This window comes from Silene latifolia, chromosome 9 (genome assembly GCF_048544455.1).
Source record: "Silene latifolia isolate original U9 population chromosome 9, ASM4854445v1, whole genome shotgun sequence".
Taxonomy (NCBI): Eukaryota; Viridiplantae; Streptophyta; class Magnoliopsida; order Caryophyllales; family Caryophyllaceae; genus Silene; species Silene latifolia.
The window spans coordinates 115,926,259-115,998,347 of NC_133534.1; the positions used below are offsets into that span (position 1 = coordinate 115,926,259).

At 38.3% G+C, this 72,089-nt stretch overlaps 1 protein-coding gene and 2 non-coding genes across 3 annotated transcripts; all 3 read left to right on the plus strand.

Moving 5' to 3' along the window:
• Nucleotides 1–11,573: 11,573 nt before the first annotated feature.
• LOC141603008 (small nucleolar RNA R71) lies at nucleotides 11,574–11,680 on the plus strand. Its single transcript, XR_012524908.1, has one exon. It is a non-coding gene; the product is annotated as a small nucleolar RNA R71 (small nucleolar RNA).
• Nucleotides 11,681–30,153: 18,473 nt separating this feature from the next.
• On the plus strand, nucleotides 30,154–30,260 carry LOC141603744 (small nucleolar RNA R71). The gene has a single exon (XR_012525601.1). It is a non-coding gene; the product is annotated as a small nucleolar RNA R71 (small nucleolar RNA).
• Nucleotides 30,261–50,498: 20,238 nt separating this feature from the next.
• LOC141600024 (uncharacterized protein At2g39795, mitochondrial) lies at nucleotides 50,499–54,022 on the plus strand. The gene is made up of 3 exons (XM_074420180.1): nucleotides 50,499–50,847; nucleotides 50,984–51,327; nucleotides 53,449–54,022. The coding sequence occupies exons 1-3, from the start codon at nucleotides 50,671–50,673 to the stop codon at nucleotides 53,681–53,683; spliced, it is 756 nt and encodes a 251-aa protein (XP_074276281.1). The 5' UTR covers nucleotides 50,499–50,670; the 3' UTR covers nucleotides 53,684–54,022.
• Nucleotides 54,023–72,089: the final 18,067 nt, after the last annotated feature.

Sequence of the window (72,089 nt, forward strand, 5' to 3'; positions counted from 1 at the left end):
ACCAAAATCCATAACACAAGCTCGCAACATATCCTCTAGAGTCTTGATGGTCCTCTTCGTCTGGCCATCTTTCGCAGGATGAAATGTTGTACTCATCTTTAAGGTAGTTCCCATAGACTCCTGCAACTCTTTCCAAAACCGTGAGATGAATCTCGAATCTCTATCAGACACTATGTCTTTAGGCACCCCATGCAGTCGAACCACGTTTCTCCGATAAGCCATAGCTAACTGTGTCTTAGTCCAAGTATCTTTCATTGGCACAAAAAGAGCTAACTTGGTCAGACGATCCATTATAACCCATATCATGTTATTACCCTGTTGACTATTCGGTAAACCCACGATAAAATCCATAGAAATGGACTCCCACTTCCACTCAGGTACCTCAAGAGACTGAATCTTACCTTGTGGTCGTCGCTGCTCCCCTTTCACTCTCTGACACGTTAAACAATGAGCCACGGACTCAGCTGTTTCCTTCTTCATCCCCGACCACCAGAAAGTCTTCTTCAAATCTTTATATAACTTGTCGCCGCCTGGATGTACCGAGTATGGTGTGCAATGAGCCTCAGTCATGATTATCTTTTTCAACTCCTCATCACTAGGAACACACCACCTCTCATCAAATCTCACACTACCATCTGTATGAATAGAGAATATAGACAGTGTCCCTTTCTCTACTCAAGCTCTCCACTCCTCAATCTTGGGATCCAACACCTGTTTATTACGAATATCATCATAAAGGTCTGGCTCCACTGTCAAATCCCCCATAGCATCCCCTTTCTGGATCATATATATCCCGAACTTGCCCACCTCATCTCTCAATCTCATCAAAGACACAGCTGTGCAAAGAGAATGCACACTCTTCCTGCTCAAAGCATCTGCAACCACATTAGCTTTACCTTCATGGTATATAATATCCATGTCATAGTCCCCAATCAACTTCATCCACCTCCTCTGTCTCCTGTTCAACTCCTTTTGAGTGAAGATGTACTTGAGACTCTTGTGATCTGAAAACACCTTAAAGGTCGCCCCGTAGAGATAATGCCTCCAAATCTTAAGAGCAAACACAACTGCGCCCAACTCTAGATCATGTATAGGGTAGTTCTCCTCATAAGGCTGCAATCTCCTAGAAGCATAGGCAATCACTTTCCCATTCTGCATCAACACATAACCCAAACCATTATTTGAAGCATCTGTATACACCTCAAAGTTCTCACTCCCTTCAGGCAATGCTAAGATTGGAGCTGTGGTCAAGCGCTCCTTTAATGTCTAGAACGGCGTCTCATAACTTTCATCCCAACGAAACCTGTTCTCTTTCCTCATCAAGGCTGTTAGAGGTCTAGCTATCTTTGAGAAATCCTTAACGAACCGTCGATAATACCCTGCTAAACCCAAGAAACTCCTGATCTCTGCCACATTCTTTGGTGCTTCCCACTTGGTAACCGCTTCAATCTTTGCAGGATCCACAGCTACCCCTTTCTTTGAAATCACATGCCCCAGAAAAGCAACCTCCTCTAACCAGAACTCACACTTGGACAACTTTGCATACAACTGATGTTCTCGCAAGGTCTGCAACACAATCCTCAAATGCTCCTCATGCTTCTCTTTAGTCTTAGAAAAGACCAAGATATCATCAATAAAAACCACCACAAACCGATCCAAGAACTGATTGAAGACCCGGTTCATCAAATCCATAAACACTGCAGGTGCGTTAGACAACCTAAACGGCATCACCACATACTCATAATGACCATACCTCGACGTGAAAGCTGTCTTTGGTATGTCCTCCTCTCTAATCTTCACCTGATGGTAACCCGACCTCAAATCAATCTTAGAAAAGACTGCTGCACCGCTCAACTGATCAAACAAATCATCTATCCTTGGCAAAGGATACTTGTTCTTTACTGTCACTTTGTTCAGCTCCCTATAGTCGATGCACAACCTCAAGCTCCCATCCTTCTTCTTCACAAACAAAACTGGTGCTCCCCACGGTGATACACTAGGTCTAATGTATCCTTTCTCAATCAGATCATCCAACTGCTTCCTTAGTTCCTCCAACTCCTTAGGACCCATACGGTACGGTGCCTTAGAGATTGGCCCCGTCCCCGGTTTTAACTCAACACTGAAATCTATTTCCCTCTTCGGTGGCAACCCCAGAATCTCCTCTGGAAAGACATCTGGAAACTCTCCCACCACTGGTATCTGCTCAAATGTCGAACTCTTCATACGGTGATCTCTCACATGACACAGGATCAACGGACTCATATAAGACTTCAAGGTCACTGCTGCAATCAACTTAACTTTGGGTTTGACAACAAACCCACGATAAGACACACTAATCCCCTTAGGACCTCTCAAAGAAACCTTCTTTTGATGACAATATATATTAGCTTTGTACTTTCCCAACCAATCCATCCCAACTATCATCTCAAAACCATCTAAAGGAAACTCTAACAAGTCTAATGGTAGATCTACTTGTCCAACTAACATAGAAACACCTCTATGCAACTGCCCACAAGATACAGACTCCCCCGAAGGTATAAAAACTTCCTCTCTTACAGACTCATACTCACTCAAACCCAACCGTTTAACATGACACGATGATACAAACGACTGTGACGCTTCCGAATCAAACAAAACAAAGATCAAAACTCCATTAACAAGAAATGTACCGTTGATAACATGAGCATCATCCTCAGCTGCTTTCTTCTCCATCATAAATAGCTTGTCACTAGTCTTCTGCCCACCTCCCTGGACAGTACTAGCTGAGGTAGCCTGCTTAGCAGCCGACCCCTGGTTATTATTGTTGTTCATCGCCGGTCTTTGATATGAATTACCGCCATTGCGGTTAGCCCCAGCGTTGTTACTCTGACCTCCCATGTTGTTCCACGACCCAGCCGGCCTGTTACTAGCATAGCTCTGCGCATGACCCTGTGAGAAACTCCCTTGTGATGGTCTCTGGAAACCCCCACTCACCACACTGGTGCACTCATGGCTCTTGTGGCCCACACCGCCACAGTTATAACAGATCATACCCCAACTACTACCACCACTTCCACGACCATGCCTGTAAGAAACCCAGCACTAAACCCCGAGCCCGATGAATATGCTCTTACCTGGTTATGACCACCCATCTTGTAGCTGGATTGACCACCACCCTCGCTCTCTGGTCGGGAAACTTTATGTTTTCGGTAACTTGTCGTTAGGAGCACCTGGACCAAACCACAATTTATAGCTTCACAAACAACTCTACAATTAGTAAAGAGGAAAGTAAAGGTCGGATCCCAAGGGACGGGAATTGAGATGAGATTTCTATTGCAACTAGTGGTGTCTTAGGGGTGTCACAATTGGGTTTGAATAGAAGATCACTAAACTAAATAGCAATGAAAGTAAACAAGCAAGATGAATTAAAAGGGATGTAAACAATTGATAAAAAGCACTAGGGTATCATGGGATCATAGGGGATTCATGAGAATTGATCATACAAACATGTTCTCAAATTATAAGCAAGCAATTATTGTTGTGATGGATTAATTTGGTTTATATCTTACAATCCTAGGAAAGTTTGGGTCCCGGAGCCAAATTGATTAGATTTTACAACACCTACAACTCGACTTAGTCTTCCCTACTCAACAACATGCATGGTCTAATGAGACTCGAGTTGGTTTATGTCTTACAAGTCTCATTGAAAAGATAGGTGATGGGTAAAAAATGCAAGGATTCATAGGCTCGCATTTTATCAAACATAACATGTGCATGAGTTGAGATCATAACAAGCAAGCAAATAAACCATGAAAGCATATTAATTTAAGCATGAATCATTCCCCATGTTGGTTTCCCCTAATTACCCATTAACCCTAGCTAAGGAAACTACTCACTCATTATCATGTTGAACATGCTAGCAAGGTTTTCAATCATACCAACAAAGTGAGACACGATGAATAAATGAAAGTAATTAGCAATAATTAAAAAGGGATTAAGAGAATTATACCTACTAATGATTCCAATAATAAAGCAAAGAATAAAAGAAGTACTTGATGCTTGATTGGAAGGTTGTCAATCTCCCAATAATAACCCAAATAATCTTCAATTACCCAAAATAAAGGATGAACAAGAGAGAGATTAAGGAAATAAAACTTGTATTAAAACTTGATTAATTGTTGATTACAATATTAAAGAGAGATTTGATTGATATTAACTACACTAAAGATTGCTAAGAAGAACATGCTCTTCTAATTAGACTAATGGGGCATTTATAGTGGGGATTAGGTGTGTGAATTAGGGTTAACTAAGGGCTTAAATGACGATTAAGTCCCTACTTAAGGAAACGCCGGTATTTTTGGAAGGATGGGCATCTTTCTTGAAGCTTGAAGAAACGAAATTGTCTGCCTGGGAATCCGGGCGTCTTTGGCACGGGACGGGCGGTTTCTGTGGTCTCTGCCCGGGCATCTTGGGGAGAAGACGGGCGTCTTCTGGAGTTGCTGCCCGGGCGTCTTGGGGAGAAGACGCACAGATTGTGGTGATGGAGACGGGCGTCTTCTGGGGAAGACGCACGGATTGCTGGGCAGTCTGCTTTCTTCTTCTTTTCTTCCTTTTTCTTCATAAAATCCTTGGGGATTTCCTCGGGGATGCAAGGATCTTTTCTCATCATTGCCCATCTACTATAGTATGTACAAAGGCCTTCTAATCTTGTCTCTCCTTGATGCTTGGTCATTTGAATTCAAACAATTTAGTCTCGTTTTGCCATGAAAATGCAAGGTTTGCACTCCTTTCCTACCAAGGGATCAAAACCTCAAAGAATATACAAAACAAAGTACTAAAGACAATAAATGACCCAGATATGCACTAAAAAGCATGGGAACAAGGCTAATTCGGGGACAAAAAGTGCTCTAATTATGGTCACACCAAATATCCCCAAACCGAACCTTTGCTCGTCCCGAGTAAAGAGGTGACAAAGACTAGGACCATTGTTTAAACTAACCTAATAACATAGCCGACATGAGACAATTAGCGGGTCTCACTCCGCTCCTTCAACTCACAACAAGACAACTATGAGGTAGGATGCCTTCTTGCAAGGCAAGGTGGGTCTTGCCAAAATGGCGACACATCCAAACATTAAGCACACAAAATCAAATAATGGATGCATCTACAAAAGAATAGCCACTTTCCTCATCTAGTGGGAAATTATCTACAAGGGAAGCAATTCAAGGGTACACACTCCTTCATAGATGCAATTTCTTCAAACTACTAAGCCTAGAAGGATACCAATAAATCACCTCCAAATTGTGTCAAGCTAGGGTACCTTTGTCCTCAATCGTTAAATGCTTTTGTCAAGAATAGACTCCCTATGGTGTTAGAAACACTGGAGGATCGCGGAATTCCCCCTCTTGCCTAGACAAGAAGAAGGGTCGTCCCCTCTCTACTATGCACAAAAATGGATACGATGGATAAAGGGATCAATAAATATTTGAGTTTCACTTTGGGAGTTTGCTTTTGTTTTTGTTTTTCCCCCCAATTTCTTGTGGCATTTGACATTTGAGAACACTTTCTTGCCGTTTCTTTTTTATTTTTGGCATTTCAATACTTGACAACTTTTAACTTTTCTTTGCATTTCTTTTGAACATTTTCAAAGTCACCCCATATGTAGTGAGGGTGGCTTATATTTGAAGCTTTAGGAGTTCTATTTTTGCTCCTCTTTTCATTTGATGCATTTTTTTGCAAACTTTCTTTCACTTTTCATTTCATTGAACTCAAATCAATTTCTTTTTGTGCCCATTCCCTTTGATGACAAAAATGTGGTAGAACATGGATGATGGATGGATGCATGGTTTCAAGAGTCACCTTGGAATAAACGGTAGCCAAGGAGTTATCACACCACAAGGTACTCTTGACTGGGCCTTAATCCATGGGTCAAAGGATACTAGCATGACACATCCTAGGGTGTTTTAAGAGTATTCTAACAAGCAAAGTCTTAAGAAGAAAAAGCATCTACTAGGGCCTATATACACTTGTCAAGCTTCCCAAGTAGACGGTTTCGCAAAATTTTCTAACATGCAACTACATGCCATGATGCAATTAACATATAAACATCCTAATTCAAATGATTCTACCAACTAATATGACATATACACTAAATGCAAGTCCTAAATTCATATTGTTGTACCGCATCAATCAAAATAAAGCCACATAGTCATTAACATAAAGAGGAAAAAGGAGATTGGAAAGATCATACCATGCGGTCTTCAACATCCTCATGTCTCGGATGTCGCGTAGTCGATCAATGTGAACAAGGATGAAACAAACACAATATATACAACAATATATACATGACTATACTACAAAGGAAATGAACTTGTTTTTGGTTTTTCAAATTTTTATGGCTTTTTCGAAATTTTTAAATTTTTTTGGATTTTTGAATAAAAGTTAAGTTAGAATTCCCCATCCCCACACTAATATGGGCATTGTCCTCAATGGCCAAAATGATGGGAAATCATGCAAGCATGATGCATGAATTCTACACTAATCTACACTACATGATGCATGGGTTTTTTTTTATGATGGAGAGCGTAATTTAGATTACCTCCCGTTGCGTATGCATGTACTTCCCCAAACCGAGTTAGACATTATTTCTAATGCCCTAAGGTTGGGTGTAGTTCATGCACACACGATGCAATGCATGAAACTAAATTTGTCATTTTGGATTTTCAAAAGTGGGAACAATAAAATAAGAACACCTTAATGGGGCCGAGGTGTTAGTCCTCTATATTGCTAGGACTACTCCAACCATGATCAAGATTGATAAATAAAACAAAGAGAGAAATAGACAAACCTCAAGAGGGTAGGAGCCTCTAAAGCTTGCTAATCTTCCATCATATCATCACTATCATCATCTTCCTCAATAGAAGTGGACTCATCACCACTTCCTTCTTCACTTTCTTGTTCACTTTGTTCATCATCCTCTTCTTCTTGTTCACTAGCCTCTTCATCAATGCTATCAACAACCGCATCACCGACAACCTCATCGTCACCCGGAATCTCACCTCTAGATGCACTCGGAAAGAAGACTTCCCTATCCGCCCAACTAGGCAAAGGACATGAAGGATCAAGTAGTCCTTGCCTAGCTAAATGAAGGAGGGGTGGATATTGGGCTAAGTAAGCATCTTCCCGATCCTTAAAAGCTTGCTTGTGCATCTCTTGCAAAAGAAGAGTCATATAATCTTTGCTTGCTTCAACACCTTCGGGTTTGAACTCTTGATACTTGAAATGATAGGGTGGTGTGACAATGGAAGATGAGGGCATTTCAATTTCACCCCTTTGTTGTCGGATAATGTATTCGGCTTCTTTTGAGAGGGGAAGGAGGTAGTTGGTCCGATGGACACTTAAACGACAAATCTTCGAAGGCAAAGTAAAAGATCTAGCCTCACTAGTGAGCCACCTATATTTGGTGTCAAGAGGGTTATAAGTAACCCACTTGTACTTGTTAATCATAGCATCCACATCAATGAGATGACCACCCTTTTTCGCCACATACTTGCTATCCTTGTTGAAGTTCGGATCAAAGTACTTAGCTAAAAGAGTGACTAGACCTCCATTCACAATAACGGTGGTGCCTTGCTTCCCACAATCAACATTTAGCCATCATCCACCAAAAGCTTAGAGAATTGAAAGGCTTGGTGAATTCCCTTCCAATATTTAAGGCCGACTCAAGAAGAACAAAATCGAGCTTGGTAAAGTGGTTGGTGTCTTTTCTTGCAATGATGGTATTCCCTATGACCTTATGCCACACTCTAATGCCCGGATGGTGGACTAATAGAGCGCGACTAGAATGATAGTTCTCAAATTTTCTTCCGGAAATCGCCTCCCAAAGAGGAGCGGGGTCATACTTGCCAACATTCTTGAAATAACTAGGTGAATCACTAAGACCCAATGCTTTACCCATTTCCTCAAAAGTGACGCGCCTACTAACATTAGCTAGGCCGAACTCGATGTTTTCCGTAGTCTCTACCTTTGTAACTTTCAAAGAACTCAAGAATTCTAAGGTAAGGGAGGGGTATGTCAATTCTTTTGTAGCAAACAATTTGCCCAACCCCATGGCTTCAAAGAAGGCTTTGGTTTGCCCAAGGACACCCAACTTATCTGAGGCATCTTCACAAATAAACTTGGTGGATAGAAAGGCTTTTCTAGCATACTTGGCAAAAGTTTCCCTATGGGAGTTAGAGATGAAAATTACCTCCGGATAGTTCGAAAGTTGAGCAATTTCCGGAGTTGTTGAAGTTTTTGCTTCCAAGGGAGGTTGTTGTTGTTGCACTTCCAATTTTGAACTAGCTATCACCATAGCCAATGAGGCTTTCTTTGCTTGAAGACTCTTTTGCCTTGTTGATAGTGCATTTGCCTTAGGTGTCTTTGTTGCTCCTTTTGTCCTTGCCATTGATGTTTAAACCAAGAAAAGAGTGAAAATATTCAATTTTCAAGTGTACCCAAATCGATTTTAAGGTGAAAGGCTTTGCCTTTATAAATTCAAAAATCGACTCAAAGGTTGAAGATTTTGGTGCTTGGTTTTGATTTTTGTTGAAAGAGGAGTGATTAATTGTTGTTAGAAGGATGTTTTGATTTGATTTTTGATGAATGTGGTTGAGGAAATTTTGTTTTGGTGATGGAGAGGATGAGGGTTTTGAGTTTTGGAGGTTTATGGGTAGTGTTTTGAATGAAGGAATGAAGAAATGAATGTGGGAGGGGGTTTAAAAAGGCCCGAAAAATTTGAATTGCAGGGGGAAGACGGGCGGCTTTCCTTCGGGACGCCCGGATTCTGCCTGTTTTGGGCTTCAGGAATCTCGCCTAAAGACGGGCGTCTTTCAGCAAAGACGCTCGGATTGTTCAGCTGCGGGACGGGCGTCTTTCACTGAAGACGGGCGGATTCCTTTCCAGTGAAATTTCTTGTTTTTCTCAACCAAAAAGACGGGCTTCTTTTCTTCTAGGACGGGCGTCTTTCTGAGGACGGGCGGATTCTTTTGCAGGACGCCCGGATTTGTTAACAGTCCCAAAATTTCAAAAATTCAGCTCATGATCAAGACGCCCGGTTTGCCTGAAGACGGGCGGATTCTCTTGAAAATGCTCGGATTCTGCCCCTTTTACCCGGATTCAGTTCCATCCGTGTACTTGCATATCCCTTGTTATTTTTCATTCTTCAAAATCCCGTGTTCTTCATTGTGGGGGCACTACTAAAGCATGAATAGCCTAGGCAATTGCTATCCCCACACTAAGCTAAAGCACTACACATCAATTAAAATCATTAGTCCCTCCCTCACTTCTCTCAAAAATGATAATTATCTTGATCAAAGTATAAAAATACAAGAATGACAAAAATGCAATGTAAGAACTAAAATGCGAGTTAGGGAGTTAGAAATATTTACAAATGGTGGTTTAGGGAGGACTCCACCAAACTCTCATCCTTAGTGAGATGTCATGGGGGCATGTCCAAGGTGTTGTTGATGTTGCTCAACACCTTGAAGGTGTAATCAAAAGCTTGTTCATTATCATGATAAAGATCTTCAATATATCTTTGCCCTTGTTGTCGGTCTTGATCGATAGCATTACCAATATAAGGATTGAAAATCCCTTCAAACTCATCGTCTCAAAAACCACAAACTTCATCTACTTGATCACTAAAGATCTCTTGAGTTGATAAAGACAACTCTCCCATTTTCTTGTCTTGGCCAATGAGGCCATCCTCTTCATTGCTTAACTTTGGTGAGCTTTTCAAGCTCTCTTTGTTAAAATTCACTTGCTCTTTGAATGGAGCATCTTCAATTTTCTTCTTCCATTGAAATTCCGACTTCTTCATATCATCCTTCCGGCTATAATGATCAATCATAAAACATGGTTCATGCAAACGGGGAGCTCTCATGGTCTTGTCAAGATTGAAAGTTATGCTCTCATCTCCCACTTCTAGAGTGAGCTCTCCATGTTTTACATCAATCACCGCACCCGCGGTGTGTAAGAAATGTCTTCCTAGAATGATTGGAATGTTGGAATCTTCTTCCATGTCAACAATGACAAAGTCCACCGGGATGAAAAATTTCCCAATTCGTACGGGAACATCTTCCCATATCCCCAATGGTGTCTTCGTCGATCTATCGGCCATTTGGTGTGTGATATTGGTGCATTTTATCTCTCCCATCCCCAACCTTTTACTCACCGAGTACGGCATAACACTCACACTAGCCCCTAGATCACATAAGGCTTTGTTGATCGTGGTGTCGCCAATGGTACACGGTATTGAGAAGCTTCCCGGATCTTTGAGTTTTGGAGGTGAACTCCCTTGAAGTATTGCACTACTCACCTTAGTGAAGGCGATAGTCTCAAGCTTCCGGATCGACTTCTTCTTTGTGAGGATGTCTTTCATGTATTTCGCATAGGCCGGCACGTGATTGATTAATTCCGTGAAAGGAATTGAGACTTCCAAATTCTTCATAATTTCCATAAATTTTCCAAGTTGGTCATCAAATTTGGGCCTGGCTTGACGACTTGGAAAAGGAAGTCTAATCACAATGGGCTCCTTCTCCTTGACCTTGTCTTCATTTTTCTTTGAAATTTCTTCTTTTGATGGTTCTCCATCCTTGGAGGATTGCACAATTTCTTCTTTGTCACTAGCTTCCACTACTTCATTCTCAACTTGCTTCTTCGGTGCTTCATACCTTGTACCACTTCTCAAGTGAATGGCACTAACCGTTTCATGTCTTGGGGGATTACTTTAAGGTGGTAATTGCCCCTTTTGTCTTTGTGAGCTTGAAGATGCTAGTTGAGTCAATTGGGTTTCCAACATTTTGGTGTGAGCTAGGATGTTGTTGATGGTGGTTTTCCTTGCTTGACTATCTTTTTGCATTTGAGTGAAAAACTCTTGTTGATTTTTTTGCATTTGAAGTACCGCTTTTTGAACATCAAAACCTTGGTCATTTTGTTGATTGTATGGAGATTGATTTTGGTAACCTTGGTTTTGGTTGTAAAAGGGTCTTTGATTTTGGTTTCTCATGGGAGGTGGGGTGTATGTTGTTTGAGGGTTATGAACATTTTGGCTTTTGTATGAGAGATTTGGATGGAATTTGGTATTTTTATTGTAATAGTTAGAATAAGGGGTACCACTCTTGTATGCTTGGAAAGCATTCACTTGTTCATTTGTTCCCCTACATTCACTTTGGTCATGTCCCAAAGTTCCACAATTCTCACATATCCCACTTGGGATTGATGAAGATGCCGTCATGGCATTAACATGATGCTTTGGTGATTTTGAGGCTTCTTCAAGCCTAGCCATAGCTTTTTCAAACTTCAAATTGATGGTATCAATGTGAGCACTAAGTTGAGCACCCAATTGAGTAATGGAGTCCACTTCATGCTTTCCTCCTCTAGTAGCCTTGCGAGGTCTACTATATTGTGAGTTATGGACCGCCATTTCCTCAATTTTGTTCCAAGTTTGATTGTCATCAACTTCGGTGAACATTCCATTTGATCCCATGTTGAGAATGTTCCTTGAATCTTCATATAGACCGTTCCAAAATTGTTGTACCAAGAACCACTCGCTAAGTCCATGGTGAGGACATGAGCGACAAATTCCTTTGAAACACTCCCAAGCTTCATACAAAGATTCTCCATCCCTTTGCTTAAAGCCCGTGATTTGAGCTCTTAGCATGTTAGTCTTTTCCGGTGGATAGAACTTTTTGTAGAAAGCTAGAGCCAACTTTTTCCAAGAATCAATTCCGAGAGTAGCCTTATTAAGGCCTTTCAACCATTGTTTCATGGTGCCAATTAGAGAAAAAGGAAATAAGACCCATCGAATTTGGTCTTGAGTTACACCGGTTTAAGAAATCGCATCACAATAATCGCAAAAAGTCTCCATATGAGAGTGAGGGTCTTCACTAGGCATCCCCCCAAATTGCCTTCTTTCGACTAATTGGATAAATGCGGATTTGGCAATAAAATTTCCGGTTAGATGTTGTGGTGTTGGAGTACCATTGGGTAGGTTCTCCTCGGTGGGTACGGAATGTGATGAAAACTTAGGCATTGTGGGTTGATTTTGTGTTGTATTTTGTGTTGGGTTCTCCTCACCTTCTCTTGCAAAAGGGTTGATGAACTTAATAGTTGGTTGAATATCTACAACCTCACCAATACCTCTCAAATTTCTCCTAGCAAGTCTTCTATTGGTTGTCAAAGTTCTTTCAATTTCACGATCAAAGGGTAACAAGTCACCTTGTGACCTTCTAGACATGCAAAATATCAAACAACTTGAAAACAATTAGAACAAACCTTGAGGAGTTTTACTTCCCCAAGGCAAAGAAAGACAAAACTAATAACAATATAAGAAAATCTAAATCAAGTTAACACCGTCCCCGGCAACGGCGCCATTTTTGGTTGGGAAACTTTATCTTTTCCGTAACTTGTCGTTAGGAGCACCTAGACCAAAACACAATTTATAGCTTCACAAACAACTCTACAATTAGTAAAGAGGCAAGTAAAGGTCGGATCCCAAGGGACGGGAATTGAGATGAGATTTCTATTGCAACTAGTGGTATCTTAGGGGTGTCACGATTGGGTTTGAATAGAAGATCACTAAACTAAATAGCAATGAAAGTAAACAAGCAAGATGAATTAAAAGGGATGTAAACAATTGATAAAAAGCACTAGGGTATCATGGGATCATAGGGGATTCATGGGAATTGATCATACAAACATGTTCTCAAATTATAAGCAAGCAATTATTGTTGTGATGGATTGAGTTGGTTTATATCTTACAATCCTAGGAAAGTTTGGGTCCCGGGGCCGAATCGATTAGATTGTACAACACCTACAAGTCGACTTAGTCTTCCCTACTCAACAACATGCATGGTCTAATGAGACTCGAGTTGGTTTATGTCTTACAAGTCTCATTGAAAAGATAGGTGAAGGGTAAAAAATGGAAGGATTCATAGGCTCGCATTTCATCAAACATAACATGTGCATGAGTTGAGATCATAACAAGCAAGAAAATAAACCATGAAAGCATATTAATTTAAGCATGAATCATTCCCCATGTTGGTTTCCCCTAATTACCCATTAACCCTAGCTAAGGAAACTACTCACTCATTATCATGTTGAACATGCTAGCAAGGTTGTCAATCATACCAACAAAGTGAAACATGATGAATAAATGAAAGTAATTAGCAATAATTAAAAAGGGATTAAGAGAATTATACCTACTAATGATTCCAATAATAAAGCAAAGAATAAAAGAAGTACTTGATGCTTGATTGGAAGGTTGTCAATCTCCCAATAATAACCCAAATAATCTTCAATTACCCAAAATAAAGGATGAACAAGAGAGAGATTAAGGAAATAAAACTTGTATTAAAACTTGATTAATTGTTGATTACAATATTAAAGAGAGATTTGATTGATATTAACTACACTAAAGATTGCTAAGAAGAACATGCTCTTCTAATTAGACTAATGGGGTATTTATAGTGGGGATTAGGTGTGTGAATTAGGGTTAACTAAGGGCTTAAATGACGATTAAGTCCCTACTTAAGGAAACGCCGGTATTTTTGGAAGGATGGGCATCTTTCTTGAAGCTTGAAGAAACGAAATTGTCTGCCTGGGAATCCGGGCGTCTTTGGCATGGGACGGGCGGTTTCTGTGGTCTCTGCCCGGGCATCTTGGGGAGAAGACGGGCGTCTTCTGGAGTTGCTGCCCGGGCGTCTTGGGGAGAAGACACACAGATTGTGGTGATGGAGACGGGCATCTTCTGGGGAAGACGCACGGATTGCTGGGCAGTCTGCTTTCTTCTTCTTTTCTTCCTTTTTCTTCATAAAATCCTTGGGGATTTCCTCGGGGATGCAAGGATCTTTTCTCATCATTGCCCATCTACTATAGTATGTACAAAGGCCTTCTAATCTTGTCTCTCCTTGATGCTTGGTCATTTGAATTCAATCAATTTAGTCTCGTTTTGCCATGAAAATGCAAGGTTTGCACTCCTTTCCTACCAAGGGATCAAAACCTCAAAGAATATGCAAAACAAAGAACTAAACACAATAAATGACCCAAATATGCACTAAAAAGCATGGGAACAAGGCTATTTTGGGGACTAAAAGTGCTCTTATTATGGTCACGTCACTCTCAGTTTTCTCTTCTCAACACCTCTCTCCTTGGTCATCTCAACTAACCTCTCAGCCCTCCCAGCACGCTCATAGACCTCATTTACATCTGTAACAACTCCCACCGGTAACTTCTCCATAATCTTGGGGGTCAACCCCTTCTCAAATCTCAATGTCAAGTTCTCTTCACTCTACCCCATGTCCTCAGCATACCTGGACTTCTCGTTAAACTTGCGATAGTACTCAGCAACCGTCATCTCGGATGTCATCTTAAAATCATCAAACTCTTCCCTCAACTTACTATTCACATGCTCTGGCACAAACTCACGCCTCATCGCTTTCCTAAACTCATCCCAAGGTATCACAGGTAGCCCTTGCTTCATATACAACTCCCGAGCACTCACTTTAACCTTATCCCACCACTCACCGGTCGCTTCCCGCAAGTAGAATGCAGCTTGTTCCACTTTCAACTCCTCCGGGCAATGGCCCAACTCAAGAATATTCTCCATCTCTCTATGCCAATTATCCAGCAGAATTGGCGCCCCTGTCTCATTATACTCCTTAGGGTTGAACCTAGCTATGTGAATGCTGATCTTGAAGTGATCAACATCTTTGTCCTTTCCCACTCTTTTCAAAGCATCTGTGAGAGCATCCAGGTGCTCCAACATCTTTACTATATCATCAACGGTCATACTCTCTGCTCTAGCATACAACGCGTTTTTCTTTGGCGGCATCTTGGAACTATATAAGAAAAGGTAAACGTAAACACTCATCCCACATCTCAAAACACGCATACGACCTGTATAAAACCTACTCGATCGAGCCCCTCAACACACTCAATCGAGTTGAGGTCACTCGATCGAGTTGCCCCTTCTACTCGATCGATTGCCTCGACTCCAGAACCTAATCAAAAACTTTTCTAAAACATACTCGATCGAGCCTATAACCCACTCGATCGAGTGCCACCACTTACTCGATCGAGCACCCACAAACTTGCTTCTGCCAAGAAAACACAAAACTACCTACTCGATCGAGTCAGACCCACTCGATCGAGCCTCTCACCTACTCGATCGAGTGCCCCCCACTCGATCGAGTCATGCAGACTCGTATACACTACCCACATGTTCATCTTACTTTCCCAACTTTCTATACTATTAGCAAAATGACAACAACATATATATACGCAACTCTTTATATGCTCAAACAAAACAACTTTACTCTTATATTTCTAACATATCACGTTATAAATCAAACATCATGCCTTCAATCATCCAACAAACAAATCACATAATCATCACCTTTTATTCCATACCTCATATCCTCAATATTCATGCATCCACCGATTCACACCATATGTTATTATATAGATATGCAAACAATAAAATGACACATAACGATCCCGACACGTACCCCATGTGACCGGTTCAAAATTTTAGGGCGAGTTCGCGACTTTAGGACGTCTCCCAAGTCTTTGCATTAGATCCTACAACTTCTACCCCGGGTTCATTTTAATTTGACTCCCTATGTTCATTAGGTTCATTGGTTACAGGTTTCAGGATCGTCTCTCTGATACCACTTTGTGACACCCCCATACTCCAAGTGCCTTACCAGTGTTGGAATATGTGTCCTCAACAATAGTGCGATCACATATTTAAATCTCATATTAAGAATACGTAAGGGATGATTCATTATATAGTCAACTGATCAGCATTAATCGGTAATGATTGGCTAACTAGAGTTTCACATTACTGTCATTTGACAGTGGTGATCAGTTGATCTCTTAAGGTCAAACCTAAAGGACAATTTCCTTAATAAACAAATTGATTAATTGTATGCCAATACAAGTTAATCAATTCCTTAAAATTGAACAATTCAATTGTGAGAGAGAATATTTAAATCTTATTGTAATGGGATTAAATAAGATTTATTTTAGTAATTAAAATGCTTTGTTACTAAAAAAAATTATTGTTTGTGAAACAATAGAGATAAGAATAAATGGTTAATTATAATTACAAGATGTTGTGAATTATAATTATATGACCTATTTTATTTATGTGATCAAGTATCACTAGTCAATTTGTTGTATGTAATTTAATTAATTCATAAAATGATATTTATGTGATAAATATGCATTAAATTAATTAATAACATGTAACATACTACATGTGACATATTGTGTGACAAATGACAAATCGACAAAATAAAATGGTAGTCCATTTTATGTGATATGGACCGAATGGAGGGAGTAGTGATGGATTATGGTTGTTTTATTTTATTTGATAAAATAGCATAATGATGTCTACCTACATATAGCCTTACATACCTATATCATGGATAAGACCAAAAGGAAAAGTAAGATGCCAATTTTTGGCACCTTGCCCTTGCTCCATCCGGCTCCTCCTCTTTCTTTTAAGAGAATTTTGTTCTCTTATTTTTCATTCTTGCACATTACATGCATAAATTGTTAAACATTCTCTCTATCTCTCTAAAACAAGTTTTTAGATCACAAGAATTTATTCATCACAAATTCTAATATCAAAATAAGGTTACTAGTGTAGTAATAACAACAATATTAGAATTAATTTTAAGGGTACTAGTGTATTAATCTAGTTAATTAGTATACTAGATTAAGGGATTAGTCTTGGGTGTAATCAAAGGAGAATCTCTACATTGGGATTTTTGGAGGATCATCCATCATTTTAAGCTCAAGAACAAATAAGGAAGGTGGCCTTATTTGTGCCCAATATTTCGAAACATATATCAATGTAAGGGACATTGTTTTTCTTAATTAATCTCTTATTTTGTTATGAAAATGCACTAGATCTAAAGAACACAAATTAATAAGTTAATTAGTTAACTATTAGAAGAGTCTAACAATAGGTATATGAACCTAGCAAGTGGTATCAGAGCATAGGATGTTGCATTCATAATAGGTTATTGTTTTTCGGAGTTAAAATGTTAACATATAAAACTAAAAATTTATGATTTATAAGAGTAAATCACAAAATAATGATGCATGTTATATATTCTGGTCCTAAAATATTTTTAGGTCATTTTTATGATTTTTGGAAATTTATTGCTCATTTTAATGATTTTTAGTGATTTTATTGCATTTTTATGAGTAAAATGGACTTTTATTAACTAAAAATAGTTAAATATCACTACTGGCCGTGATCTTTTAGTATGACCTCACATGAATATTTTATGTATTGCATGTAAAATGTTATATTAATGTGATTAATATTTCATGATTTATGATTTTTATGTGATAAAAATGGAATAAATGGAGGTTAAATGAGTAAAAATGGCAAATTTAGTTTCTGACCTTGAAAATTTTATATGACCTCACATGCATATTTTACAAGTTGTGTGTAAAATCTCGTATTAATTTGATTAATATTGCGTGATTTATGATTTTTATGAGATAAAAATGGATTAAAAGAGATGGTTAAATATAGTTAAACTTCGAACCAGGCCATGAGATTTTAATATGTTGTCACATGCATGATTTACAAACTGTATGTAAATTTTGAGATGATATGATTTCATTTTGCATGATTTATGAATTTTTAGAATAAAAATGGCATAAATAGTGACTATTTTAGCATAAATAGCTAAAACGAATTACATGGCGAGAGAAAATTATTTTAGGTTGCATAAATATCCTACTTATCAGATCTAAAGTTGTAAAATTGATTGGATTGATTTTTGTATACTTTAGATATTTTATGAGATAAAACCGATAAATTGCAACTATATTTTCTCAAAATTAATTCAAAAATTTTAACCATGGTTTTTGACATTATGAGTGTCATGGAAATATTCTAGAATGTTCAAAAATTTAAAATTCAAATTTTAAAATTATTGTAATTTAATTTTAATTTATTTCATAAATGTTATGATTTTAAGGTCAAAAGTGAGCATATAATTAAATCAAGTTGAATTATTGTCAAATATTGAGTGATGACTAATTTTTGAGTCCTAAAGAGTGTTAAGATAATTAACTTGAGATTAAATGTGATTTAAGTGTTAATTGTGATTTTAAGAAGTTATTATCACGCATTTCCATAAAACCGGGTTATATAATTGATATAAGTTAAATAGGGCGATTTGGCACATAATTTGGCATGATAGATACATTTTATAATGCTGTATATTTCAATTGTTGAATGTCTTTTATTTATATAATTTTGAATTATGTAATTTTAATCTTAGTATGGCCTTAGTTTTAATCGATATTACCCGTAATGAAAGGGAATATTGATTCGGTTGTAATTTTATGTGATCTCGTATCGCTTTTATTTTTACTAGTTTTTCATATTACAAATGTATAAAGGAATAGCTTTGTATTTTTATTATTATTTGTAATTATGGAGCTTCTTCAAGATGGTGCCATTCGGGAAGGCGTTCCGATAAAGACGGTGTTCTTGGGAGGCGTGCCACTTGAAGATTCAAGGGACCAAAGGAGTTGGTTTCGAATATGTAATAGATTATTTGATTTTCTATTTTAGGAAGGCCATACTAGGAATTTATTATTGCTTTGCATTTCTTTTAATATGTTGCATGCATTGCCAAATCGCCATAACAACTCATGCATATCATATCGAGTCATCGACCGTGTCAATTTTTATTATTGTAGTTCGCCGCTTTAGTTCACTTAAAACGTGATATATAATAAATTGATACGACCTCTCACAAATTAATAATTGAGAATTAGCCTTACCAAATAGTAGAAACCATGAGTCCCAATTTCATGAGGAAGTAGGCTCAGCTCACCGGGGTACTAAACTTGTTACGTTGAGTAAGTGGGTAATAAAATGTTATTACATCGAAATTTGGATTGAGCTCAACGGAAGTATTCGTGACCGTAGTCGCATGTGTTCCGGGCTAAAGATAAATATTAAAGTAATTTTTCATCGACCGAGAGTTCTAGAAGTAGAATCGATTAAGAGGTTAATCCACCGAGTTATATTAATAAGGGATGAATCGGCTCACCGTGCCCGAGTTAATATGAATTTGGATCTCGGAATCATTTATAATAGTTGAGTAGAGGTCACTATATAAATGCTTAAAACTTGTTTAAAATGTTTAGAAGTATTGTTAAAACGATAGATGTGTATTAATTCCTTCACTTCCTATTTTGTTTCCAAAATCATTTTCATAATTGCAATGGCAACTCCAATTTTATCCGTGACCACTAGCTCCAACACGCTCACCAATGTTTCATGGATCCGATCCTTCATGGATCGTTGCAAGTTAGAAAAGAATGGGTCCAATTTCGTCGATTTGGACGCGCAACTTCGCTTGGCCGCGGAGGGTGACGACAAGCTTCGTTACCTTACCGAGGCCTCTCCTGCCGAACCTAATGCTAGGTCTACCACCGCCGCTAGGCAAGCCTATGAGGTTTACCAAAAGGAGTCGGCCATGATCAAAAATGTGTTGATCTTCTCAATGGAGGCCGAACTCCAAAGAAGTGCTATAAAGATTAGCACTGCTCATGAGATCTATACGAAACTTGTGACCATGTTTTCAAGATCTCCGAGGATCATTCAATATGAAGCGGCATCCGCATTCTTTGATCTCAACATTAAAGAGGGCCAAAAAGTTAGCCCTCATGTGCTCAAGTTGATGGAGCATGTTGAGACTCTAAAAATGCATAAGGTAGAGATTCCCGAGGAACTCATCATTGATCGAATTCTTCACTGCTTAAACAAAGTTAAGGTATATGTTCAATTCAGGGTGAATTTTAATATGCAAAACAAGAAAGTCTCCCTTGATGAGTTGCACAAAATGCTTGTGCAAGCCGAAAGGGGCATGGGGCTAAGTGTTAGCACCACCAAGGATGTGCTCAATGTTAATCATAAGAGCAAAGGGAATTTCAAGAAAAGTGGCAAAAAGGGAAAGAAGAAAACTCCAAACAAGAACAAAGCAAAGACTTTTGAAGCTAGTTCCTCCAAGCCCAAGTACAGTGCCCCCTCCGGGGACAAGTGCCACTATTGTAGTGGTGTTGCGCATTGGAAAAGAAATTGTTCAAAATATCTTGGCGGTATCAAAGCTGGAAGGGTCATTCCAGTAGGTATATAATTATCACTATCTTTTATTTTCAATCTCAACTTTGGTATGTTGATACAAGTTATGATGATTACCCTTTTTATTGTAATTAGGGCATCCTAGCAAGGACAAGGACAAAGAAAAGCAAGCCTAGAAGATCTTGAGGGAAGCTAGATGTAGCCGACCATGGTGCTATATCTATGGAAGCTTGTCTTTATGCTGCTTTGTCTTTATTTTCATGTTGTATTTTGAGATTTTAGAACTATTTTGATTTCCTCGTGCGACTTGAAAAATTTTTTGTATCCTTTAAACAATGGTTGTATTTTGGATATTGGTGACTTGGTTTGCAACCCAAGTCACTTGCTTTATCGTACTGTTTGTTCTAAGATTTTCATCATAAACTACTTGCATCGTGAAACATAAGATTATCGACTTAAATTGATCAAATAGACAATTATAATGATAAGAACATTATAAGTCCATAAGCTATGAATTTGATTCTCCTTATGCTATTGTTACTAATAGTAAGAACTTAATTATGTAAGATCAATTATAAAGTTATGATGAGCTAATGAACTCTATAGAAGATAATTTAATTTGCCAATTGGCTACACCATTTATAAGACTCCATACGAGTTATAGGAGGGCTTAAGACTTCTAGTTTGTTCATTACATGGACATAAGTCGATTTGAGTTGTCAAACTCACTTTTGGGAATTAGCAATCCAAAATGAACACGTTATTTTGGAAGGCCACCCAGGAGATACCTAAAATAGAGAATCTATTAACATATGACATGGATCAGACTGGCATATGACATGAATCAAGCTGTCATGGTAGAGCTGGTCTTTTATGTGCAAATTCGTCAGTCTAAACGAACTTCCAATTACTTCACCATATATGTTTGTTACTCACAAAGCTATCTCTTCAGAAGATAGGTGTATTTCTAAGAAATAGAGTGGGAGTAGATTGTAACTAACAAACATGTCTTATAGTTATTGTGTTACTTTGTTAAAGTAATGGAACTATAATCTATAAAGATAGAGTGGGAGTATAGCTCAGTGGGAGTTTAGCACACATATCTTGTTGTTAAAATGTTGCTTTGCGAAAGTAATGGTATTATGACCTTGTCCCAAATCGACCTTGTTGCATACAAGCCATAGCATTACAATCCAAAAATTGTTACTCAAGAGTAGATTTACTTTAAGGCGAGAGTCTCTTTAAAGTAAATAGAGCTTTAGAGTACTTAAGTGCATAGATTGACATGAAGATGTTGATCAAGATAAATTATGTTAGGAATTGCCGCATTTCATTTTAATGAAGAATGGCAAATGAAATTAAAATTCGCTTTTCTAAAATGGGAATTTAGAGAAGGATGTGTTTGGAACACAAAACCTTAGATAAAGATCTAAGAATCCTAACATATTATGCGTAGCTTTCTTAAGTGATCCTAGAATGGTCTTAAGCAAGCATTAAATGATTATACTTTTCGTTCATGTGATAATTGTGAATGGTATCATTCACATGATTGAAGAATCATGATTATACATGAAGTTAAGTGGGAGCTAGAATTATTTTTCCATGTCTTATATGTTGATAACATATTACTTATTGAGAATAATGTACCAATGCTCTCTTCTGTGAAAGAGTGATTGGGACACTAGGAAAAGGTGTGATATATTCTAAGATTTCTGAATCTATGTGAGAGAATATTGGCATAGAGTTAAGTGTCTTATGATGATAAGATCCTTCAAATTTGTTTAAAATCAACAAAGTTGAATAGGTTATTCATGGTGATGAAAGTGGAATTACGATGATGGAGTCATGGTCATTCACTGAACCTATTAAGTTGTTGATCACATGAAATCATTTGCTGATGATTCCGCCATTAGAATGATCATGTATGCCAACAGATGCACACGCGGTGATGAAGTATATGCTAGGAGCATAATAAGTCAATAACAGGTTAATTCATAAGATGGTCTTGTGAAAGCCTTAAAGAACAATTGAGGATTTATTCGATTGTTTGGATGATAAACTAAGTTATGTGTTGAAGGTTTGCACAAACTTTAGTTTCCAAACTGAAAAGGATTTGTCGAAATCCTAGCCTGATGTTATTGAATAAGGAATCAGAAACTAGAAAGGTGTTTTAGTTTTGAACATTGCAAATTCTACAAAAGGAATCTAAGTAAATTGTGATAAAATGGTCAACGTATGGAATGAGAGTAGATTCCTCTACCAATGACTTTATCACAAGTTATGTGATAACAGTGAGAGCATTTTTCAAGTGAAAGAGCCCAAGTCTAGTAAGAAGACTAGACATAAACTTAGATAAATTCGTGTTATTAGATATAACATTGAAAAGAAGGAAATAACAATTGATAAAGTTGGAATACATGGATATCTGGTATATCCACTAGCCAAGCTTTTATTGCAATTCAATTAGTGTTATAGACACATTATAGATTATAAGATATGAAGTAGTAATAGTGGATTGACTATTCATATATGATAATCGCATTTATCGTTTGAGTTTTATTAAACTCACCCGTTACTTTGTTAAATCCAAATGGGTTGTAGAGACAAATTAAACCCCATTAAAGTGAACTGGATTGACATAGACCTAGCCCCTAGTCACTTAGAAGAGGTGACATCTCGAAATGACTAGAGTGTGATGCGATTGATGGCAAGTTCAAGTGCCATAGAGTCATATGGGATGATTAGTCGATCACATAGGCAGACTGTATGAGACACTCTGTCGGGCAGTGACCACTTATAGAGTTCCGGTAATTCATAAAGCCTGGACGTGGCAAGAGTTGCTATAGTATTCTTATGAGTCAATTCTTTTAATTAGAGACTATTCGCCCAAGTTGGCACAAATTTTTGATTGGCTTTGATTTATGCTCTACGACTGTCGTAACTAAGGTCAAATGGGTATATTTTGGGTTATGATGAACTGTGGCTAAACAAAGGGAATAGTGCGATAGGAATTGTCCACCCCTTGTCAGGGTTGTTTGAAATCTCAAGGCCACTCGAGGAGTAGTGAACTAGAAATGCGTGGCCACGCTCGGAGAGTATCTATGGTAGATAATTCCGGTCAGACAGTTACACTCCAGATTGAGAAAACCACTCAAGATATGATCAAGTGCAAATACGACCTGCGAGACACCTTGCATTGAGTGGGAGATTGTAATAGGACAAGAGAATTGGTGACGCACACTTGTCTCGGACAAGTGGGAGATTGTTGGAATATGTGTCCTCAACAATAGTCCGATCACATGTTTAAATCTCGTATTAAGAATACGAAAGGGTTGATTCATTATATAGTCAACTGATCAACATTAATCGGTAATGATTGGCTAACTAGAGTTTGACATTACTGTCATTTGACGGTGGTGGTCAGTTGATCCCTTAAGGTCACACCTAAAGGACAATTCCCTTAATAAACAAATTGATTGTATTGTGTGACAATACAAGTTAATCAATTCCTTAAAATTGAACAATTCAATTTTGAGAGAGAATATTTATATCTTATTGTAATGGGATTAAATAAGATTTATTTTAGTAATTAAAATGCTTTGTTACTAAAATTGTTTATTGTTTGTGAAAAAATAGAGATAAGAATGAATGATTAATTATAATTACAAGATGTTGTAAATTATAATTATATGACCCATTTTATTTATGTGATCAAGTATCACTAGTCAATTTGTTGTATGTAATTTAATTAATTCAAAAATGATATTTATGTGATAAATATGCATTAAATTAATTAATAACATGTAACATACTACATGTGACATATTGTGTGACAAATGACAAATTGACAAAATAAAATGGTAGTCCATTTTATGTGATATGGACCGAATGGAGGGAGTAGTGATGGATTATGGTTGTTTTATTTTATTTGATAAAATAGCATAATGATTGATACCCGTCGCTGTGAGTACCAAAGATAAAATTTATAAACTCCTATTAAGACTAACCTAGGCTAGTGGTAACAGGGTCGATCCACAAGGAGGCAGTTGTAAATTCTAGTTGTTCTATGATCAGTCTAAGGTACTATTATGGGGGTTGAATTGAGTTGGTCTAAGTCTAAAGATAACAAAGCTAATAAACGAAATAAACAGATAAGAGAAAGGTACTAGGATGGTCGGGTCATTACAGCTACGGCGGCAGCAAACTAGGTCGGTCTGAATTAAACACAAGTAAGGCGGGAAATAAGAGGTCCTCTCGGTCCACTCCTAACAAATAGCATCTCTCGATCTCGCTATAGGTCCCTAATGTCACTAATACTAACTTTCGTCCTGAAAAGTGACTAATGGTCTAAACTATACCTATCTTTCGATCTTAGCACAGTTTAGTCGAATTAATTGACGGTCAAATAACCTTCCCTATCTTTCGATCTAATGGGTCGGTCACAAAAGAGGTATCTAACTGGTCGCATGCATTCGATTCGTTAAATACAAGTTTAAAAACAATTAAAACGAAGATAACCTTACAAGATCAGTCGATCGACCAACAATGTCGATCGATCGATCGACACGCTGGTTCGATCGTGTCTAACCTATTGCCGCCTAGCCATAAATCGCCTACATCCTAGCACAAGCTATTTAGCTACTCATGGCAATGATGAAAACTACAACAACGCTAAAGATTAAGACTAAAGGATTCATGCTTGAATTGATAAAGAAAACAATAAACATGAACGATAAATCGGCTTAGGGAATTAACTAACAATTCTATACTAACGAAAATAAAGAAGAACAGAATTAGGCAGAGGAATACCGAGATTTCAAAGGAAGATTAAGATTAAGAACTGAAAGATCCGATGCAAAGTCGATATATCAAACCCTAATTCGGAAATAAGCTAGAACTAAAAGTACTGTCTGTGATATGAAACTTGATGATAAAATCGAAAGTTATGTTACGTTATATAGCCAATAAGCGCAACAACTATTTCCTAAAACCTAAACTTCACGGGCCTTGAGTTTCTCAATCTTTTAATTCCGTCTGGAATCGAAATCTGGTCGATCGACTACTCAGTGGTCGATCGATCGCTCCTCAAAGAATGATGAGGTTCGGAATCCGATAGGTGGTCGATCGATCGATGTGGATGGTCGATCGACCGGATTAGTCGCTACTTGACTTCTTTATTCTTCGTGGACTTGTCTTTTGGGCCTTGGATCGCGCACCAAGCTCGTTCCTTAAGCAATTTCCTCACGTCATTTACAATGCGACTTACTCGGGACGGATTTGGCTTGATTTCCGCTAAATTCTCCACATTTTCGCAATAAAGTACAAAAGCACGAAAGTAGAGGAAAATAGAGAAATATGGGCATATATAGCACAATTGAGCTCTGAAATGCGTGTAAAAAGAGATGTAAAACATCATATAAATGACACGCATCAAATCTCCCCAAACCAAACCTTGCTTGTCCCCAAGCAAGAACTAGACTCGATCTAATGACCTAATGGAACGAGTTCAATCTCGAGCGAAATGCAAACTGTAAGGCCTAAACCAATTTAATGCACAACCAACAATCAATTAGTAATGTGAATCATGCAAACGAATTATAAAGTCGTCAAAAACTGCTGAACCGTTGACTGTAGAGACTTATCAAATTGGACTCTCGCGGGTCGCTCAAATCACTCAATTAAGCACAGGTGATATATTTGTAAGATAGAAAGAATTAATTTTGTAGTGACTCTCACCTAACTACGACCTATGAAAACATGCCAGCAATAAAATATGAAGATGACCTCTACGACCGTACATATGCATTCCAACCAACAAATGACCATTGACACATGCCGAGGTATATATATGGAATTGTGAGGTATGGGTAAGAAGAGGCAAAACATTTTATGGTAAAGTGGGGGTACAGGTGATCAAGCTAGTACCAAAACGGAACCAAGTGACAATATCCAACTTCTTGCTCAATAACGAACGAAACGGTGCTATAACGAGCACAAAACTCACAATCTCCAACTATCAAATCAATAAAACTCCCCATAGGATATAAACGAAACATGGGAGCAAAAATCGCCAAAAGATAAGGATTAAATTATGCGAATTGATTTTTTTTTTTTTTTTTTTTTTTTTTTTTTTTTTTTTTTCTTTCACGGACATCAGTCGATCGACCTAAATGAGCAGTCGATCGACTGCTGTGAACAGTACAGGACGTTTTTCTCTTTTTCATTTCTTTTCTCCTTTATTTCATTTTCCCAACCAACATCTCAACAGAGCATATGCTACCAAAAACGAGTAACAATCCCAAAAACTAAACTACTAGCTTGAAAAAGGACAGGCTATATGTAGGATGTAGTAAGTAGGACAAAAAGGATATTTTTGGCATAGTGAAGCTTATGGGTAAAATGAGAAAAGGGGACCTCTACCACATGTGTCAACTAACCACAAACCGAATGCATACAGGTATTAAGTAGATCAAATTCATAATTATGCAAATTAAGGAAACATGCCTCATAAGGAGTACTACTCACATTCCTAGATGAACTGGTCATGAATGATACCAGCTATAAGCTCTAAAAACTCAGAATATATGATGTAGGTTGCCAATTTTCAAAGTCAAGTTTCAAGTTCAGCAAGAATGTAACGAAAACTCGTAGATATGCATTTACGATTCTACTAATAACATGTAAGTCAAGCAAGGCTCAGGCAAAACAGATGCAAATGCTAAATCATCCTTGAAATACTACCGTTCCGACTCGACCTATATGCTAAAATAAACGTGCATTTTATGGGATTTTTTGAAATTTTTCAATTTTTTTTTTGAATTTTATAAATAGCGAATGTGAAATAAACAATGCAAAACAAAATTTAAACGTGAATGCAAGCAAATGAATGAAGTGCGACGCAAAACCCTTCCCCAAACCAAATCGCACAATGTCCCCATTGTGCAAAATCATGTGATGAAGGAAAGAGAAAATGGGAATTTGCGAGAAAAGGGAAATTAAAACATAATGACATAAAGTAAAGACTTGGGAACTCACAAGACTTTAAGCGCAGCAAAGGAAACCTCCCCAAACCAGCGTGAGCTAGGAGGTTTCAGTAGCCAGCAGTGCTACCAATAAGGACCTGAAAAGACAATTAGAAACCACGCATAAGACTGAAGAAAACAATTTTGAAACGTAAATATTGTGCACAAATGAGACAAAAGAAGAAATAGACAATTCGACGGAAAATAAAGTGGAGTAGAAGACTCCCTTAGGACCGCATATCGACCAAACACAGCAGGGGAGAGGTCGTGAATGAACATAGCAGCAGCAGTGGTCGATCGACCTAAAGAGGCAGTCGATCGACCAGGTGCTCGTGAACGTAGCTCTGTAACTGCAATTGATCGATCGACCAATGGTGCCGATCGATCGATCGAAAAATCTCTAAGCGTCTTATTTCTTCGTAATTGCTCAATGATTTGAGCTAATAAGCTCTAATTACTCGCAAATGCACAATAGTACGCGCCAAAAAATGCGCAAAACCCAGAACGAAGTCTAAAGTACTCAAAAATCCTAAGCAAACAAAATAAAAGCGAAGTTTTCGCGCACACAAAAGTAATAGAAAATAGTTCGAAAGCACTAAAATGAAGTTTATAACGAACTCGATCAACTAATAGTTGATCAAAAAGGACCACGGTATGGCCCACTTCGTAACCCTCGGCTACTAGAGGTAGCCTCAATGGTGCTCATCTTATCGGTTGCACCCTTCCCGGCTTCGACAGACGGAGAATTGGTGATCGGCGTCGTCGACTTCCCAATCAAGGACTCCTCGGAACCATCGGAGTCCAAATCAGCCCATCTCACCTTGGGCGGCTCATCCTCTACTTCTTCATCGGTCCCATAGCTTAAGCATCCAAGACCTCCTCTTGAAACGATCCGCTCTCGTCGCGGTGGAGCATCCGGCGGCTCTTCCTTCCCAAACCGGCTCTGCGATGTCTAAAACAACAAGTTTTTCCTCCTTCTTGCTCCCGTTCGGGCGGAGGGGTTAACACAAAGTAGATATAGGGACAGTAATTCGGGAAGCCACGATATACGATTTCTTTTCGTAAACCGTGTTACAGGTGACAGCCACATGGCATCCCTTTTCTTAGCCTATTTGGGCAAAAACAATAGAGTGCTTTCCCACTTTGAAGGTCAAGGTTCCTAAACGACGTCGATGATCGCATAAAATAGCGGTGTGCGAGAAATGGCCTACCCAAAATGATGGGAATATGGTCATCCTCGGGCATGTCAAGGACAACAAAGTCGACAGGGAAGAAAAACTTCCCTATCTGGACGGGTATGTCCTCTAGGACTCCTATGGGCTCGACCGCAGATCGGTCGACCATCCGGACTGTCATCTCGGTAATAGCAAACCTGGTCGGTTTAAGCTTCCTAGCTAGACTCAAGGGCATGACACTTATGCTAGCCCCTAAATCACATAAAGCCTTTTCGATAGAAAAGGTACCTATGCTACAAGGGACGGAAAAACTGCCTGGGTCCTCTAACTTAAGGGGCGCAGTGTGAGACAGATAAGAACAAGACTCCTTGGTAAGTGCGACAGTGTGCATTTGTTTCAAGTGACCGCTTTTTAGACAACAAATTTGTTTCATAAATTTGGTGTAAGCGGGTACTTGGTTAACTAGCTCAAGGAAGGGGACTTGCACATTCAGACTACGGATAACTTTCTCAAACTTACTGAAAGATACCTGTTCCTTGGTTGGCACGAGTCTCTCCGGATATGGGGTTGTAAGGAGTACCTTAGCCCTCTCCTCCATTCGCGCGCGCGGCGTCCTTGGACTTTGGTGAAAGTCCGTCACCTTCTCCTTGTTGAAGCTAGACCCTTCCTCGGACCGTCTCAAATGAGAACCATTGACCGTCATTGGATCGAACTTCGGAGCCGGGACCGACCCATCAAGCACTCGGGTTCCCCTAAAATCTTGGGATGTGGTACCCCGAAACAAGTGGTCTCGTAAATTATTTGGCATTAAAGGACGAGACTCTTCAATATCGCGATGATAGTGGTCGATCGACCACCTTCCTCGATCGATCGACCGGTATGCACGATTCGAAGCTCCCGGAACCCGTATTTCGATCGATCGACTAGGGATATCATCGATCGATCAAATTCTGTGAGACTCCTTTTTCTTTGATTTGTTCGTTGAAGCTTTCTCTTTGCTTGTTTCTGGCTCATCTTTCCCAACAGCATCCTCAATCATAGCAGGACCGTCAAGGGTGGACCCGCTCCTCAATGTGATGGCATTTAGGGTCTCCTTTTGTTCGGGTTGAGTGGGTAAGTGCCCGGGAGCTCGAGTGTTGCTTTTGCTAGCTAGTTGAGCAATTTGGCTCTCAAGTAACTTCATCCCGGCCTCTCTTGCTTGGGACTCCTTTAGCAGCAGATTCTTAAGCTCGTAAAACTCGAATTTTGTGATTGTTCTTGCTTTGCGGCACATAAGGAGGCTTCGGCATCTGCTTGTTGCTTTTGATGAGGTGGAACATACGGCTCTTCTTTGTGGCGGAGGTTGAGTTGGGTTTTGGACATTCGGCTCCTCCAACTCAAGTTCGGATGCGGTGGCTCGTAGTATGAGTTGTTCTGCCTATAGTGTTGAAAGGCAAGACAAGATTCAAAGGGACTAGGCAGTTCTTCGAGACATGGCCCTCAACTCCACACCTTTCACAGACGAACGGACCGTCCGCACAAAGCATTGACTTGGTACATCCCACCTTTAGATGCTCCCCTAGCTCATAATTGTCGAATCTCGCAAAGAAGAGCCTCAAGTGCAAAGAACAGAGGATGATTCAGCACTCTCCTCCGGTTCCCTCTCGAATTCCCATACTCGGCCTTGTGGGTAGCTAGATCGTCAATGATCTTCCACCCCTTGGTTGCTCCTAAATTTTCAGCAAATCTCCCATTGGCTGCAGCATCCAAAATGGCCCTCTGATCGTCGTACAACCCATTGTAGAAATGATTGCACAAACTCCACTTAGCAAACCCATGGTGCGGTATGGTTCGCACCAACTTCTTGAATCGGACCCATGCCTCATGGAAATTTTCATCTGGCCCTTGTTTAAAGCCCGTGATCTGAGCTCTAATGGCGATCGTCCTTGAAGCAGAAAAGTACTTCTTGTAGAACGCCAATGCCAATGTATTCCAGTCAGTGATCTCCAAAGCAGCTCGGTCCAGATCTCTATACCATTCCCTTGCAAAGATCGCGAAGGAGAAGATAAACATAGTTTCCTTGATCGGTCCGGGTCACGCCAACTAGTGGGGGAATAGAGCAGCAGAGAGTCAATGAAGGTCTCCATATGTTTATTTGCATCTTCATTTGCAGCTCCCGAATCGGTTTCTCTCTACCATAGTGATGTAGGCAGGCTTTGGTTCGAACTTTCTGGCTTCTCCCGGTAGTTCGAATCCCTTATATAAGTTCGCGGCCGTCGGCTCAGAAAAACTAGCTATACTCGCTTCCTCGGCCATGACTGAAAATTCTGGAGAAGTAACTGTTTCAGCCGAAGAGGTGGGTGAAGACTGTTGGTCTTCCTCAAACAGATCGTGCTCGAGATAGCTTGACAGAGTATTCAGCTCTTCCTCTGTCGACAATATCCTTCGTGCTCGTCTCAACCCGCGCAAAGATTTCTCTATCTCAGAGTCAAATGGTAGTAATTCTCCACCCTGTGACCTGCGCATAAGATGAAACTACAACAAGAATATAAGAAAAGTTTAAGGAACAAAAGTCCCTTAAACTGAGAAAGACTGAAAATAAAAACAACTAAAATTAGGACTATTGCCTCCCCGGCAACGGCGCCAAAATTTGATACCCGTCGCTGTGAGTACCAAAGATAAAATTTATAAACTCCTATTAAGACTAACCTAGGCTAGTGGTAACAGGGTCGATCCACAAGGAGGCAGTTGTAAATTCTAGTTGTTCTATGATCAGTCTAAGGTACTATTATGGGGGTTGAATTGAGTTGGTCTAAGTCTAAAGATAACAAAGCTAATAAACGAAATAAACAGATAAGAGAAAGGTACTAGGATGGTCGGGTCATTACAAACTACGGCGGCAAAGCAAACTAGGTCGGTCTGAATTAAACACAAGTAAGGCGGGAAATAAGAGGTCCTCTCGGTCCACTCCTAACAAATAGCATCTCTCGATCTCGCTATAGGTCCCTAATGTCACTAATACTAACTTTCGTCCGGAAAAGTGACTAACGGTCTAAACTATACCTATCTTTCGATCTTAGCACAGTTTAGTCGAATTAATTGTGGTCAAATAACCTTCCCTATCTTTCGATCTAATGGGTCGGTCACAAAAGAGGTATCTAATTGGTCGCATGCATTCGATTCGTTAAATACAAGTTTAAAAACAATTAAAACGAAGATAACCTTACAAGATCTGTCGATCGACCAACAATGTCGATCGATCGACCGACACGCTGGTTCGATCCGTGTCTAACCTATTGCCGCCTAGCCATAAATCGCCTACATCCTAGCACAAGCTATTTAGCTACCCATGGCAATGATGAAAACTACAACAACGCTAAAGATTAAGACTAAAGGATTCATGCTTGAATTGATAAAGAAAACAATAAACATGAACGATAAATCGGCTTAGGGAATTAACTAACAATTCTATACTAACGAAAATAAAGAAGAACAGGAATTAGGGCAGAGGAATACCGAGATTTCAAAGGAAGATTAAGATTAAGAACTGAAAGATCCGATGCAAAGTCGATATATCAAACCCTAATTCGGAAATAAGCTAGAACTAAAAAATCTTATCGTGATATGAAACTTGATGATAAAAACTGAAAGTTATGTTACGTTATATAGCCAATAAGCGCAACAACTATTTCCTAAAACCTAAACTTCACGGGCCTTGAGTTTCTCAATCTTTTAATTCCGTCTGGAATCGAAATCTGGTCGATCGACTACTCAGGTTGGTCGATCGACTGCTCCTCAGCAACAGTAGGTTCTGGAATCCGATAGGTGGTCGATCGACTGATGTGGATGGTCGATCGACCGGATTAGCTGCTACTTGACTTCTTTATTCTTCGTGGACTTGTCTTTTGGGCCTTGGATCGCGCACCAAGCTCGTTCCTTAAGCAATTTCTTCACGTCATTTACAATGCAGCTTACTCGGGGACGGATTTGGCTTGATTTCCCGCTAAATTCTCCACATTTCTGCAATAAAGTACAAAAGCACGAAAGTAGAGGAAAATAGAGAAATATGGGCATATATAGCACAATTGAGCTCTGAAATGCGTGTAAAAAGAGATGTAAAACATCATATAAATGACACGCATCAATGATACCTACCTACATCTAGCCTTACATACCTATATCATGGATAAGACCAAAAGGAAAAGTAAGATGCCAATTTTTTGCACCTTGCCCTTGCTCCATCCGGCTCCTCCTCTTTCTTTTAAGAGAATTTTGTTCTCTTATTTTTCATTCTTACACATTACATGCATAAATTGTTTAACATTCTCTCTATCTCTCTAAAAACAAGTTTTTAGATCACAAGAATTTGTTCTTCACAAATTCTAATATCAAAATAAGGTTACTGGTGTAGTAATAACAACAATATTAGAATTAATTTTAAGGGTACACTAGTGTATTAATCTAGTTAATCTTAGTATACTAGATTAAGGGATTAGTATTGGGTGCAATCAAAGGAGAATCTCTACATTGGGATTTTTGGAGGATCATCCATCATTTTAAGCTCAAGAACAAATAAGGAAGGTGACCTTATTTGTGCCCAATATTTCGAAACATATATCAATGTAAGGAACATTGTTTTTCTTAATTAATCTCTTATTCTGTTATGCATGCACTAGATCTAAAGAACACAAATTAAGAAGTTAATTAGTTCACTATTTGAAGAGTCTAATAATAGGTATATGAACCTAACAACCAGGACCACTTAAGGTATGGAAACGTCACCAACTCGGTTACCCGAGGCAAAGATAATCATAAGACAATAATGAAACATACTTAAAAGTAAATACGGTTTAAAGTGTTTACATGTCAACTCCAAAACTGATAAACTGAAATACAAGGTTCTCAAAACGGTCTACTGATAAAACTATCAAAACTCTAAAACATCGTCTACCACAGCGGTAGACTTCTAATTGCCACGTGATGACTCATCCCAGCTATCCCATACGCGTCATATCATACCTGCTCAACAACTGCTCACCATCCCCGAATGGATCACCACAATTTTTAAAACATTAAAACGGGGTCAATACTAATTACACACAACCAATTCACAACGAAACAAGTACACAAACAGCTCAACAACACAGCAATCCTCCAAAATCCGTAATCAATCTCCACACAACTGACTACACACTAAAGTGTGTAGTCCTGCCAGAGTACCCATCGCAACAAGTAGTCCACACCGCCAGTGAGGGACCGCAGCCGTACCCACCAAATCCCCGCTCATCAGCACTGAGCGATAAACCCAATTTTCCTTAATGTGAACATCCCCTCCTGTGGCGGGTTCCACAGAGGGCGAACCAAGGGCGTGAAGCCACTCCCGCAAGTGACTCCACTCGGCCAGGGACACGCCCCGAAGATCACATACAGATACAAACCAATCAATAGTATGAAAATATCAACCGTCTAACAACTTAACAATACAATCAATCTGTAATCACAACAACCATCACCACACATTATGTAACTAATACTGAGTAGGGAAACCCTACCTGGAAAGCAAACACGAAATCAGACGATCAAGCAGCTAAATCAGAATCTCTCCTCAACGAACCCTCCTCATATACATACATACATAATATTACTACCATAATCACACAATCACCAAAACCCCCAAAACACCCAATTAAGTTTTAACCAACATTAACCAAACGATATAAAAATTATATGTAAGACTTACCCTCGACGCAAGGATCACGAATATGTAAAGAACGACGGAAACCGACACTCCTAGCTCCGGGATTTGCTAATAATGCGATGCGGATGAAGCAACGTAACTTTAATCTTCTCTTTGTGTGATTTAGGTTATGAAAAGTGTTTTAGGAAAAATATGACAAAACATTATATATTAATCCGCATTATTAACAAACCCGTCGCAAATCACCCGTTAACCGACTTACTCGATTGAGTAAGTCACTTACTCGATCGAGTGACCCTTACTCGATCGAGTGTCAAGCTTACTCGATCGATTACCCTACAGGCAGTCCACTGTTTTGCGTAAAAACATACTAACTCTACAGAGTAAGCCCCACTCGATAGAGTACCCCAAGACACACAAAACCGTATTATTACAGCAGATCTGGGCGTGGTGGTGGCGTGTTAAGTGGTGTGGTGAGGGTGGTTTTATTTCTCGGGTTGGGATGGTGGTGGGGTCGTAGAGCTGTGGTCAGAGTGGCAGGGGGGGAGGAGAGGAAGGGGGGAGGTGTCGGGTGAGATCTGGTGGTGGGGGTGAATGGGGGCTGGTGGTGGTGATGTCGAGGTGGGAGGGAGGGAGTTTTTGGGGTTTTTTTTGTGGTTTTTGTATTGAGAGAAATGAAATGTGAAAAGAGAGAGAAGTGGTATAGAGAGAGACGGGGTTGTGAGAAATGAGAGTAATAAGATAAAGTGTTATTAATTAGGGTGGGTTAATGGGGTAGTGATTAATTAGGGTGGGTTAGAAAGAGAGTAAAATTAAACACCATTTTTGTGTTTGATCTCAGCCATTCAATCACAAGATCCAACGGCCTTCAAGAGGACTTATGGACTCATATATACTAAGTGGACTTATGAGATCTCTTCTCTCTCTCTCTCTCTCTCTCTCTCTCTCTCTCTCTCTCTCTCTCTCTCTCTCTCTCTCTCTCTCTCTCTCTCTCTATCTATCTATTTATCTATCTATCTATCTATCTATATATATATATATATATATATATATATATATATATATATATATATATATATATATATACAGATCATTGGATTGATCGCATACCTAATGTCGATTTACAATTTATGATTTACGATTCAATAAATCAGAGTAGTTTAATTAAACTCTTATTTCGCAAATTCGATCGCTCGTCTTCAATCGATTTCCAGGTTTGTTCTATTTACTTTCATAATTCTTATTCAATTACAACAAATCGTTTTTATTATTAAATTTCATTTTCTTTAATTGATGTTCAAGTTAGAAAATCGATTTTATCAATTCAAGTAATTCATGATTCCATTAGTTTAATCAGTTCAAGTAATTCATGATTCAATCAATCCAAGATTGAATCAGTTTAGTAATTTAAATAACTTAATCAATCTCTGATTTCAGATATTTTAATTAAAATTGCATATTTCGATTGCATACCTTCAACTAATTTATAGGTTATTTCTAGATCTAGATCTTGTAGTTGCTTTTAAAATGGTTATACAATTACAGCGATTCGATTTTGTTAACTTTTAATTGATATATGTGTTTGCTTTATCCTCGTTTTGTTTGATTTGTCAATTTTTAACTATTTTTAGCGTTGTTACTTACTTGTTCATTAAGTTCGTTGCGAATTTCATTAGGGACTGTAATATTATTACTTTAACATTATTACTGTAACATTATTACTTCATGGAATAATATAGTTATTATTCAGGTTTGAAAATCAGCCAACAAAAAAGTTGAGTTGTGCAAAGAGACGGTACATAGCAATGCAAGAAAGAAGGAAGAAACATAGAGATTGGGGCATGTTCTTTGTTTAAAAGTCATCAAGAAGATAGGCGTGAAGAAAGACGATATTATTCAAATTTCTTCCCTCCATCTCTCTAAATAATGTTTTGTTTTGAATGTCAATTTTTTTGGAAAAGAAGGTTTGAGAAATCAAACAACACAAAAAATGTCACCAAAAAGTGGATGATAGGCCTATCTAGTTACTTTAAGATTGTATTTCAATTTTTCTAACTGGCCGTATAGTACTATAGTCTAATGTTGCTTATTGTATGGTCAATACCGCTTTGTTGTTTTAGTTTATTAGAGAACTTTGTGCGTTCCTCTTAATTCTGATACAACCAATCCTTATTCTGCCATGTTACAGTAATAGTGTTACAGTAACATCAGTCATTCATTAGAGTAACACAGTGTTACTATAGCATCTACGTTTCATTATTTAATTCATCAAAGGTAGACCAATATTACTGTCATAATGTTACTGTATTAATATTACAATAAAAATTAATTATTTCGTTTATTATATAAGACAGTGTATAATTTAGTTCTTAAATGTAATGGTAAAAATTAAATTTAAACATATTTAAAGTAATGGTGTTACTGTAACATCATTTGTTCATTAAAGTAATAATGATACACTAATTATGTTGCTGTAACAACATTGATTCATTAAAGTAACATGAAAACAATGTTTAAAGTTCAAACTTAAATTATTTCCACTACAAAACGCAAGTGTATACACACCAGTCCAGCCGACCATGATATGCTAAAATGTTTTTGCAATATCACATCACAATAATGTGAAAAGTTTACAGGAAATATACATTATAATCACACATAATGTTAAAAGTCTCTAATAGCATTTCAACTTCAATAAAGTTTCTTTTTTCACTCCTATCTTCATAACTGATTTGTCAGCGTCTTTCTCTTCTTTGTATACACTGTCTCTTTGCGCGACTTGTTTTATATTGGTTCATTTCCCAAACCTTCTTCTTCAAATTTCCTAACATTCAAAACAAAACATTGGACAATATCAAATATACAATGTCGTAACAGTATTTCAAGTTCAGTTCAACAGTAACGAACGATTTCTCAATAATAGCTACATCATGGCATGCAGTAATAATGTTACAGTAACAATGTTACAATAATAGGTGTCGAGTATTTTACGAAATTTAATTTAATAAATTGTAATTTAACAAGTACAAAATAAAACGAACATTATTACTAAATTTTATCATGTCTTAACCCTAATTTTTTTCGCACAAACAGCTGGAACACATAAAATCGACATTAACAACAACAACAACAACAACAACATGAAACGAGAATTAATTTCTCAATTTCTAAGTTAGAAAAAACGAACATACAATCAATTGACAGTTTATTTATATAATTCTAGATCTAGAACAGCAACAATTAAATTAAACCTAATTTTTTGGCGAAAAATCAATTACTCAATTCGAGCAAAATATTATCCGTAGATCTACAACAGCAACAATCAAATTAAATATTTTCTTCATATCATTCAAAATTGACAACAACAATTTACAAATTAAATTTAAAATTATGTGATAACATTAAACACAACAAAAAATTTCTAAAAAATTCGCATAAAGATAATCGATTTATACCTCTTTATTATGTTTGAAACGGAAGTATTAGATAGACTCGCGATTGAACGACTTGAAGATTTTGAGTTGATGTTTTTGAAGATTTATTGAAGAATTTGGTGATTTTGGAGGTTTTTTTTTCCTAGTAAGAGAAAGTTTAGAGAGAAAGTTGTTCAAAGATTTGACGAGCGTGTGATTTGTTTGCTTTAGTTAATGTTTTGAGAGAGAGAGTAGGTTATTAGAGAGAGAAAATTTATGATTATTATGAGACTTAAATGACCTGCCTCTTTGCTTTTTATTATTGTGTCAAATTATTTGGGGCGACGTGGCTCAACGAGAGCCCTTGGATCTTTAGATTCAATGGTTGAGATTAATAGGATAGACTCACCTAAGATGCTGGACTCACCAGATGCGCACTATATATATATATATATATATATATATATATATATATATATACAGCGAAGATCCGGTGAGTCCGGGGTTTTAAATGAGTCCGTCCTACAATTATAGACCGTAGGATCTAGTAAGATAGACGCACCAGATTGCGCCACGTCGTTTCACTAACTTTTACCCAACACCCTAAACGTCCTCTTTTTTCTTCATTTTTTAAATTTTTTCTCTCTCTCTCTCCTCTCGCACGCATCTCTGTCTCTCAATCTATCCCCAAATCAAAGAAAAACCCTAGAAAAATCTCAAAATTGTCTCAATGAAGGTGACGAACTTCGATTACATTAGTTCTCCTGAATCTAATCGACAACTCATGTTAATGTCAGCAACAAATTTGAACCTACGTTCGCAGTATTACGCTTCGGATGATTGACACTCGAATTTGGTGATAAAGAGTCGGTGCCTGATAAGAAAGAAATGAATGTGTAAAGGTTAGTTTTAATCGTCAGTTTCTATTCTTATCTGATTCTATGGAATAACATAGCAAATCATTGGATTTATATCACTTGATTTTGTCGCCCTTAATTTTATTAGAGCTTTAATTTGTATAGGTTACTATTTTTTACCTTTACTGGATTTGTATGGGTTTTAGTTGAATTTGAATGTTTATTTCTGCATTTGTTTTTGTCTGGTCGATATTTGGATGTTTACGTGCTCGGTCGATTGTACTCAGTTGATCATAGGTGTACAGAATATTGGATTGAAAAGAAATCGTAGATTTCTACTGATAATCTATTGAATAACATAGAAAATCATTGGAGTAGTATCATCGACTCTTCTTTGTTCCCTTGAATCCCCAATTATTTTTATTGTAACACATGTAAGTTGTTATTGTAACACTTATTAGTTGTTATTGTAACACTCACATATTTATTGTTTTTGTAAACATGTTATGATTTTGTTGGAACATATTTTTACAGTTATTGTAACACTTACTAGTTATTATAGTAACATATTTATCTATGTCCCCTTCTAGTATTATGATTAATTTTCACTGATCTTGAATACTATGTACACAAGACTTCAATTGTATATAGAAATTATGTGTTATAGCATTGATCCTCCCTGCCAACACTTCATTCTTGTTTGGTTGTCCAAAGAGAAAAAAAAGGTGCTCCATTGTATCCATACGCTGATATTGCAATGTTGTTTGTAAGAACTACATTTGGTTTTATTGTTTGGAAAACTTGGTTTTAGTACAAAAAATACAGTTGTCAAGTTATGCTCTGTGATGCCATGTAGCTCGTATATTGGTGTGAATCATGAATATTTAGTTTTAATCAATTTTGAAAGCCATTTAGCTCAAATGGCAGAGCATTGTGCAATGCACAAGATGTGGGTTCGACTCCCATGTTGGCTATTTAATACTAGTGTTACATTAAAGACTAACTTGTGTTATTCTAACGACATATGTTATACTTCGTAGTAAAGATTAACTTATGTTACTCGATTGGTAAACTAGTGTGACAATAAAGACTAACTTGTGTTACTTTAAGGATATACTAGTGTTACATTAAAGACTAACTTGTGTTACTAAGGACAAATTAGTGCTACAATAAAGCACGATTGGGCTTTTATATCATGTCTAGTTACACCTAATGTAAGTCTTCATTTCGAGGTTAGAAAGCACTCAAACCTGCAGCCTATTTTGACTAGTATATGATATGCAAAGTTATTGCACGCATGCCCCCCGCTAAACCATTAAGCGCTTCAGTGCTTTGACATTTGCTCATACATGTCGTTACCGTATGACAAGTCAGTCACTTCATTAATGAATTAACTAGGCTATATGGGATTCGAACCCATACCTTTGTGCAAAATTTGCACAATGCTCTACCATTTGAGCTAATAGCCTTTAATATATTATATTCTTTCATGCTACTACATTGCTCATGTCATAAGAAGTCACAGGTTTCACAAATTAACAAGGCTATAGCCTATATGAGATTTGAACCTATACTTTCACGCAAAGTATAAGCTATTTTACTAAAATATCGCTATTTGAGTATTTGTGAGATCAATTCTTGTACTTACCAAAGTATTTGGTTTCCTATTTTCTACTTTTCGAAAGCAAAAAAATGCCTACCAGGGGAAAGCGCAATCGCCACGTACCTCAGCTGAGCTGCAACTTATAGCAGGTGACAATAGTTGATATAACTTGCAATGGTTAAATTCTGAATTGCATATTTTTGCTCAAAGATAACGCAATCATAACCTTTAATGGTTAATTGAGGTCAGTACAGAGAGAACTAGCAGTTCAGGCATTACACGGTCCTGTTCTAAGTTCCATTAGCAAAATATACAGAATTACATTGGCCTACTACAAATGCCTCCTATAAACTTCACAATAATCCATGTTTAATTGTAACACATATGATGAATGATGGCTCCAGATTAACCCATGTTTTATATTTTGCTGTTGGGAAGAATTATACCTCTCATTAAATGAACAATTAACTACAGTATGACTTATCACATCTGCAACTAAATATAGAGCTTACTGAAGCGGAGATTAAATCCCAGGACAACTAATTAATAACTACGAAGTTGAGTTGGATTATTTTGGTCAGTAAACATGATAAAAACCACTATTCAATAACTCTGTACTGAAAATTTTCAGCCAAGTCAGTCAATCAGATTAGTTTCCATTTTTCTACCTTTCTAAGCGTGTTTTTCTTCATTATTTTACGTTTTATTGACAGCTCTCAATGATGATCATGTAAGCCGAGCTAAAAACTTTTTAGGATTGCTTTGTGTCATTATAAGGTCAAACTGATGAATACCTTGTTCAAACTATCAATATTGGTATTGATGAAGTATCCAATTCTGACAAAACTTTATCTACTGCCTATATATGTTGCTCCGCTGAAGGATGACTGAAACTCATACCTTATATCCACCACATGCACTAGAAGTTATGGCTCGGCTATTTCATCCAGCGTGATTCATAATCAATAAGTAGTAAATGTTATGATTCTGTGATTATGGCTTTATGGTTAGCAACATTTTGGCACTCTAGTTCATTGTGTGTTTTGTAGTTTTGTATTTCTCAATCTTATATGTACTCAAACAGAATCTAGTCTTAGAATGTACTTACCCCACCTAAACCATTAATGCAACATGGGTAAACCATTATTGTAACAAAGTTCAACCGTTATTGTAACAGAAGTAAATCATTATTGTAACAAAGTATAACCGTTATTGTAACAAAGTATAGCCGTTATTGTAACACGAGTAAAACATTATTGTAACAAAGTACAACCGTTATTGTAACACGAGTAAACCGTTATTGTAACAAAGTATAACCGCCAACAAGGAAAACTTGGCAGAATAGAGCAATAAGGGCCCAAATATCAAATTATTTGTTCTTATAACACACATGAACTATTATTGTAACATGTATATAGTGTCACAGTAACATAATAACTACTCTATTGTTTCCCAATTCTAGTCAACAAGACATAAATTAATAGAGATTCTCAAAGAAGACTCTTATACTACTTTCTTTAATCAATGGCGATTACGTTTTCATCATCTCACCATAAATATTACAATATCATCAAATCAAAAACAAAATTAAAACACCTCAATCAAACAGAACGAAAACTCAAACATATAACCACATGAATAATTAATCTAAAAACTTTCAAATAAAATCAACTTCACGATCTATAGGTAAGAACTCTCAAATATCATCAAATTCTGGAATTTAGAAGTAAAAATTCTAGCAATTTTTATTCCCCTAGCACAACACAGATAAATCATACCTAAAATTAAACACTAAACGAGATAAATCAAACCACAATTAATGTAGAAAGATTGTACCATTACAATAGTCGCATCGTCGTTGAAGCTTCGCCGTCGCGTGCGTCATTGATTACAACGATTTTATCCGACATTCGCACGAATATCCTGATTAGAATCAAAATAAAGCACAAATTATGAAAAGCATGGGAAGATCTGAACAATTCATGGACATAAATACAAGCTCAAATGCACAATTACAAAACCGAATCACAAAAATTGGGAAAACTGAAATAAAAGAAATGCCGGACCTAAATTTTCTTCTCAAAACAGAGTTCCTAGCTTCGTAAATGTCTCAAATATCACTAGAGATGCTGAATCTAGAAGAGCAAGTATGTATAATTGACCGTAGGAGAAAGCGAAAGAATCGAGCTTTGAAAATTGTTTTTGCGCCAGAGATCGAGAAACTGAAGGGAGAGAAATAAGAGAGAGAAATAGTTGAGAGCAAGAAAATAATACAGTAGAAACAAGCTGTAGGATGACCTTTTATATAAAGTAAGGAAATTACGAAACTACCCTTAAACTCAACGCCTTATTTTATCCATTAGATCTCGTTAATCTAACGGTCTAGATTGGTAGGACGGACTCACCCTAAAAAGCTAGACTCTCAAGATCCTAACTCTATATATATATATATATATATATATATATATATATATATATATATTACAGAAACCAAAGGACTATAATGTAATAATATAAATATATACAAATTAATTATACTATATAGTTTTAAATCGATAGCACTGTGTGATAGACCTGATTAAGGGACTTCAATGTAAATATTATATAGTTTTGGTTGAAATATAAATTTAGAGAAAATCGGAATATGGTGAGTTCCTTAAAATAAACATGCCCCACTTATGGTATTAATTAATATAAAGATATTAATTATTTAATAATATAATATAAGTATGTTATATTTTGGAAACTATTAAAAGGTAAATAAATCAAGCTAGATTTCCAAAAAAACATAATATTCCATAATTATTTCTATTTGACTTAATGCATATATGTAATATATTTATATAAATATATAAATCTCTTAAAATTGCATGCCTAAATAGTAAAACTAATTCTGTTAGTGGTGAAAAGAATTGTAGTAACATTGGATATATAATAATATGATAATAATCACTCATTTGAATAGTCAAAGTAAAAATATTAGCAACGAGTGAGAGTAGTGAAAGCAATAGAAGTAACAACGAGAGTAGTGAACTTATCAATATTAGTGCGGCTGTAGTGAAAGTAACAATAATTACGGCGGGAGTAGTGAAAGTAAAAATAGTATATAATAACGAATGGAATAAAAGTAACAATACTAACAACAAACGAAAATATATATTAACAATTAGCTAACCAATCGATTTAAGTAAAGTACTAATAGCGGGAGTAGTGAATTTGTCTCATAATTTATTTCAGCGTAATTTTAAGATATGTCATAGAAAAATGTATTAATGATAAATTTATGAGATGCAACTTTAAAATAGTTTTATTTAATTGAAAATAAATTTTAATGCTAAATAGTGGTAGCACGGACATTAATACTAGTTACAAAATTTTCGGAAAATTCACGTGGTACCCTCGAACTTTGCCATTTTGCACGTGGTATCCAACTTTTTAAGTTTGTGTACATGATACCCTTTATGTTTGATTTTCATGTACAACATGTTTTTTTTGTCGCTATAAAAAAAAACTCAATTACGCATAACTCCTAGACCGGAATTCAGAATCGGACAATTTTTTTTTTCCTAAATAGATTATCTCCTCATAATCTACGATTTGAGAAAAAAAAAATTGTCGACTGACATTTTATAGGGGCTTTTTTAAACGAAAATCTCAAATTAACCATATTTTCGATCTTAAATTTCCGAATGACCATTTTCGTTTTATCAATCTATAGATCGCGAAGAGATAATCAATTTGAAAGAAAAAAAAATAGTCAATTCCGATTTCTGGTCTATGATTTATGCTCAACTGAAAATTTTAAAAACGAGAAAAAGGGTACGGTGTGCTTCAAAATCAAATCCCAAGGATAACATGTGCACAAACTTAAAAAGTTGGTTACCACGTACAAAATGGCAAAATTTAAGTGTACCTCCGCAAAATTTTTAAATAACTTTAAAGTGAATGAAATATGAAGCGCATGACCCTTTCGTGCATTGCACGGGTGTTAAAAGTAGTTACAGGGCGTTTGGTTGGAGGTCTATAAGAAAGGAAAAGGGAAACAAAGTTATTGATTCCCTTTGTTGGTGTTTGTTTGACACAAACAAAGAGAATGCAATTCCCTTTCTTATCTCTCAATCCATCGAATTCCTTACCTTCCACCCCCAAGGTATGAGATTTCATTACCATTGTTACCCTTCAACCACCTTATTTACCTACCACCACACTTACGACTCCCACCACACCCGTCACCAACAAGACCCCATCGCCACCACCACCACCACCAAAACCACCACCACATCCACCCCACATAAACCACCACCGTCACAGCCACCATAACACCACCACCACCATCACAACCACCACAGCCACCCTACTACCACCATGACGCCACCACCACCACAATCACCCTACCTAAACCACCACCAAAAACCACCGCCACAGCCACCCCACATAAACCACCACCGCAACACCACCTCCATAACCACCATGACGCCACCCCCACCATCACCACCACCACAGCCACCCCACTGCCACCACTGTTAGAATTAATCTGAATAGAGACCATAAACTTCATACTAAATTACTCGGTAAACTGTAGAGCGGAAGCGTACCTGATTACATGACGAATGGTTGGAATGAACCGCCTTAAGGGACGATCTTCGGATTAGGTCTTCTAGTAGACACACATACCAATAGGATCTCTCTACTGATGGGATGCGGGAAGATTAGGTTATTGTGTGCTACCAGGGACCATAACCCAGGTGACTTATATATAGTCTCCTTAATCTATTGCGCCCATCATGCATTAGTAACCTAATGGGTATCTACACAATTAAGATATCCGGCCCATACTTTATAAGACGTAATTAATATGCCCGTATTATATTATCCAGATGGATCACTATATTGGGCTAAACTTAAACGATAGTAAACAAATACAATCTGTATAATAGTGTGTCCACATAAATAGTATTGGACCCAATATTCTTACAATCTCCCACTTGGGTCAAATACAGATAGTGTGTGACACCTGAAAAATTGTATTCATTTTATAACCTTACGCGCTCAACAGTGCTATCAACATTCCAACCGTCTTATGCAATTCGGTCCATCAATCATACTAACATAGGATCAAAGCGGCCTTTGCTACAGTTTGTCGTAACAGGACCCTCAATGTTCACATATGTCAATATAACCAACGACATGAATCGAATATGGGAGTGCAGCATGAAAATAGCATCCGAATGTGATCCAAATATGCATATTTCCAACTGGTCCACCTTAGTGAGATCAACCAAAATAACACAGAGTGAAACCGAAAACCGAAATCCTTATTTCTGCAGAACTTAATAACCGTAAAGTTTAATGTGTCTAACATGACAAACTCCCACTTAAACTGAAGTTCCTTAAAACTGAAACACCCATTTGAGCAATGAGCTCAAGAAAGACCGTGGGTGGTAATTCCTTAGTAAGCGGATCCGCAAAATGGAGTTTGTATCAACATGTATAATTGACACTTTTTCACTCTGAATAGTTTCTTAAACAATACATCACTTATATTGTTAGTAGAAACTTTACAATTGTACATTTGTCGCAAAATAACTTAAATGGTTTTTCAATACCATACTGAATTTGCAGCCTCATGAAAAATGTTCATAACCAACTAGGAGTCGAAATACCAAATGATCTCAACCTGAATCGATCTCCTATAAATAATGTTTTGTTCCAAATATAAATAAAAACCCATATTTGGCTGCCCTTAGTGGATCCAAGATCCTAATCCGTATTGCCTTAATATCTGTCCAACAAACTTTAGAATGTACGCAATATCCAAACGCATACAAGCTAAGTATATACCATAATACTTAAACGCATTAAATATTTCCTGAGACACCTGAATTTAAGCATTAATGAATTTTTCTGAATATTTTCCTTAGGGCATTTGAGACTAATTTGTCTCCTTAACTGAAAGGGTATTAACTAGAAATATTTACTTACTCCCACTTAATCTTGAGTATCTACTATCATCTACCCATTCATCTAAAACAAATAAGATGACAACAAAGCAGATTTGTAATCTTTATAACGGAAAACCTTACTTGAGCTTTATTGGATGAATTCCCTTATTGCAGAAAATCTACTTTGAATCTATTGAATCAAAGTTCTAGTTACTGCACTGAATAGTTTCATCAATGTCACAATTTCAAAACAAACCTTTAACATTCATCCAATATAAGCAAAAAATCGAATATGCCCAAAACTTATAGTCAATACCGACACGATGATCCTGATTGTCACATTACCTTTTACACCCTTCTTGGTAACAAATGAATATTTGAAACCAATATATTTCACAACTTTAGGTAATGGAACAAAGTCCAAATATCATCATTCATCAAATGACTTATTTTCTTTATGGCATCAATCCACTTATATGAGTTAGGACCTTCAATGGTTTGGCAAAAGGAGATTAAATCATCTTTACCATTCCATTATTTAACTCTTATTACAACTAGTTAATCAGTCACTACATTGTTGTCCATTTTTATCCATATAGGAAAACAATGTAATTAATGTAGTTGTATTTACCTTATTATGTGGATCTTCTAATGAATTGGTTATTGAGATATTTGAGTTTGTTTAACCAAATTGATCTTATAATCATGTATAAGGAGACTTAAAACAATGTCAATTACCTTTTCTCCCACTCAAACTCAATATTCTCAATGAACCCCTTAATTTTCGTCTTAAATAGCTTGATTTTTGGATCATTACCTTATTACTCTTAAACCTTAAGTACTATCCAACAAAATAGTCATTGACATTCCTTAAGTCCAACAATTAACCTTATGGCTTTTAAACCTCAACCTTAATTAGTTAGACATACTAGATATGTAAATAATTTTTACTATCATTAAATAGTCAATGCTATAGTTAGAACTTTATCCAAAGATAGCTGCAGTCTTAAGAACTTATAACTAGAGTAATATGGAAAAGAGAATGACAAATCACACTCCTTGCCAAGCCTTAGGATCTTGTTTGTTTACATACTACACCATCCATATTAAGAATCCTCATATGGTGTAATAAAAAAACTCCTCTAGAAATTCTTAAAAATGACCTTGACGTTGTTATCCTTAATAGTCATTTGCCAAAGTAATAACACTTATGATAAAAATGACAAAACTATTCTTTTACTGAGTAAAATAAATCAGTCATATATCACTGAAAACGTCAAGAACTTAAAACTTCTCACAAATGAGATTTAGATATCCATGTCTAAAAATTAACATAATAATTTAAACCATATACTTAGAGTATAGAATGGTTCACCTTTCCGTATATATGTTAATAATGAGACATTAAAAAATATTTTTGATACCTAATCTCCCTTTAGTTTGTCTTTATCCCCTTAAATTTGAATATCCGAAGTAAAGAGGCTAACAATTTCATTTTGACACAAAACATTAATTTTCCTTTTAATGTGTCATACCGAAAAGAATTGTAGTTTCTTTTCTTCTTTATATCCAGTGAACTTGAATGCAAGCTTACTTGAAAGAGACTAAAATCTAAACTATATAAAGTTATCAACAATGATGGATTCATCATTATTTGAATTTGGAAAACACAAAATTAATTATTTCTGAATGGACAAAGAACCAAATTTGCCCATATTAAAAATATCCGAATTCCACCTAAGGTGGTACCAAAAAGAATTTTCCAAATTCAAATAAAGGAACAAGTCATTAATGATAACTAAAATAGTTGACTGTCTCAAACTCAGATGATGACTTGCCCCAAATAGATGAATCTTTCATCATCACTTGGCTTGTCATATTTAGTTATACTTGCATCAATATACTTATGTGGGTGGAAAAACCAAATTCACCCACCAAACATGATTGGATATAAAAATTAACCTTAGACAAACCGAATGAGAAGTTTAACTTTACCGACACGCCAAGCGTTAAAAGTGGTACTAGATTTTCCTTATGTGTCCAAACTCTTAACAAACTAACGACTAAAAGAGTCTAACCTTATGTTTGTTGTTATTTCTTTGAGTCTGACTTTTGCAGCTGAATTAACTTAACTGAATTAACTGAAACAATGCCCTTAAATATTTCCCTAAATTCGAATAATCACTCAACTCATGCATTTTGAATGTAATACTTCTCAATGTTACATACCTTAGTCCTTACGATAACTTTTACCTTATGAGAAGCAGAATTATACATTCTTAAAGCACGGTAAGATCAAAGCAACCAGAGATAAAATTCACATCCTCTTACCATTCATTTAATAAATAATTTCATCCGAATTGAGAATGTAACTGAAATGACAGATATAATAACCATAAATGTCAAACTGAATGAACAAAACAACATCCTTATATTTTGAATAAAATCAAATAATTAAAGCGTGTTTCCGAAATTAATATTTAGTTATTAGACGTAAATATTAACTAGTTAAAGACACTACTCTTTAGTAATTGTAATCAAATATTGACGATAAACTCACGTCGAACACTAAGCCTTCCTTTGGGCCGACTCAATATTCACCTGAAAATCCGAATAATCGTCACATATTTATTACCCAACGTGTATATGCAATTCGGCCAAATAATGGTCTTCCTTTGGGCCGACCATTATTCGCATGAACTACACACACTAGACCAAAATTGAATTTATTCACCTTAAAAGCTTTATGGGCATAACCCTTATGAGTGTCATAAACATAATGACACTCCCTTACCTTGAATTTTGATTCAAATATTGGCATCCCCATCAACACAAGACACCTAGCACAACATTAAATTTAGTCTTTGGACATAAAATTAACTTGTAAGTGGTCATCTTGGTGTAGTGATCAAGTATTAACAATAAATTCCTGTCAAACATTAAGCCTTCCTTTGGGCCGACTTAATATTTACATGGAAAGCTTACAATTGTTACATACTTACCACCACAAGCATGACTGAATTTCGGCCAAATAATAGCCTTCCTTTGGGCCGACCATTATCCGCATGAAACTCAATCACACATTGTAGTCATAATATTCTAAATCATTCAACTTACACAATAGAGGTTACTTTGGCAACTTATTGTGTCGATCAAACAACCTAAAATATTAGACCCGTTATTATAAATCCGATTGGCCAATAATTTGATCTGAAAACACAAGTCCTTAATTGACAAGTGACTTAGCCTTTTAATGATAGATAAAACTATCAAAATAGTACTTCCTTAGCCTTATAAGCCTCTAAATATCATAATCCATACATAAAATTCTCACTTGTCAATACTTTAAAATTCAATTGCCATATTATAAATTATAAATATATAATTACCATAACCATAACCGTACTGCCACATAAATCATAAACCATATTCCGAATTCCAAACAAATCCATAATTCCATATCCAAATTAATCCATAACCATGTCCACAAAATTAACCGAAGTTACCCCAGAATTAGGAAAACATGAATATTCACATCACCACAATATTATCATACGAGATCCGTTAAATCTTTAATGGCGGCAGAAGCAATATTTGCATAAATAGCTTAGCTGCTACTTACAACAAACACGACAGCATATTCACAGAATCACCGTGGCTAATATGCATACTGAGTTGTGTTTTATGGACGAATCAATAAGCAATCAAAACACAATGGTAAAGTGGTGCACCTTAGCTTATTTTATTAACTTCAACATGCAGAGCCCAAACTATCTTAATTATATGCTCAAATTAATACCAAATCATACCTAAGTATGTTGACCACAAATACTTCCTAATGTCAAATCCAATAACACTAGCAAGTCATCATATTCAATCAAACCTTAATAATATCAGCAAATCAGTTCTTAATCCACATGTATATATATGATCAGGCATGCGGACAAGTGCAGGAGAATGGATTGAACGTGATAATCACAAGAAGCAACTTAATGAAACGGCGGGTCTAATTAAAATCCAAAAATAATACCGTATGATTTTAATTCCCAAATAATTTAATATGAAGGTGGCTCTGATACCACTTGTTAGAATTAATCTGAATAGAGACCATAAACTTCATACTAAATTACTCGGTAAAAGGCTGTAGAGAGCGGAGCGTGCACTGATTACATGACGAATGGTTGGGATGAACCGCCTTAAGGGACGATCTTCGGATTAGGTCTTCTAGTAGACACACATACCAATAGGATCTCTCTACTGATGGGATGCGGGGAGATTAGGTTATTGTGTGCTAACAGGGACCATAACCCAGGTGACTTATATATAGTCTCCTTAATCTAATGCGCCCATCATGCATTAGTAACCTAATGGGTATCTACACAATTAAGATATCCGGCCCATACTTTATAAGACGTAATTAATATGCCCATATTATATTATCCAGATGGATCACTATATTGGGCTAAACCTAAACGATAGCAAACAAATACAATCTGTATAATAGTGTGTCCACGTAAATAGTATTGGACCCAATATTCTTACAACCACCACCACCACGCCACCGCCCACCATCACCATCACCACCACCACCACCCCACCACCACCACCACCACCACCACCCGTACACCAAAACAAACCACAACCCACCACACTTTATTTTCTTGAGGTAACCAAACAACTAGTTAAGTCTTAGATAATCCTAACTTTCCCCTTTCTAATTTCCTTCCCCTTTCTCTTTCTCTAACCAAACGCCCCTAAGTATAAAGTGACAACGGTGGAGCGTATGATGATCAGCGGCAGAAATAATAGGGAATAGAGGAGAGAGTTGAGTAAAAATGTTGAGGAGAGCTATAAGCAGCAGCAGCAGAAATTGCGGCGGCGCTTTATACCAACAATGCCGGAAGTTATCGCAAAGATACACAGACGCCACCAAATCATCTGCTGTTAACACCATGGTACTCCGCTCTCTCAAAGACCACTACCTTGAAGTCTCCAATATGTCTCCTCCTCCGGTATTATTTCTCTCTTTCTTTTTCCTTTAAACCCTAAACCCTAGTACTTGTTCACAGTGATCGTAAAAATTGTGTCCGTTTCATACAAGGGACTGTTGTGGTTATTGAGTATTTGTAATGTTTGAATATTTGGCAGAAAGTTGCTCCACCATCAGAATTCTTAATTGTAAAGGGTGCACTCGACTCTAATGGACCAGTCCTTCAACGTCAATACAACAATGAAGAGATTAACATTTCAGTTATGCGATTAGCCAACATTGTCGAGGAAGATGTCGCTGCTGCTGATGATGATGATGATCGGATTAATCAATTGTTTGTTCATATTGATGTTTCCAAACCTGCCAAACACAAGTCTTTGAATTTTCTTTGTGGCTTGTACCCGGATGCTCTTGGTATTCACTCTGTTTCTCTTCGCCCTAAATCCAAATCCGGGGAGGCTATCGTTTTCTCTCCCAATATGTTTACAGGACCCCTTTTCGAGTTAGTTCCTCTTTCTCTTCTCCATTCTTGTTTGTTTGGTTCTCATGTTTATGATATTTATTCATTTGGTCATGGTTATTGAAGCAGCCTAGTAAGTAATTTTATCTACCGAGTTAATCTAGTGCTCTCTTTTGCCTGAAGTGAGCTTAGTTGTGATAACCTTTTGTTGACACAATTTATTTACATTGTTTGTTTGTTTATTAGTATTTCTAGTGGAGCTAGATTCTCATTATTTTTTTTGGATAGAATATAGCAATTACAGGCATTCAATGTAATTCTTGTTTCAATTTTCACTGTATGTTATTTATAGACAACCTCTTTGTGCAGGAAAACATAGGGGTAAATTTGCGTACCTTCGACGCTCCCTTACCTCTTCATCTACTTGGTTTTCTTTAGGCATCGGGTGAATGTTATTGTTTTTGTCGTTTGTTTTTGTTTCGGTGTTCGTTGACCCTTATGACTAATACAGTGGCCTTTTGAGAAACGGCATCTCTCAACAGATTTGCCGTGTTGTGTATTTTGTTCTGCCAAAATTCATTGTATGAAATCATGTTTTCTGTTGGCTCAAGAAAAAAAAATTATGTTGGAGTACGAAAACCTAAATGATTTGTGGATAAAGCTTAGTTCAAAAAAGCACTCCTCGAGTGAGGCGCTAGCCAAAATGCCTCGGTGCATTTTAGGTGTGCTTTTTCGATGAGTCTCACTTAAGAGGACTTTCTAGTATGCACTTTCCATATTTTTCTCATCTATAGGTCTTTAATTGTGTCATTTGTTTTACCCATTATTCCTAGCTTTTACACCTTTACATGTTAGCCAACATGAAAATTCCTAAAACAAGGTATTGTTGCCCAAAATTTTATTTGGAAAATACAAATTTGTTACTAAAAATAGGACGCAAGGCGTCCAAAAGGCACGCGCCTTCGCCTTGCGTTTTGTGCCTCGTCGCCTTAGCCTCATAGCGCCTCAGTGCGCCTCACGCTTCTTCAAACTAAGGGATAAAGTGACTTTGGTATCATGGATATATGTGTTGGTCAGCTGTTACTTCTTGGAATTTTGATTTTTGTGGTGAGTAAGATCTTTTTAGGGGTAAATTTTTAATTAAGTTTGATGTTATACCACCAAGTAGATTCTTATAGAAAGACTTTTATATTCGTCTTTGTATAACGTTTTGGTTGGTTGGAGAACCTTGGATGAAAGTTAGTTGAACTGGTGGCAGTAGTGAATCTGATTTGTCTTGGACAGTTAGTTAATATAGTTTCTATAACCTGATATCGCTCAGCATGTGTAATGCTTTAGTTTATACATGAGTGTTTGTCCGTTAGTTTAGGGGTTTATCACTTTAGAGGATGAGTCCTTCTAGAGAACTACGAATCTGGACTTTGGAGGGTAAAGTTGTGATGTTGTGCACAGTGCACTCGAGCTGCTACTCTTATACTCTGTGGCAACTATTATCAAGTGATATAGAATGATGGTAATACATGATGGGCTGCAGCAAGGAATAAAAGTGTATAGAAATACATACTAAAAAGACCAGGAGAATCACACTGTCAGTTTTGAATCATGGTATTCAGTAGAACTATATACTTTGTTTTGATAATCTTGTCCTCAATTGTAGTATTATACGTTATTGAATTGGAGCCATGGATACTTGTCAGATGAGTGACTGGATGCATTGTAGCGTTCCGGCTGCCTACCAAGATAGTTTAGAACAATAAATGTCTTGCGTCACTTGATAAAGCAGTATCTTGCATATTGCATACTCTATATTTATCTGGCATAGCTCAAAATCATGATAGTTAAGTATATGAGAAGAATTACGTGAGATTCATCGTTAGTATCTAATGGGTTTCATAGAATTTTTTTTTTGGTAAAACAACTCATTAGCCCAGTATTACAAATTCCAGTGCAAAGAAGGCATCAGCTAAATCACGGTTGTGAAATTTGTAGACCATGTATTTTGGCTTTTTGTCTTTTAGGTATGGATGTAGATCAACATGGTTTAAATTTAACCAATGTGATGCATCATTTCTGAACTCAGTTGTAGCTTATTTTATTTACATAACTTTCAAAATGAGATTGAAACCCGCTTCTCTTAAATTTATCAATTTATCTGTCCCGCAGGACTCTCGATGAGAAGACCAGAGATGCCTTCCACAACTACATCGAGGAACGAGGAATAAATGAGAGCCTCTTCCCTTTCCTTCAAGCTTGGCTTTATGTCAAGGATCATCGAAATCTTATGCGTTGGTTCCGCTCAGTTGGTTTATTTGTCAGTGGACAGGAGGCAATGAAAGAAATTGACCAGGCCAAAGGAGCTGCTAATCCTAATGCGCCCAGGGTAGCTAGAGGAACTTGATTATTAAGGGACATATACAAATATTTCTGGGTAGTATGTCAGTTCAGCATCTTTTTTGCTTTTATGTTATGCAATTCTGAATAATTTTCTATATGGCGCTGTTCTCTAGCTGTTTATTGCCAGATTTTATGTACTCGGTAACTCGTATTCTGATTATTAATATGATGTAGGGTTTTACGTTTTGATTGAAAAAAAAAAATCATAGCGACTAGCGTCAGGTGTACCGTGTATGAAGAATTGTTTGCGGACAAACTATCATTCATGTGCTAGTCAGGTGTACCGTGTATGCAGAATTGTTTGCGGACAAACTATCATTCATGTGATATGAAGCTGTTTTGGGAGTGGTGGTGGTTGTACACTTGTTTCTCATTTGGAAAAGACCAGTACTTGCTGTCTTCATCTGTCACCTGTCACGGTGTCGTTTCTCTATTTAAAGATTGTTCAGTAGCTTCAAGACTATGAAAAGCTTCTCACTTGGACATTAATCTTACTGTGATTCCTCTATAATCTTCAAGGAATGGATTATCAACTGCTTAAATTTCTTCCACCTACAAAAGAAATAAGAGAATATTTGAAAAGGAGAACGTTAACATGATCGGAATAATAAAATTCTATGAAGCCGAATTATCTGCACGGGAAGCATCTAAATTGCGCACTAAGAAGGAATTACCGATTAATTACATGGATGATGATTTAGAGTTAAGAGCACAAAAAATTCTTTAGGGTGACTGGTTTAATCTTCAGGATAAATTACAAATAACCATCGCGTATTTGCGTATTTTTACAAATAACCACCCTGTATTTGCATTTTTACAAATAACCCTCAAACTTTAATGTATATTCCCCAATCACCATCGTATTTTAGCCCGAGCATCGTTTTTCTTATTTTCCGTCTTGTTAAGTGACGATTTACGCTAAATACCAAAATTGCCATCATTTAATTACCCACAACCTACCCGAATACTCCCAACATTTTCCCAATTCGATTTATTTTTTCCAAACCTTTAAATCCCTAAATCCTTTATCCCCAATTCAATAAATCAATTGGGTCCATCTGATAATTTCCTCTGATATTTGGGTTCAAGCATTTCATCAAGAACGTGGTGTAATACTACGGAATTTGTTAAGCTGTATACTCGACCGAGTAGAGCCTACTCGGACGAGTAGTGTTAATTGTGGAGTCTGTTTTGGTTCTGCCGAGTAATACTCGGCCGAGTATGGGGAATACTCGACCGAGTAGAGGATACTCGGCCGAGTATAGCTTTACTCGACCGAGTATCCGGTCTGGCGGGTGTTATTTTATCGGTTTGATTAGGGAATGTTTAGGGTTATATTATATCCAACGTCAGTTTCTAAAACATCATTTCCAACCCTAACCATTTTACGGTTACTCTAATCACTCCCTAATCACTTCCTAATCATCCCCTAATCTCGTTGTGTGTGCAATCGTCGTGGGTCTTGCGTATAATTTCTTATTCTACCGTTGGTAAGTTTCATTTCTATGTCATTTGTATTCTTTTGGGGTTACTGTATATATATATATGGAATTGGGAATATGGGGATTGTGCAATGTGTAATTGTGTTATGTGATTATTGTATAGGAGAAGACTTCATAGAGGAGCCTTTCTGATTGTTCAATTTCCGTTCTACTGTTGATTGCTAAGGTAGGGTTTTCCCTACTCAGTTTACTGTTCATTGTTTAAGACATGCTTGTTTTGTAGTTATTGTTATCTGCTGATCATCGGAGTATGGGTGTTGTTGTGACGGTGTTGGTGTGGAGATGTTGTGACAGCTGTGATGCTGTGTGGTTGTGTTTGTGGTGGAGTCACTTGCGAGAGTGGCTTCACACCCTAGTTCGCCCTCCGTGGAACCCGCCACGGGAGGGGATGTGCACATTAAGAGACAGGGATTGTTAGTCGCTCGTTGATGAGCTGGACTAGGTGGGATCGGCCGCGGTCACCCACTGGCGGCGAGGATTACCTGTTGCGATGGGTAATCTGGCAGGGCTACACACTTCGGTGTGTAGTCGGTTACTGTGTGAGATCGGGAGACTGGGATTGGAGGATGATCAGCTGGTTACCGTGTTTGTTTGTCTTATAGTGATTGAGTAAATACTGACCCCGTTGTTGTTTGTGGAATCTGATGTGATCCATTTGGGGATGGTGAGCAAACTTGACAGGTATTGCTATTGGTGAGCTTGGGGCAGTCATGGGAGAGTTGTCATCACCAGTCGTAGCATCACCGTCCGAGTCTTAATTTTGATTTCTTAGTTGTCAGATATTTGGTTTATTTTGTTGTAACAGTTTGGGATTTGGTTGATGTAAACTTTTATACTTTACGGTACCTTAATAAATGTGCTCAGTTCAGACGCTTTTGATATGTACTAACCTCGGGCAACCGAGATGGTAACACACTTTCTTGGTAGAGTGGTCCTGGTAAGGCACCTTGGTATGAGGGGGTGTTACAAAGTGGTATCAGAGCCAAATATTCCGGCACCTAAACAAATGAATCTAATGAACTTAGGGAGTCTAAATAAAATGAACCCGGGGAGAGTTGTGTGGAGCTACCGCAAAGACTCGGGAGACGTCCCGGAGTCGCAATTTGGCCCTCATTAACTCGAGCCGGTCACATGGGAAGTGTGTTGAGAGTGGTGTCTTGTATGTGCATGTATGTGAAGATTCATGATGATAATAAGTGATGGTTGGAAATTTATATGCGTAATTTGTAAGTATGGTGATTGGAAAAGTAGTAGAGGGTCGGGTATGTGAAATTTTGGTGAAGTGGATTTAGCATGTGAATGATTGGTATGATTATATGTTTATAACGTGGCATTTAGTTCCTGTTGTTATATGTTTGTTGAGGGAACAGAAAGCATGATAGGGGACTTTTTACTGTTTAACCCGTCTTTGGTATGGCTCGACCGAGCAGGGCAGGTACTCGACCGAGTAGGAAGTACTCGGCCGAGTAACCAAGCACTCGACCGAGTGTTGTTTGGCAGTGAGTAGCAATGGCTACTGTATGTGTTTACTCGACCGAGTAAGTAGGTGTACTCGACCGAGTAGTGACTACTCGGTCGAGTATTGTTTGTACTCGACCGAGTGTTGTTTGTGGGTTTTTGACGTTGGCTACCGGAGTCGATTACTCGACCGAGTATCTGGGATACTCGACCGAGTAGTCGTTACTCGACCGAGTATCGTATTATACTCGGCCGAGTGTTCCTTTGGCGGAACATCGATACATTTTGAGCCGTAGGCTTTTGTGCTTACGTTTTCTTGTTTCTTATCAGCTCAAAATGCCGCCCAAAAGAACCCCCGCACAGATCCAAGCTTCTGAGATGACCCTTGATGAAGTTGCTCGCATGATTGAGCAACAAGAGGCTCTCCTTGAAGCTCTCAGAAATGTGGGAAAGGGGAATGAGAAGCCGATGGATGCTACTAAGCTCAGCATCATCATTGCTCGCTTCAACCCTCCCACATATGAAGGGGTGGGAGTGATACCTGTCGAAGTGAGTACCAAAAATAATATTTATAAGTTCCAAACTACTACTAGCAAGCGGTAGTAAGGGTCGATCCGCAGGGAGGTAGGGAGATAATAGTTGTTTCTAATTTTAGTCTAAGGGTAACAGTTGTGGGGGTTTGGATTGATTAATAACTAAACTAAATGCAAATAAATAAGACAATAAAAATACGCAATAAAACTAAAGATGTGAACAAATAATGAAAAGGAGCTAGGATGATCGGGTCACTATAGCTACGATGGCACATAATCCTAGGTAACTTCGAAATACGGTCGCGAAGGATGGGGAAAACAAGTCCTCTCGGCCCATGTTAAATAGTAGCTACCTCTCGGCCTATGCTACTAATCCCTAAGTCTCATTAATACCAACTCTCGTTCCTGATTAATGATTCCTAATTCGAACTAAATCACGTTATCTCTCGATCTTAGCAATTTAGTCGTTTTAATTCGTTAATTATTGTCCATTCCTATCTCTCGATCTACGGGATGGTCAAGTTTAAGAATTTATCAAGTCTCCTCTCGGTCTCATTGAAAGATAAAGCACTTAACGAAATAAACAAAGCAAAACCAGACGCGTAACCAGTCGATCGACCATGGGTACCGGTCGATCGACCATACCGTGTATCGAAATCGCCTATAATTTATGCCATCTACGCTATAGCTCCCCTACATCCTAGCAATGGTGATTTAGCTACTCATACTTGTGATAAAAACAGCAATTAAACCAACAATTAAAGCATTCGAAATCATACTTAAATTATCTAAACAAACGATTAACATAAAATGATAATTTGGTTTCGGGGGATCTAACCTAGCAATTCTATACTACGAACGAAAATAAAAACGGAATATAAGAACAAAAGAATACCGTATAGAACAGGAAGGAAAGATAAAAACCGAGTGCAAAGAGTAAACTTTATTGACGGAAATAATCTAAACTAATGAAGGTTGAACTGTATCTAAGAACTGAATGATAAAAACTGCCCCCTTATTCTGAAACTAAGGTTATGTTATATAGGAATAATCCTGCGTAACCTTTATTGTAACACCCCGATATTCAGAGGAGCCTTAACTAGGCCTTCCCTAGCATATAAGGGCGTTACCATCTCGGTTGCCCGAGGTAAGTAATTATCAAACGTCAATAAAAGAACTATTAAGTTACATTACAAGTGATTTAAACCAAAAGACGATATAAAAGGTACCACTCAGAAGCTACTCTACACTACAAACAATCTCGTGAGGACTCGTCCCGCCCGGGACTCCGGCTATCATCAACATCAAGACTGCTAAGACCGATTGCTCACCATAAGGGATCACGGCGGACACATAACAACAAACAACCACACAAGGTCGATCGAGACAAGATAAGGCAAGAGACTACAAACAACGATACAAACAATGACACGGTACCAAGCGCAAACACAACAATCCAACCAAACACATCCATCGATCGTCCACTTTGGACCGACCACGCAGTGGGGGACCGCAGCCGTTCCCACCTAAGCCCCGCTCATCGTACGAGCGATAACCCTGCTCATTAATGTGCACATCCCCTTTCGTGGCGGGTTCCACGAAGGGCGAAACTAGGGCGTGAGATCACTCCCGCAAGTGACCCCACTCAGCCGAGAACGCATCTCGAGAACCATCAACAACGATCTCCATCACAGTCACAACACAACCAAATACTACACAAGCAAGCACACCACTACTACAACGACCGACACACTAGACCGTCAACAGAAACTGAGTAGGCGAACCTACCTTTATGCAACTGCAACCAATCCACGCCGACAGACAACATCTCCAGCGACCAAGCAAAGCCTATTACCGACATACAAACATCTATTACTAACGAACAAACCCTAGCTATAGAAACAGAGGCACGGATGATGATTATGACATACCTATTGGGGAGAGACAAGGCAAAAGACCGCTACCCGACTCAAGAGACGCTCTCCTAAGGCTCCAGAATCTTCAAAAGGCATCCATGGAGGTTTTGAGGTGAAGGGAAGGGAAAGAGGCGGCTGAAGGATAGGAGGAAAGTGGCGAAAGTGATTTGCGGATTTAACAAAACGCGATATATAACCCTCGCTGGAAACCGGGCACTCGATCGAGTACCCAACATACTCGATCGAGTAACCCCCTACTCGATCGAGTACCCTAGCTACTCGATCGAGTAGCCTCTACTCTATCGAGTACCACTCTTACACGCAGCTCAAACAGGTTTTGGTATACCTCCCTAAGGTTACTCCCACTCCCAAGGGCAGTCAACGCTGGTCAAAGGTATCCCTAAAAGGGTGGGTATTACAGTCTTCCCCCCTTAAAAAGAACTTCGTCCCCGAAGTTCACCTCAACTATCTCCCGCTCGAGACACGAAAACTACACGCAGCTCATCCATTTTCCCGCTCAACCCACTATTCTCTGGAATTAACACTTCCCCCTCCCCATGTCGTCATCATCACCGTCTATACATACATCTAAAGACTCTTATTACTATCATGCAAGCTTACTCACAGCTGACCTTTATTTTGTATATATATATAAAACATTCAACGCGCAATGCGAGTCGTCACTCATGATCTCCCAACGTACCACAACAACTATCAAATTGTCAATTTAGAGCATATCCCCTATCAACTTTCATGTGGTGTGACCACTACCGCCATGCTATTTGGCAATGTGATTCCATCATAACCAAACATACTATTACACTCGCTTTAAGGGACTAAGGTAACTCGTTAAGTTAAAGCAGATCATAACATCAACAACATTCTGACAACTACCGACAACGTTGTAACGAGTGAACATTATTCATACATGATACCAACAGCATTACAAACAACTACTAACCATATTATGAACAAACAAAGCATTATCTAAAACAACCTTTTTATTTCGCGACATTACTCTTCCCCTCTAAAAGGAACTTCGTCCCCGAAGTTCACCACCCAAATTACCGCGCATTTTGTATCTTAACTTAAAAAGAACCCATACTGTTTATTATGGACATTACTCACTAATTATACACTCGTTAAGTTTAAATTATACACACGTCACCGGAATAGCTAGCCACCGATTGATAACATGTATTAATATGGTAAGCATAAATGTACGAGAAGCTACCACTCCGATAAATAGCTCGTAAAAAGGCGCATACAACATAAAAGCAATAAGAAATTATTATCGCCTCACTAATCGTGACAAATACGCTTATAACACTTCAACCATGATTTGTAACATACGAAATTAACGATTCAAAGGTGTTACTACAACTCACAACTACTTTAAACATTAAAATCGTAATTTTAAAACAATTGAACATTTTAAATTTTGAAAAACCCCCTGTAACAGTGACACTCGATCGAGTAAGTATCGGTACTCGATCGAGTGCCATGCTACTCGATCGAGTGTGTTGGCTACTCGATCGAGTAGCCCTAGATCAGAATACTTCTTCTTATGTCATCCTGCAGCTACTCGATAGAGTACGGGGCACTCTATCGAGTACCTACAGGCCAACTCCTCATATATCATCACGAGCTAACACCCCATGCGCATACTTGACATACAAAATCGAGTCGGGACGACTCCCCGACTTCTAATACCCTGCACACTGGTTAGAATATTAAATTCGGCCTTATGGCCAATTATACAAATCCAACTAAGTCTCAAAACAAAAGGAAACAACTATCAAAGTCTAACAACAATACCACCATCTAACATCAGCTACTATCAACAATCACGAACGAAGATAAAGACAAGGAGTATCACTCCTGCTCTTTCGCCGCTGCCTTTGCTCGAACATCACCTCATCATCACCGCCACCACCTCCAGATGAACCTATTCCCGCATCACCCCCTGCTCCTGCTCCCGGGCCCACGTACCAAGGCGTCAAGCCTCCATAAGGGAAGGACTGAGGTGCTCCCCATGTGGACTGATCCACCCCGTAGGCATGGAAAACCCCCGAGTAGTTCCCAACCCCACTCCACCAAACTGGATGCGGTCCCTCGGTCCCTATCCCCTGAGAGTACGCCACCTCATGCATGTTCGAAGTGTCAAGGTAGATGACACTCTCTCCGCTGTAATCGGATCGCGTCTCCGGGGTATCCGGTATGGGTAGCATGGGAAGGGCCTGCTGCGCGGCCGTGGCGGTACCACCCGCCGTGGTCTAGCCTCGGGGCCCTCTCCCTCACTCGACGGGGTCCCCCTCACCACTCGGGTCTCTCCGCCCTCCGAACTTCCGCATTCTCGCCCTTCGTCGGCTCCGGCATCTCCGGAGGATCGTGCCATTAATGAGATAGGTCTGCAGCTGGCGGGGTGTGTCCTCATCCTCCTCCTCCTCCTCCTCGTCGTCCCCATCCACGGTCACCACTGCCGGCTCCAATGGCTCTGTGGCTGGGAGGTGCTCAGGAGTTGGAATCTTCATCCAACTCATGCCAAGCACCCTCCACGCTAGGCTACCGTCAACCAAGGTTCTCAACCATTTCAGGTCGAGATAGTACTCACGATCCATGGTAGGCACAGGGGTAGCTAGAGGCACGTACGCTGAAGAAGCCTCAAAGGAGGTTAGCTTTTCAGCTAACCGAGTGGCAATGGCACCACAGCTCAGGTACCGAGAAGTAGAGGAAGCCATCAAGGCAAGAGCAGCACAAACTATGGAAGGAGCATTAAAGACCACTTTCTTGGCCCGCTCCGGATTGAGGTACGACATCAAAAGTAAAACCTCATGGTTATTCAACTTACTGATATCTTTCCGGTCATAGAGGAGGTTTGAAAGAGAACGGAGAAAGATTCTCAAGGTGATGTGCTGAACGTCATTAATCAGCATATTGCTCGCGGTGGGAGCTTGCTTCCCAGTCAAGCAAGGCATTAGGCGGCAGACGCCGCACTCAGCTGGGATGTCGGTGATGGAGTCCTTGGGAGGCTTGGCCAACCCAAGGTGAGAGGCAAACAAGTCCATGGTCAAAAGGAAGCGGTATTCATCGATCGAACTCCACGTCGACTACATTTGGGTCATAGTTAAAGGAACTCATGAATTCTAGGGTAAGGAAAGGGTAAGTGTGCTTCCTCAGTCGGTACAAACCAATAAAACCCAAGGTCTCGAATATATGACGGACATCCGTCTCTATTTCCAACTCCTCTAGCACACCGGTGTCTATACACTTTGTGGGTCTCATCTTGCGTTTTTGTAGAGCTACAAAACGCTCTCTTTGCTTAAAGTTAACAAAGACAAGAAGGGTACTCGGGGGACTGCGGGTACTACCGGTCCACTAGCCTCCCCCTCTCAAGTGGATCAACCCTTCCCGTTTACTCGACGGGTCCCAAGGTTTAGTCTCGGCATCCGCTTTAGACATAAGCCCAAACAACTTGTATAAACATCCAAACACTTATATCATGTAACTTGAATTCACATATCCAGCTAAACACAAAGTTTTTCAACAATTTTGGCATGTGAAGCACATAATTCATGTTATTAAACTTGAATATTAAGATAAGTGCACATATTTATCAGCGGTTTCCAATTTTCGACACATAAGCTCAAGCAATTTGTATAAGACATGTGGGCATATACATCATGTAAATTAGGTTCTATATACTTAGTAAGTTTACAAATTCATCAAACAATTCCATGTCTAAGGCACATAATTCATGTTACCAAACTTAGTTGCTCAGCTAGATACACACCAAATTTCCAACCATTCTCAGCATGTGAAGCACGTATTTCGCGTTGTTACTCTGGTTATGGAACCAAGTGTACATGTTCTTTAGCAGTTTATACGATTTCAACACACTAGTTCATATTATTATTACTCATAAGGCATAGTGGTGTAAGTAATTATCGTGATGGCCGCATATGTTCAGCAAATTTGACTACCCTATCATGCTTCTAGGGGTTGTTCCAGTACATTGCTAGATACATGTTACTAGTTCAAGAGAATGTATAATTTATGACAAATCAATATCACCTTCACTATCATGTAAAACAACTCAATCAAAATTTTCAGACGGTCTTTACAGCTGTGAGAATTGTGGCCTGTATTCATCAATCATTGTTTCTTTTATCATATTGGAATTCTATTCATGCTTATATTATCAATTACAACATAATTTTTCAGTTATAAGTCACGAATTTCCATTTAAGGCACTTTTAAGACGGAGTTTTAAGACAACTTTCTAAGGTGATAATCATCAAAATTCATTCTTCCACATGATATAAACAGTGTATAGTACTTAATTTCATCATCTAATCGATGTAAAATAATCAAAAATCAATTTCAAATTTGTAACCCTAGAAATTTCGGGTTTAACTATTGCAATTTCTAATCTAATTTACAGCATATAATCACCAACAAACACGATTAGGAGGCATGTGAATCATGTTTCAACAATTAAACGCACCAATTTGCTCACTATAATCGAAAATTTCAGATTACTACACTATTTTGACATATTTAAAATATCAAATCACATAAATTGAGAAGAAATACATACCTTGTTTGATTAGTAAGATAAAGAAACGAATTAAACAAGAAGAATCAACCCAAATAATTACTACTAACCCAAGAGAAAGAGAGGATTTGAGAGAGATTTAAGGGATTTGAGAGAGATTAAGGTGATTGTGTCGAAATAAGGAGGAATAAGAAGGAGATATAGAAGGTTTAGGGGTTTTAAGAAAACCCGTAGAAATCACTGCACAGTAACCTACTCGATCGAGTGCCAGGGTACTCGATCGAGTACCACCCTACTCGATCGAGTAGGAGCTAAATCATCGAGTAACTGGGGGATTTTCCCTCATTCCGACGTTATAGCCTCCTAATGGATCGAGTGAGGTCTACTCGGTCTAGTACGCACTTGCACTCGGTCAAGTATAGCTAAGTGCTCGATCAAAAGGACGGAGTCACTTGAAGATTCCTGCAAAAACAACACCGCGTGTCGATTCCAACTAAGTTCGGAATTCGGCACTCATTATCAAATTCATTCACGTATTACCATCATTAACAAAATCTACCGTATTGCCAAACAAATGAAGCTTATCCCACGTACACTACAACCTTTACTCTACTCGGTTTACCTGCTACCGACTTTCCGTAAACATAATCACATCATCGTACTACATTTAAGCTTACTTTATATTTATTACTATCAAATTGAGACATTTAAATCAATACTAATTCATTCCTTCACGTATTACATAAATGCGTACTTTTCTAAACAAACTAATCTACCATGTTTCACGTTCAATCACAAGCAATTTATTTTGCCCAAATCAAATATTACGCAGCGGAAAATTTCAACTGAATAGCAAGACATAAACACATTACCACATACTTGATGCGGGTCATTACTTGTCTACACTATAATTATCATTATAGTCATCGCGGTAGGATGTATAACTCCCCCGTACAACTCCCGTAATCATAAATTCTATGGCAACTACCCACGTGTTCACTATTCCTATTACACATTTACCTTCACATTTTCACGCATTTCCATGACGAGAAATTTCGTCACGCATCACATAGCTATCATATAAGCTCACTAATCATCCTACGAGCTTCAATAATCTCATCAATAATTTCCATACTCGGCCCAAACATTACTATCACACCTCTACTAATCCTAACAAAACTTAACCGGAGGTAGCTCCGGCACAATTAACATACATAGCACACATAGACACACGGACTCCACATTCCCATCCCATGTGACTGGCTTAAGTATCATGGGGCCAAGATTTTGAAATGAGGGCGCCTACTCACCCAAAATCTAGCATCAGCCGGGGCTCCCATTACACATACACCAGGTTCATTTTATTAGACTCCCTACGTTCATTATGTTCATTTGTTACAGGTTCCAAAATCGTCGCTCTGATACCACTTTGTAACACCCCGATATTCAGAGGAGCCTTAACTAGGCCTTCCCTAGCATATAAGGGCGTTACCATCTCGGTTGCCCGAGGTAAGTAATTATCAAACGTCAATAAAAGAACTATTAAGTTACATTACAAGTGATTTAAACCAAAAGACGATATAAAAGGTACCACTCAGAAGCTACTCTACACTACAAACAATCTCGTGAGGACTCGTCCCCGCCCAGGACTCCCCTATCATCAACATCAAGACTGCTAAGACCGATTGCTCACCATAAGGGATCACGGCGGACACATAACAACAAACAACCACACAAGGTCAAGATCGAGACAAGATAAGGCAAGACGACTACAAACAACGATACAAACAATGACACCAAGTACCAACCGCAAACACAACAATCCAACCAAACTCATCATCGATCATCCACTTTGGACCACCCGCCGATGGGGGACCGCACCGTTCCCACCTAAGCCCGCTCATCGTACGAGCGATAACCCCGCTCATTAATGTGCACATCCCCTTTCGTGGCGGGTTCCACGAAGGGCGAAACTAGGGCGTGAGATCACTCCCGCAAGTGACCCCACTCAGCCGAGAACGCATCTCGAGAACCATCAACAACGATCTCCATCACAGTCACAACACAACCAAATACTACACAAGCAAGCACACCACTACTACAACGACCGACACACTAGACCGTCAACGTAAACCGAGTAGGCGAACCTACCTTTATGCAACTGCAACCAATCCACGCCGACAGACAACATCTCCAGCGACCAAGCAAAGCCTATTACCGACATACAAACATCTATTACTAACGAACAAACCCTAGCTATAGAAACAGAGGCACGGATGATGATTATGACATACCTATTGGGGAGAGACAAGGCAAAAGACCGCTACCCGACTCAAGAGACGCTCTCCTAAGGCTCCAGAATCTTCAAAAGGCATCCATGGAGGTTTTGAGGTGAAGGGAAGGGAAAGAGGCGGCTGAAGGATAGGAGGAAAGTGGCGAAAGTGATTTGCGGATTTAACAAAACGCGATATATAACCCTCGCTGGAAACCGGGCACTCGATCGAGTACCCAACATACTCGATCGAGTAACCCCCTACTCGATCGAGTACCATAGCTACTCGATCGAGTAGCCTCTACTCTATCGAGTACCACTCTTACACGCAGCTCAAACAGGTTTTGGTATACCTCCCTAAGGTTACTCCCACTCCCAAGGGCAGTCAACGCTGGTCAAAGGTATCCCTAAAAGGGTGGGTATTACATTTATTCCTAAACCTAATCACAATGGGCTTTGGAATTCTCGATCTTTTAACTTGCGCAACAGCTGTGGGGTGGTCGATCGACCACTTGGACCAGTCGATCGACCACATGCGCAGTACAGAATTGCATTCTAACGATTCCTGCAGCGCGCACCGATCTTAAAACAGCTGTCATTTCTTCGTTACTTGGTCAAATCAGGCGTTGTACATGGTGTTGGAAAGCTAAGAGGATAAGCTTTCACCTCCAATTGAAATCACTCGATTATCAGATCTATAACTCGAGATATAGCCATCTGAAGCAGGCTGCAATGTCGAGAAGCATTCTGACGGTCTATAGACCATGTAGGTCAGTCTATAGACCACTGTAGCTGGCAATCCGCTTCTAAAACTCTCGCAAATATGTCTTTCAGGCCTTGAAATGTGCACCAAGTTCATCTCTCGAGTCACTACTCCATGTCAAATGCAATGCTAAGCACTTAGGGACGGATTTGGTCCATTTTCCGCCATATTCTTCACATTCCTACAAAATCACACGAAAAAGGAAGAAATACACGAAACAAGGGAAATAGTAGTGTAGATACCCGTATCCGTCGATATTGGAATTTATAAAGAACCCGACAAATACCCGATGATGATAGGACACATGTATTTATTTAGTTGTCATTGTCATTATTTGGGTTCGTTTTACGATGTAGAATGAGCATTGTCGACGGAGTATTTTAATTTAAATGATATTTAAATTAAAGCCTTTTTTAAGGTGATTTCAATTTATTTTATTTTGTTTTGAATTTATTTTCTTGAGTTTATTTTATTGAAAATAAAATAAATATTTGATTTGAAAAATCATTTTATGAGTATATTTGATTTGAAAAATCATTTATTTTAATGTGTTAATTGATTTGAAAAATCGATTTAAAAATCGAAAAGAACTCGTTTTAAAAGCGCGTTTTAGAGCTCGATTATAGCTCGGTTTTTGAGCCCGTTTTCTTTACGAGTTGGCACGAATATCGAGTACACTAACCAACCTAGACCACTACCCATCCAACGCCAGTTCGAACCCCATAACCACGGCCCAAATCATGCCCCAAATCACCCCCAACCAGCCCGCATACACAAAGCAGCCCCCCTGTTTTGCAGCTCAATCCCGAGCCCAAAACCCGCTCCAAATACCACCAAAACCCGTGCCCATTAACCCTAACCCATACCCTAATATCCTACCCATATTACCTTACCTTAACCACCAAGAAAACCCCCCATACGAACCCTAGAAAACCCCTCTCAAACCCTCACAAAAGCTGCTGGACAGCAGCTATGCGTGAGCAGGCCCGACTGCCTCTCCCTCTCTTTAACCCTACTTTAACTCCTTATAAATACCACCCCTTCACCATACATTCATTCCTCTAAGTTCTCCATACATCCTACCTTCACTCACAAGCTTTAAACCTCAAAAACAAACCCTAATTGCCTCTCAAAAACCATCCACAAAACCGACATCCAAACTGAAACAGTTTGTGTGTCCTCTTCGAAAAACAATTCGTTCCTCCTTCAAACCTCCATAAAAATTCGAGTTTCTTGTTCCTAATTAACCATATAACATCCATCTACACATTAGACAAAGATTTATGAGCCAAATTGCCCTTGAGAGTACACGAAATCCCTCGAAAAACAGAGTGTTATACACTCTGTTTTTGTGATTTGTTCTGTCTGTCCAGTTCTGTTTGTGCTCGTTTTTCGTGCCCAATAACTCAAAACGAGCAGGGGTTGCTTTAAGATCTATGTTCTCCTCTCTTTCTAGTTTTCAAAACATCTTTTAAATCGATTTTTCACCGTGAAACGAGGGAGAAATCGCTGTTTGAAAGTTGCTGTCCAGATTCGATAAAAACGTGTTGCTTGCTTTGTTTCTTCGTCGACGACGGCCTCTCGAGATAAAATCTACCATCGATTACGACCCAAGACGGTGTCAACGATACATGTAGGTTGAGGGTGCATCAAATCCTCTTCTTTCTCCCTTTTATTTCGTTTTTTATGTTTGTTTTTTTATAGTTTGTTTTTGTTTGTTTATCGTTTTTTTGTTTATCGATTGTTCTAATTAACTACGAAACTAGTTTAGTCCGAGTATGAGTTAAAGTACCACCATGAACACCCGCGTTGACTTGAGATGGGAAAGAAACCGCTACATCAGTCGGTCGTACACCCCCGTCTCATTTACATATCCTCGTGTTCAAGGTAGGGCATAAATAAAACGAATTTCTAAGTTCCGTTCCTCGCTTTTGACCCTTTGTTGTCTCGGCCAATTCGACCCACCTTAGGACCCGTTGCATGTTATTATGACTTCTGATTGTTAACATATAACTTATTTAGATGACATTAGATCAATTTAATAACCTAATTAGACATGTTATGGTGCTTCGACATAAGCTTTTAAAATCAATCGACGATTCTGTAACTTAATGAATGCATCTCTCTCTTTCACCTAATTTCTCGCTAGTATAAGAGTGCGTGATTAGCACCTTCTTATTAACACTCGATGAGTTAATTTAATTAGCGAACTTGACCTAATTTGACCCCTTAGGCCGTGTAGAATGCACCTTGGCGTGACGTCATCTCAATCGATCAACGTTGTTTCTAACTCGCTTTCTAACTTGTTTCCTATACCGATTCGCAATCAATTGATCTAACTAATGAATCTAACCTAAGAATTAGGGTAGGCTAGAACGTGTAGGCCGTGTTTGGCCGTGTCCTTGTGGTCCTTTTCTCGTTGTTTTCTTATCTTTATTTCGTTATTTCGTATCTTGTATTTACTTTGTTTTAGTAGTTTGTTTGTAATTAGTTTACTTTTATCGAGTCAAAACGATTTCTAAAAACCTTAGTTTTGTTTAGTTAGACGGTTGTGCCCCAATGCAAGTAAGAGCGTAGTAAATCGCATGTTGTTTAAAGCAACATGGCCCGATTTATGCTAATGCATGCTTTGGTGTGTGGCCCAATGTCTAATTCGATAAGATTAAGTGAAAGCACGCATTACGAGGAGTGACCCAAGGCCGTGAGTCATGTAAGCCGTGGGCCACCCCTTTGTGCACGGTTTCCTAGGCCTAATGGCCGTGTATGGTGTCGTATATAGCAATTGTATTCAGATCGAGTTGTATCTTTAATTTATCGTTGTGTCGGCATGAAATGCCTGGGTTGTAATAGGGTAGATCCCAACGGCTCCCCCATTCCCATCAAGCCTTGTTTGTTTCGTTTATATGTTGTTAGATCAATCAACCCACATGCTAAATTACAACTTTGACAAAGTTAGTTTAGTTGCATCTAAATCGACATAGAAACTTCACATGTTAGGGTTTTGAAAACGATGTTTGCATATCATATATCGTAGTAGCTATGACCTTGTTTGAAATCCGACACTTGACTTAGTGGAGGCCGTTATTGACGGGCGGGGTTAGGTGTCCTTATGGGCTTCCTAACACGTACCCTCACCCCTTACTCAAGATCTATGGTTTGTGGATCCGTCTAAATACCATTGGATTACGAGAGTCATTCAAATCGAGTGATATAGGGTACAAGTCTTTATGTTTAATCACTCGTAGTCGATTGGTTTTATGCTTTTCGATGAAAGGTGTAAAGTTGACTTGAACGGTTCCAAGTTCCCAAAAAACTTGGTGGCGACTCTAATTTGTCTTAATTCGATTCGAAAGAACCTCGAGTCGATTATGCCTAGTGTGGATCCCGCGAACGCAGTTCCCGAGGGCCTTGTCCACAGTTTCTAGCGGGCTACACCCACGTTCTTTACGAGTCATATAGAATGTCTTAGTCGCATTTCATGCTCACCTATCAAGGTCCGACTTCAAAATTTCAAAATCTCAAATACTTTTTGCGATTTGTGGATAGATGATCCAAGTAGTAGAATCTCTTCGGGTCGATGGCCCAATCACACAAAATTTTCAAATTCAATTTTCGGGTCGATGGCCCAATCATTCAAAATTTTCAAATTCAATTTTCGGGTCGATGACCCAATCTTTCAAAATAATCCAATTTCAAGATCGATGATCCAAATGTGCTTATGTGATGATTATTGCTAGTACGTTTTTGTGTTCCAATTATAGCAGGATATGCTTCAACTGGGGGCTCTAAAGTCTTCGACTTTAGAGCCATTGCAAACTGGGGGCTCTGAAGCCGTAGGCTCCAGAGACCATTATCAAGATGTAAAGGATGACATCCACCAAGAATTCAATTCGATACAAGAGTATGAAATGGAAGAATTCCGTAGCTGAAAGCAAATGAGGAAAGCGGCGGCAACCTCCTTGGAAAGTCCCGTCCCGTTCGGACAAGTGCCAGCAGATGATAAACTTTGGGCATGTGTCAGCAGTTGCCGAACTACGACCGGGTTTGATTCCGTCAGAAACGGATACGTAGGCGCCTAAGGATAAGGCTCAATCCACCATATATGCAATTTGTGGGTCGACGACCAATGACGATAATTTGACACAACAGAAGCAAGAGTCAATCCCCAACGAAGTTTCAGGTATGATCTTTTCTTATGGCTGGCGAGCTTATATACGCAAGTCTAATGGACTATAAACGACCCGAAGAATCCTCAGGTCGAGAGGGACCCTGAGGTATACTTTGACTTTCGCCTTGTCCAAGCCTCAGTCAAAGTGGGGGCTCTATAGATACCCGTATCCGTCGATATTGGAATTTATAGAGAACCCGACAAACACCCGATGATGATAGGACACATGTATTTATTTAGTTGTCATTGTCATTATTTGGGTTCGTTTTACGATGTAGAATGAGCATTGTCGACGGAGTATTTTAATTTAAATGATATTTAAATTAAAGCCTTTTTTAAGGTGATTTCAATTTATTTTATTTTGTTTTGAATTTATTTTCTTGAGTTTATTTTATTGAAAATAAAATAAATATTTGATTTGAAAAATCATTTTATGAGTATATTTGATTTGAAAAATCATTTATTTTAATGTGTTAATTGATTTGAAAAATCGATTTAAAAATCGAAAAGAACTCGTTTTAAAAGCGTGTTTTAGAGCTCGATTATAGCTCGGTTTTTGACCCCGTTTTCTTTACGAGTTGGCACGAATATCGAGTACACTAACCAACCTAGACCACTACCCATCCAACCCCAGTTCGAACCCCATAACCACGGCCCAAATCATGCCCCAAATCACCCCCAACCAGCCCGCATACACAAAGCAGCCCCCCTGTTTTGCAGCTCAATCCCGAGCCCAAAACCCGCTCCAAATACCACCAAAACCCGTGCCCATTAACCCTAAACCATACCCTAATATCCTACCCATATTAGCTTACCTTAACCACCAAGAAAACCCCCCATACGAACCCTAGAAAACCCCTCTCAAACCCTCACAAAAGCTGCTGGACAGCAGCTATGCGTGAGCAGGCCCGACTGCCTCTCCCTCTCTTTTACCCTACTTTAACTCCTTATAAATACCACCCCTTCACCATACATTCATTCTTCTAAGTTATACATACATCCTACCTTCACTCACAAGCTTTAAACCTTAGAAACAAACCCTAATTGCCTCTCAAAAACCATCCACAAAACCGACATCCAAACTGAAACAGTTTGTGTGTCCTCTTCGAAAAACAATTCGTTCCTCCTTCAAACCTCCATCAAAACTCGAGTTTCTTGTTCCTAATTAACCATATAACATCCATCTACACATTAGACAAAGATTTACGAGCCAAATTGCCCTTGAGAGTACACGAAATCC

Coding starts and splice junctions, on each gene's coding strand:
- LOC141600024 (XM_074420180.1), top strand. CDS start 50,671: ATGTTGAGGAGAGCTATAAGCAGCAGCAGCAGAAATTGCGGCGGCGCT. Junction 50,848..50,983: donor CCAATATGTCTCCTCCTCCG/GTATTATTTCTC, acceptor AATATTTGGCAG/AAAGTTGCTCCACCATCAGA. Junction 51,328..53,448: donor TTTACAGGACCCCTTTTCGA/GTTAGTTCCTCT, acceptor TCTGTCCCGCAG/GACTCTCGATGAGAAGACCA.